At 44.9% G+C, this 72,089-nt stretch overlaps 2 protein-coding genes across 2 annotated transcripts; both read right to left on the bottom strand.

Moving 5' to 3' along the window:
* Positions 1–21,522: 21,522 nt before the first annotated feature.
* C8H5orf15 (chromosome 8 C5orf15 homolog) lies at positions 21,523–37,321 on the bottom strand. The gene is made up of 3 exons (XM_055429117.2): positions 37,145–37,321; positions 25,446–25,972; positions 21,523–22,994 (listed from the first exon to the last, which is right to left on the bottom strand). The coding sequence occupies exons 1-3, from the start codon at positions 37,281–37,283 to the stop codon at positions 22,863–22,865; spliced, it is 798 nt and encodes a 265-aa protein (XP_055285092.2). The 5' UTR covers positions 37,284–37,321; the 3' UTR covers positions 21,523–22,862.
* Positions 37,322–39,941: 2,620 nt separating this feature from the next.
* Positions 39,942–66,701, bottom strand: VDAC1 (voltage dependent anion channel 1). The gene is made up of 9 exons (XM_055429118.2): positions 66,554–66,701; positions 54,723–54,795; positions 54,135–54,184; positions 53,080–53,232; positions 52,932–52,984; positions 46,763–46,990; positions 43,901–44,051; positions 42,178–42,235; positions 39,942–40,882 (listed from the first exon to the last, which is right to left on the bottom strand). The coding sequence occupies exons 2-9, from the start codon at positions 54,787–54,789 to the stop codon at positions 40,791–40,793; spliced, it is 852 nt and encodes a 283-aa protein (XP_055285093.1). The 5' UTR covers positions 54,790–54,795; positions 66,554–66,701; the 3' UTR covers positions 39,942–40,790.
* Positions 66,702–72,089: the final 5,388 nt, after the last annotated feature.

Genomic DNA, 72,089 nt, shown 5'->3' with positions numbered 1-72,089 from the left:
TTAAATGCAAATTAACCTATCACATTTTAAAATAGGATAACTTAGGTATGGCATTGGTTTTTTTTTCTTTTTGCAGCCTAAGGCAGTTGTAAAATAACTTAATGTAGCTTTTTACAAATGTGTATTCTATAGTATTTTTTCTTTTGGTGAAATTTTAACTGTTAATACTTTTGGCATTGTGCTTTATACCATTTATTAAATAAAACTTTTAGAAAAAAATAAACGAAATAAAATAAAAAATTAAGTGACCTCCTTACTTCTGATATCACTGGACAGTCTTCTCAGACAGAAACATTCACAGTCTCAACTCAGGGGCTATGTTGTCTCGGAGAAAGGTGCTAGTGAGCCCAAAAAAAAAAAGCCCGCTGTTGACTTGAGAGGGCCCCTAAATTTCCTGGCCCAGCTTCCCCATCTGCTAGGCACTTGCCTGGCCATCCTCCCTGAATTCCAGGGAGTCAATCCATCCGTCACATCCAAGTGTGGCAGAACACCTTTCTCAAGCCCGAAGGCCACGGCCGTTCCTCCCGCCTCTAAGACTGTACAGGGCAGGCGGTGCTGTGCTTCCCAAGCTTTGGGGCCTCCAGGTCATGCAAGTAGCTGGGACACTAAGGGGGCTGAAGCGTGTCTCCTACTCCCCAGCCAGCCTCCTCCGAGCCCCATCCCCCAGATTCCGCCTCAGCAACGTCCTCCCTGAAAAGCCTCTGACTGAACCTCTCCACACCTCCGACCCTGTCTTACATAATGGGAACACTGTTGCTGCTGCTCAGTTGCTCAGTCACGTCTGACTCTGCGACCCCATGCACTGCAGCACGCCAGGCTTCCTGTCCTTCACTATCTCCTGGAGTTTGCTCACATTCACATCCATTGAGTCACTGATGCTATCTAACTGTCTCATCTTCTGTCACCCTCATCTCCTTAACATTACAAATAGTACATAAAATACATGTATAATATCATATGTATATATATAGCAGTTATATCATAAAGTCTCTTGTGAAAATTCAATTGAATAATCTATGTGAAGAACCTAGCTAGTGTTAAAGTGGTCAAAACTGCCAGTTATCATTATTATTATTACCCTTATTACTATTACTATTTTAATACACGGAGTACACAAACAACCCCAACTCATCTACCAGGTAGGACACGAGTCCTCCTCAGCAGCAACTCGGGCAGTGAAAGGCAAGTCTCTCAAAACGGACTTGGAAATGAACATGCATACACACAATTTCCTTGAACTCGAGCACTTCTACAGTAAAAGCCAGTTTGAGTGGGGCCTGGTGGTATGGAGAGACCTCAACTGTGGGCACTGCCTTGAACATGCAGACGTTTTACCATTACAACACTTTCTGATTGATCTCTTCACTCTGGCTGCCAGTAGGTAGATGGTTGAGGGGTGGAGGGAGCAGTCTGTGATAGATTAGCATTTTCTTTTCACAGGGGCCTAGAGAATAGGCAAGGGATTTGGAGAAGCTACAAAGATAACTCAGGGCTGCTTCGAACATCTGAACCGAAAGCACTTCTGAAGCCAAGAGGTTGGGCAGCGACATTGATCTTTAAGTTCATCAGAACTAGTGCCTCTGATGTGGGCTATACTGAGGGACCTGGGATCTGAACTCCTCAGGGAAGTCAGTCAGGGATCTCCCAGCCCATCTTTGCTGGGGATCAGAGGGACAAAAATCCTTCCCAAAGCAATGAGTCAGCATTCAGAGTTCGGAGCATATCCTGGTATTAGCAGACCTGTCAGTGGAGTCAATTCTTGGAGGTTCTTGCCTGCTCCTCAAGCAGGAGACCATGGCCAGAGCTGGGTCAACAGAAACTTCTCAGAGCAGAAGCCAGCTCATATGTTACGTTCTCACCGAGGCCTTCCACGGGTAAGAAAGGTCAGGTTGACAAAGCTACATCCCACCAGTAGTCTCCCCCTTCCCCCCTGGGAAAAACTGGCTCCCAGGCCATGAAAAAGATGGGGTTTTTTCACAGGCTCTTACCTGAGCAACACTTGACAGCTAGAGATTTGCCTACTGAAACCACTGCCCCATGTGGCCAATTGGTCTCTCAAAAGCAGTACCATCCACTAATGCGTATAACACATCTGAGGATCTGCACACCCCCAATCTCTAGCTCCTACCAAGTGGCTGTCTGATTTGGGAACCATCTGCATATCCCTAAGGAAGCAAGGTGTCAAGGACTTGCCATGGAATCAGCACAGTCCTCTGAGGCCCAAGCCATTTCTCCAAGGTCCTGCCTGCTCTTTGCTCTCCTTGGAGTCAGTAGAATGGAGTGAGTGAAGTTGCTCAGTCGTGTCTGACTCTTCGCGACCCCATGGACAGTAGCCCACCAGGGTCATCCGTCCATGGGATTCTCCAGGCAAGAATACTGGAGTGGGTTGCCATTTCCTTCTCCAGGGAATCTTCCTGACCCAGGGATCGCATCCAGGTCTCCCGCATGGGAGGCAGACGCGTTAACCTCTGAGCCACCAGGGAAGGGAATAGTAGAGCTGCAGAACAAATACAGAATGACTTGACATTGGACCTGATAGACCCCAAGTACCCGAGGCTGGAGGGAAAGGGGAGCGAGAGTTGCACAGCCTTTCACTCTGTCAGTCGGAGCCTTGGATCCACTGTCAAAGCCAGAAGCCCTCTTCCAGGATCTTCAGAAACTGAAGCTTCCCTTTTCCTGAGAACACAGGTGAAAGGGTGTCCCCTTTAAGGTGTAGTCACACTGCCCCCTGCTGGACAAAAGGCAGAAAGACAAAGGCCCGCCACGGCCAGCGTTTGCAGACATCGGCCTAGAGTCAGCTGTGGGCAAGTCACCAGGTGTACAGAAAGGGCTCAATACACGTTAGTCATCGTTACCATAGCTGTTTCGTTTCTGTCATTGATGTCAGTGTTGGCATACAGTAAGCACTCTGGGAAGTCAGAGTGGCCTGAGACGGGTAGTGAAGCAGGGGTCTGGAAAGGGCTTCAGATGTGTGGGAGTTGAAAAGCTGAAGGGGGACCGTGAGCCAGAACGGAGTTGGGAGCATCAGGTGAGGCAGCGTGACATGCTCCAGTTCCTGACCTTGTATTGGCCATCTCAGTGACCGGAAAGACAGCTTCCGCAAGTGTGAGCCCTGCGCGCAGGGCCCTTCCTCGACTTTAGAGAAGTGGCACACACCTGCAACACCTCACTTACAACGCTGTTGCCTACAACAGCACTTCCCACTTCCAGCGACGGCCTGGCCCCAACCAGCCAGAACAAGCGTCCGTGGGTGCAGAGTCCCTCAACCCCTTTCCCCTAGCAGACCCTCTGCAAACTCGGTTGTGCCCCATACTACACACATCAGCTGAGCTGACCCAGCTCAATCTGAGCTGTAGCAGACCAAAACTTCAAGTGAGCTAACATGACCTTGCTGTTTTCATTTCCATCAAGATAAGAAGATGCCAAGATAAGGAACTGTCAGAGTTAATACTTTAATAATGCAATAGATCTTGTAATTAAAAATAAGCTGAAGGAGGCCACAAAGTGATTGTAGTATTGTTTCAAGGGCCAATTATATTTTTTTAAAAAAATTTTGCCTCTCACTCTGATGGGAGAGCGAAAAGGGAGAAATTGAACTCATTAGGGCTGAGAGCAGTTCAGTTCAGTTCAGTCGCTCAGTCGTGTCCGACTCTCCGTGACCCCATGAATCACAGCACACCAGGCCTCCCTGTCCATTACCATGAAAACCCAGTCCTCGAAGTCTGATTTATGGGAAAGCTTTGGATCCATTTGGCCAATACTGACTCATAGCTTCATCTATTTTCGCCATTCATTAATTTGTCATTTTTGGTTTTGTTTGTTCTTGTTTTGAGTCAGAACTGTGAACTCCCCCTTGTCTCACTGTCCCCAACTCTCCTCCCCTTCTGGTCACATTCCTGGAGAGTCCAAAGCTCCGTTTCTAAGCCTTGGTCCCACTACTCCCTGGTGATCTTGGCTGGAGCTTACTTGTTTTGTACAATAGAGAAGGTTATGGAACGCGGTCCCCTTCCTTGACTAGCACTCACACCTATTCTGAGAGAGAACCAGCAGGTGTTATAAACATTGTCCGGGAAAGTGGCAACTGTGATTTCTGTCGCCACCTCGTGGTGGTGCTGACTAGCTTCCCGCCGCTCCTCTGCAGAGTCTCCAGTTCCTGTTCAGTCGTGTCCCACTCTTTGCAACCCTACGGACTGTAGCCCATCAGGCTTCCCTGTCCTTCACCATCTCCTGGAGCTTGCTCAAACTCACGTCCATTGAGTCGGTGATGCCATCCAGCTATCTCATCCTCTTTCGTCCCCTTCTCCTCCTACCTTCAATCTTTCCCAGCATCAGGGTCTTTTCCAATGAATCGGCCCTTCGCATCAGGTGGTCAAAGTATTAGAGCTTCAACTGCAGCATCGGTCCTTCCAGCAACTATTCAGGATTGATTTCCCTTAGGATTGACTGGTTTGATCTCCTTACAGACCAAGGGTCTGAGCTCCTGAGTCAACCCCACTCCAGCCACGGGCTATGCCACATCGTCCACATACTTCCACCTAGAGACCGCCTCTAAGCTACCTTTTCCAGACCTAATTGTTCTATTTTTAAATCCATAAATTTCTATCACAATTAATTCTAACCATGATATTGCAGACTTTGTTTGCCTCGCACACACACACAAAAAAAATCTGTTTCCTTAAAAATCTAAGCCTGCCTGTGGACAGACACCATGCAGGTGAGCAGCACCATCATGCCCGGTGGGCAAATGGGACAAAGGGCTGGGCGACCTGGTGGCAGGAGCAGAGAGAGAAGATTGGGAAACCGGGACAAGGAATGGTAAGGGAATTGTCCAGGCGCACAGGCCTGGGCAGCATCTGACCTCACACTGGAAGGTTCATCCACCAATGTGGCCAAGAGAGCCTCAAAACTACACCCAGTGGGCAAGAAAGCCCTGCCTGCCTTCCCTTACTCTACAGCTTCAGACCCGCTAAGACAGAGGGCTCACAAAACATGACCAAGGAAGGAAGTCAAGGATGTATTTGTAAAACTAACAGTAAGCAAGCCCAGACATCATCTGTGAAAACAGGAAGTCTCTGGAGTCTCAGGACCCTTTGATGCTGCAGAGACCTCCCTTCAACAGAAACTGAATTTTCAGAGAAAATACCAAGACATTATTTGAGGATGGAGATTCAGTTATTCAAAGAACACACAGATCCACAAATGTTCACCCTGGCCAATGGTCTCTCTGCTCCAGAGTGAGGCTAAAAAGCACCTAAAACAGAGATTCCCCATTTCTACCTGCCAGAAACCCACCTACAGACTGAAGGTCCCAAGACGGCAAGAAGAGAGGTTCCAGTCCCAGGAGTAACTCAGGAATGGAGTCCAAGGATTCACACCTAACCCTACATGTGGGAGGAGGGGTTTGCCTCAAACTCAGACAGCTATTCCTTAGAGAAGAGAAGGGAAGTCAGGAATCCTCAACCCTCCAGAAAGACCAGAGTACTCTCATACGTTAAGCTGTGGAAACATAACTAGATGTGGGCTCTGGAGAGGACCTGCTCTAACAGTATGTGGGTCCCCCAGAAGGCCAGAGGTCCCCCTCAAAGCAGTGCCTCAGCCTCCAAAATGGCATCTCTGGGTCCCTTTCCAGAAAATAAATTCAGTCTGTATGTTCTTTTATTCAAATAGAAATATGGGGAAAATGAGTTTATTGAAATTTTTTTTCCTAAATTTTCTTTGGAACCAAGATTTGACCCCAGGAGCCAACTCAAGCATCATATCCTGGATGAATCGTCTGCTTACCCTGCATCCCTGGCTGCCAACACAGGGCCTGGCTCAGCACAGGCGGTCATCAAGTGTCTATTAAATGAATGAGTTGCCTGTGGGCTCCTGGAGCAGGATGAAATGCCCACTTTATATTTCGTTACAGGCATAGCATGTCTCAGAGTAACTTCTCTGTTTTGGTATTTGACTTGGCAGTGCCCCCTTCCTAATGGGCTGAAAGACATCCCTTGTGTGTCCTCGTCTGCTGAAACACGGTTTACTACATGGCTTTCTGCCCTCAGATCCAAGGTATGGGGTCTGGTCTGTGTGCCAATGACTTACAACAGCAAAGAAACCAAACAGATTTTGAAAGTGTTGTGTTCCCATCCACCTTCAGCCAGGTAACAGGACCTCCTTAACTTCCTTGCTGCAAAAAGGGCAAGCTAATGTAGGCAGAACTGACTTCTCAATGAGAAATGAACACACTCGTTATCTGTTGGCATCAATGAGGTAGAGGACATCCAGGGTCCATGAGACTCTTGCCAGCAATGCTCATATAGTAGAAGTCCCCTTGATTGAAATACACTAAAGACAGGGAGATGCAAGACATCGTATCTATTCACTGGCAGAGCCTAACAAGTGACTGTCCTATTGCTCAGAAAGAAGTGAGAAAGGCAAGGGATCAGAAGAAGTGGCTCACTCTGCCTGACATGTGTCTCAGCACTTTTGCCGACACATAACCCATTTCATCCAGAAAGAGGGAAAATGCTGCCTCTGAGTTCCAGAAAAACATCTATTTCTGCTTCATTGACTATGCCAAAGCCTTTGACTGTGTGAATCACAATAAACTGTGGAAAATTATGAAAGAGATGGGACGACCAGACCACCTGACCTGCCTCTTGAGAAAGCCGTATGCAGGTCAGGAAGCAACAGTTAGAACTGGACATGGAACAACAGACTGGTTCCAAATAGGAAAAGGAAGTATGTCAAGGCTATATATTGTCATCCTGCTTATTTAACTTATATGCAGAGTAGATCATAAGAAACGCTGGGCTGGAAGAAACACAAGCTGGAATCAAGAATGCCAGGAGAAACATCAATAATCTCAGATATGCAGATGACACTACCCTTATGGCAGAAAGTGAAGAAGAACTCAAAAGCCTCTTGATGAAAGTGAAAGAGGAGAGTGGAAAAAGTTGGCTTAAAGCTCAACATTCAAAAAACAAAGATCATGGCATCTGGTCCCATCACTTCATGGGAAATAGATGGGGAAACAGTGGAAACAGTGTCAGACTTTATTTTTTGGGGCTCCAAAATCACTGCAGATGCTGACTGCAGCCAGGAAATTAAAAGACGCTTACTCCTTGGAAGGAAAGTTATGACCAACCTTGATAGTATATTAAAAAGCAGAGACATTACTTTACCAAACAAGGTCCATCTAGTCAAGGCTATGGTTTTTCCAGTGGTTATGTATGGATGTGAGAGTTGGACTGTGAAGAAAGCTGAGCGCCAAAGAATTGATACTTTTGAACTGTGGTGTTGGAGAAGACTCTTGGACTGCAAGGAGATCCAACCAGTCCATTCTAAAGGAGATCAGTCCTGGGTGTTCATTGGAAGGACTGCTGCTGAAGCTGAAACTGCAATACTTTGGCCACCTCATGCGAAGAGTTGCCTCACTGGAAAAGACTCTGATGCTGGGAGGGATTAGGGGCAGGAGGAGAAGGGGACGACAGAGAATGAGATGGCTGGATGGCATCACCGACTCGATGGACATGAGTTTGTGCGAACTCCAGGAGTTGGTGATGGACAGGGAGGCCTGGCGTGCTGTGATTCATGGGGTCGCAAAGTCGGACACGACTGAGTGACTGAACTGAACTGAACTGAATCCTGTTATCTTAAAATGTAAATTATGGGAGTGCGTCTAGTAAGATCTTTACAACCTTGAGACGGTCTTTTGATTTACTGTAATAACTAATTTAAAAATATATAACTCCCTTGCTAACACTAGCAAGGGGGCACTCTCCATCTGCCTTCTGATGTCTATGTCAGAAGTTTCCTCTGTCCTTTTCATACTTTAATAAAACTCTGCTACACGAAAGCTCTTGAGTGATCAAGCCTGGTCCCTGATCCCGAAGTTAAGTCTTCTTTTGAGATCACAAATCCGACACCGTAAGCTATCAGTAGGAAGAATTAACATTATTAAAATGTCTATTCTAATCAGAGATCTACAGGTTCAATGCAACCCCTATGAAAATTCCAATATACTCTTTTGAAGAAATAGAAAAGCTGATCCTAAAATATATATGGAACTTCAAGGGGCCCCAAACAACCAAAACAAATTTGAAAAAAATTTTTGAAAAATTTGAAAAGAACAAAAGACTCATACCTTCTGATTTTAAAACTTACCAAAAAGCTACAGAAGTCAAAACAGTGTAGCACCAGCATAAGAATAGACACGTAGACCAATGGAATAGAATTGAGAGTTCAGAAATAAACACATATATCTATAAAAATTATTTTTGACAAGGATGCTAAGCCTATTCAATGGAGAAAGAATAGTCTTTTCAACAAGTGGTTCAGGGAAAAAAAAAAAGTAACAGCCCTAAGATAAATGGATTTCCACATAGTGAAAAGAATGAAGTTATAACCTTACCTCACAAGATGCAAAAACTAACTCCAAATGGATCAAGAACTAAATGTAAGAGTTAAAACCATTAACTTTTAGAATAAAACTATGTTTCATGACCTTGGATATAGCAGTGACATCAAAAGCATAAGCAAGAAAAGAAAAAATAGATAAATTGAACCTTATCAAAATTAAAAACTTTTACACATCAAAGAACATAAAATGGGAGAAAATATTTGCAAGTTATATATTTGATAAGGAATTAAGATCCAACATATACAAAGAACTCCTACAACTCAACAACAACAAAAACAAATAACCCAATTAAAAAATGGACAAAGAGATATACAAATAGCCAATAAACACATGAAAAAATACTCAATATTCTCAATATTACAATAAGATACCACTTTATACCCAGTAGGATACAAATAAATAAACGAGTGATGAAAATAACAAGTGTTAGCAAAGATGTGGATTTGGAACCCTTCTACATTGCTAGTGGGATTGCAAAAATGATGCAGTTGCTGCAGTAGTTTGGTAATTCCTCAAAAAGCTAAACCACAGCAATTCCACCCCTAAGTACATACCCAGAAAAACTGATAACAAGGACTCAAACAGATATTTGTATGCTAAAGTTAATTACAGCAATACACTATAGGTAGAAAGAGGGCTTTCCTGGTGGTCTGGTGGTTGAGAATTCACTTGCCAATGCAGGGCACACAGGTTCAATCCCTGCTCTGGGAGGATCCCATGTGCTGCAAGGCAGCTAAGCCCGTGCACACAATTACTGAGCCAGTGCTCCAGAGCCCATAAGCCACAACTATTGAGCCCACACCCTAGAGGCCATGCTCCACAACAAAAAGAAGTAATCAGTCAGAAACCCATGCACCACATCTAGAGAGCAGCCCCCACTCACTGCAACTAGAGAAAGACCATAAGCAGCAAAAAAAGATCCAGTATAGCCAAAAACAAAATTTTTTAAAAAGTAGAAACAAGTGTCCATTAACAAATAAACAGATAAACAAATGGAATATTACTCATCCATTAAAAAGTATGAAGTTCTAATACAGCTACAACATGAAAACACTGCACTATGAGAAATAAGTCAGATACAAAAGAAACAATAGCATACGATTCCATTCATGTAAAATATTACACTAGGCAAATTCATGGAGACAGAAAGTAGATTTGAGCTTACTAAGGTTTGAGGGGGTTTCTATTGCGTCATGACTGCAGTTTCAGCTGGGATGATGAAAAGGTTTGGAAACGGTGATGATCGCACAACAGTGTCAATGTCATTAATGCCACTGAATTACACATGTGAAAATGGTTAAAATGATAAATTTAAGCTATATTTTACCACAATAAAAAAGCTAAAAAAGAAAACCAGCAGCAACCTCAACATTCATTGCAGCACTGTTTACAATAGCCAGTACATGAAAGCAGCCTCAATGTCCATCGAGAGAGGAATGGATAAAGACATGGTACATATATACAATGAACTGTTATTCAGCCATTAAAAAGAATGAAATAATGCCATCTGTAGCAACACGGATGAACCCAGAGAGTGTCATACTGAGGGAAGTAAGTCACAGAGAGGAGGAAAACCGTACGCCACCCCTTATATGTGGGATCTAAAGAGAGATGATACAAACGGACTTAGTTATGCAACAGAAAGAGACTCACAGACTTAGAAAATGACCTTATGGTTGCCAGGGGGAAGGGGTATTTAGGGATGTTGGGATGGTCATGTACACACTGCTGTATTTAAAATGGGTAACTAACAAGGACCCACTGTCTAGCACACGGAACTCTGCTCAGTGTTATGTGGCAGCCAGGATGGTTGGGGGATTTGGGAGAGAATGGATACATGCTATACATGACTGAGTCCCTTCACTGTTCACCTGAAACTATCACAACATTGTTAATCGGCTGTACCGCAATACAAAATAAAATTTTTTAAAAAAAAACAACAGCAAAAAAAGGAAATACTTCAATTACATGAAGAGCCATTTCACCAAATACGATATACAGATGACAATCACATGAAAAGATGTTCAATATCATCATCTATTAAGGAAATACAAATTAAAACCATAATAAAACATTGCTACGCTTACTCCTTGGAAGGAAAGTTATGATCAACCTTGATAATATATTAAAAAGTAGAGACATTACTTTGCTAACAAAGGTCCGTCTAGTCAAGGCTATGGTTTTTCCCGTGGTCATGTATGGATGTGAGAGTTGGACTGTGAAGAAAGCTGATTGCCAAAGAGTTGATGCTTTTGAACTGTGGTGTTGGAGAAGACTCTTGAGAGTCCCTTGTACCACAAGGAGATCCAACCAGTCCATTCTAAAGGAGATCAATCCTGGGTGTTCATTGGAAGGACTGATGCTAGGACTGAAACTGCAATACTTTGGCCACCTCATGCGACGAGTTGACTCACTGGAAAAGACTCTGATGCTGGGAAGGGTTGGGGGCGGGAGGAGAAGGGGACGACCGAGAATGAGAGGGCTGGATGGCATCACCAACTCTGTGGACATGAGTTTGAGTGAACTCCGGGAGTTGGTGATGGACAGGGAGGCCTGGCGTGCTGTGATTCATGGGGTCGCGGAGAGTCGGACACGACTGAGCGACTGAACTGAACTGAACTGAACACACCTAGCAGGAAAAGCAAAAAATGGTGACGACACCAAATGCTGGTTGAGATACAGGGAAACTGGTTCACTCATTTGTTACTCATAACAATGTAAAGTAATACAATCACTCTGGTAAACTATTTAGCATTTATTTAAAAAACTAAATATGCAGCTTCCATATAACCCAGGAATTGCAGAACTAAGCATTTATCCCAGAGAAATAAAAACTTATGTTCACACAGAAATCTGTACCTAAATGTTTATAGCAGCTTAATTCATAATTGTCAAAAACTGGAAACAATCCCGATGTCCTTGAAGAGGTGAATGGTTAAAAAATACATGGTATATCCACACCATGGAATACTACTTGGCAACAAAAAGGAAGGACCTACTGCTACGTGCAATGACCCAGGTGAATTTCCAGATGATTACGCTGAATGCAAAAGCCAACCCCAAAAGGTTATATACTATATGATTCAATTTATGTTCAGTTCAGTTCAGTTCAGTTCAGTTGCTCAGTCATGTCCGACTCTCCGCGACCCCATGTATCACAGCACGCCAGGCCTCGCTGTCCATCACCAACTCCCGGAGTTCATTCAAACTCACGTCCACAGAGTCGGTGATGCCATCCAGCCATCTCATTCTCTGTCATCCCCGTCTCCTCCCGCCCCCAACCTTTCCCAGCATCAGAGTCTTTTCCAGTGAGTCAACTCGTCGCATGAGGTGGCCAAAGTATTGCAGTTTCAGCTTTAGCATCAGTCCTTCCAATGAACACCCAGGATTGATCTCCTTTAGAATGGACTGGTTGGATCTCCTTGCAGTACAAGGGACTCAAGAGTCTTCTCCAACACCACAGTTCAAAAGCATCAATTCTTCGGCGATCAGCTTTCTTCACAGTCCAACTCTCACATCCATACATGACCATGGGAAAAACCATAGCCTTGACTAGACGGACCTTTGTTGGCAAAGTAACGTCTCTGCTTTTTAATATACTGTCAAGGTTGGTCATAACTTTCCTTCCAAGGAGTAAGCGTCTTTTAATTTCCTGGCTGCAATCAGCATCTGCAGTGATTTTGGAGCCCCAAAAAATAAAGTCTGACACTGTTTCCACTGTTTTTCCATCTATTTCCCATGAAGTGATGGGACCAGATGCCATGATCTTTGTTTTCTGAATGTTGAGCTTCAAGCCAACCTTTTCACTCTCCTCTTTCACTTTCATCAAGAGGCTTTTGAGTTCCTCTTCACTTTCTGCCATAAGGGTGGTGTCATCTGCATATCTGAGGTTATTGATATTTCTCCCGGCAATCTTGATTCCAGCTTGTGCTTCTTCCAGCCGAGCGTTCCTCATGATGTACTCTGCATATAAGTTAAATAAGCAAGGTGACAATATACAGCCTTGATGTACTCCTTTTCCTATTTGGAACCAGTCTGTTGTTCCATGTACAGTTCTGACTGTTGCTTCCTGACCTGCATACAGGTTTCTCAAGAGACAGGTCAGGTGGTCTGGTATTCCCATCTCTTTCATAATTTTCCACAGTTTGTTGTGATCCACACAGTCAAAGGCTTTGGCATAGTCAATGAAGCAGAAATAGATGGCTACCGAATCACAAGTCTGTGTGCCAGGTCCCCAGACCCTGCCCAGCTGTCATCACTGAGGGAGCCAGGCACCCAACCAGAGGTGCACCAGGTCTGTCACTGCTAGTAGGTCACAGAGACAGGGATGGGGGAGAGGTTCACCACTGCCTCAAGTCCTGGGCCCGGCCAGTGGGTGGTCTTGGCGAGGGCTCTGGAGCCCTGATGGACACACTCTCAGCCTGTTCCCTCGGGCCACCAGATCACACAGCGGCCTAGGACTGGGTAAGACGGAAGGCCCAGCGGGAGAAGGCCAGCATCTGCCTCTTACCTCACTTTCTGATGACCACAAAAGAATGTATACAAGGCATACCGTATGATTCCATTTATATGCAGTCCAAAACTTACTATAGCGTTTGCTGCTGCTGCTGCTGCTAAGTCGCTTCAGTCGTGTCCGACTCTGTGCGACCCCAAAGACGGCAGCCCACCAGGCTCCTTCATCCATGGGATTTTCTAGGCAAGAGTACTGGAGTGACTTGCCATTGCCTTCTCCGACTATAGCGTTTAGGGATATATATTTACATGGCAAACCTAAAAAGAAAAGCAAGGTAATGGTTGCCATGAAGGTCAAATAATAACTCCTGACAGAGGGAGAGAGACGGCCATGGTCAGGAAAAGGAGCAAGGACGAGGGTGATAGCTATTAATACATAAGCATTTGCTTTTTAATCCTCTTTAAGCTGCACATTTATTTGTCTCAGTCCGCTAGAGTGTTAGTTATGTTATATTCATAATAAAAGCAATTTTTAAAGGAAGAAAAAGAGAATACACCTAAATGTTTAGGGCTTAAGAGGAGAAAAACTTTGGATAGTTTTTCTTCTAACTTTTGAGTAGCTGTCTCATTTTCTATATTTACAGGCAATTAGTAATTTTTAAAAAACAACACAACAGCAGGGAGTCTGGAGTGAGACCTTCAGTTCAGTTGCTCAGTCGTGACCGACTCTTTGCGACCCCATGAATCACAGCACACCAGGCCTCCCTGTCCATCACCAACTCCCGGAGTTCACTCAAACTCATGTCCATCGAGTCGGTGATGCCATCCAGCCATCTCATTCTCTGTCGTCCCCGTCTCCTCCTGCCCCCAATCCCTCCCAGCATCAGAGTCTTTTCCAGTGAGTCAACTCATCCCATGAGGTGGTCAAAGTATTGGAGTTTCAGCTTTAGCATCAGTCCTTCCAATGAACACCCAGGACTGATCTCCTTTAGAGTGGACTGGTTGGATCTCCTTGCAGTCCAAGGGACCCTCAAGAGTCTTCTCCAACACCACAGTTCAAAAGCATCAATTCTTCGGCGATCAGCTTTCTTCACAGTCCAACTCTCACATCCATACCTGACCACGGGAAAAACCATAGCCTTGATTAGACGGACCTTTGTTAAATCCCAGCTATCTCTTATCAGCTCTGTGACATCAGGAAAGTTGCTTAACTGTGTGCTTGTTTCCTGATCTGTGAAGTAGGGATGATAATAGTAACTACCTTATTCAGCCAGTCTGCACACATGGAAGAGTGATTTATCTGATCCATGGGATACCCTCATTGTTTTTTTTTTTTGTTTGTTTGTTTTTGTCTTTTTTTTTTTTTTAATTTCTAAAAAAGAATTTTATTAAAAAAGCACAAATGCAAAGAAATGAACAGAGGAAAATTTATGCGTCGAACCTGGACTGGTCACTTATGGATACCCTCATTGTTAGCTGCTATTGTAGTAAGTCTAAATTACCTTGACCATGAAGAAACAAAGGTGAGGGAATTCCCTGGCCTCGTGGCCAGGTCTTAGGTTAGGACTAAACACTTTCACTGCCATGGACCTGGGTTCGATCCCTGATCAGAGACCTAAGATCCCACAAGACAAGCGGTGTAGCCAAAAACAGCAACAATAACAAGCAAAAAGCAAAGATGAAATCCAGTTTTTGGTGTGTACATTCATCACACTTCACCGTGACTGCGTAATTTCTTTTCTTCTCTGCCTGACAGAGGGCACCATGGGGACAGAGTGTCTGCCTTGACCCACTGTCCTCCCCAGCATGCAGCACAGAACCACAGCGAAAGGAGTCCAGGTGTTCGGCTTTCAGTGCAATGCTGTGGGAATGGCAGACGGTGGACACCTGAGGGTGAACCTTGGTGCCCAAGCCCTGCCTCCATCCTTGCAAACCCCCAAGCCCCTGCAGAGCTACTAGATCCCGTAGCTCAGGCATACTGAGGCTGAAAGAAACCTTCCCTGGGGTCCTGGGTCTCGCCGCCTCTAGACAAAAGTTTCTTGGTAACAGCCCAGGGCATGATAGGAAGGAAGTTGCGAGGTTTCAGGGAGCCCTGGGGGAGCTGGGCAGGCAGTCCTGGGACTGTAGGCAGCTCCTAGCAGCTCCTTTGGCCTCTCTCCCCTTGGGGGACCCAAGGCTCGAGCTGGCTCTTCTGTCATCAGTGACAGGTTGGGAACTCTTCTCCATATACAGTTCTTTCACAAACATAAATCCATTTTTTTCTTCCTTACAAACCCGTAATCTAATCAGTTGCCCATTTTACTCAAACGTAGAGCTCAGACCAAAGTCATCCAGCCCTGACCTCACCCCGCACTCCTCCTTCCCTTCCCTTTCTCCCAGGTCTGTCTTCCTAGAAGAACAGGTAGATGCAACTTGAGCCAGGACTTCCTCAGCCCCAGCCAAGCCCAGGATGTTCAAGCTAGCCCTGGAGACCCCAGATTCTTCCTCACTCCCAGGGGATCAGGAAATGGGTTTGGCGTCTCCCAAGAGGCTGCAAAATGGTGTGCGAGGGACTCTTAGGGCCCAGAGGTCAGGCCCAAAGTGGAAAGCCAACCCAGATCTGTGACTCCAGGGCCCACCAGAGCTCTAACCCATGGCAAGGCACTGCCTCCTTTGGAAGGGTCTCAGATGGGCGTGCTGTCCAATCCATACTCCAAAGGGTGACCCGGGAGAGAAGCCCAAAGGACCCTATAAAGAAGGGCATGTTGGAAGGAAAGGATTCCCAGAACATGGCATCTCTAGATTTCCCAGCAGAGAAATGAGACAGTTTGGGGGTCTGAGAGAAAGAACCGTAAGGTTTCAGAGCAGATATTATTGGTGTGTTAGGTATAGAAAGGCCTCCTCCTACCATTAAAAACAGCAGGGCTTTTAAATCTGGAGCCTCATCAATAGTGGCAAAGGGGTCTGGGACTCCTTAGCAGGGAGCTTGAAGAGAGGTGGGCTTAGAGCTAATGGGGAAAAAGCTGCTGCTTCCAGGTCCAAAATCCCTGGCATCACTTCAGTCTCAACAGCAGGTCACCATCACACAAGGCTCTTGAGATGGGAGTCAGAAGCAGCCCCAGCTCCATCTCCAGAATCTATTCTGGCAACCTACCCTCCTCAAGGAAGTAAAACCACAGGTGAACAGAATTTAACTAAAACTGACTTCAAACCTCAGGACAGCCCCCTTTGCAGCTCCCTTGGAAGATTTCTGGCCTTCACAAGTTACTTCTAATCTCTTGAGCTTCTGCTGGGATGTTTCCACACTATTTTCAGCTTACTGCTGAACCCAGAGGAGGCAAACTATTGCACCACAAGATCGGGCAGAAAACGGGCAAAAGGCAAAGTCAGCTAGAGAGGGAGACAGAACCAGAACACTGGTAGCTGTGCTCACAGTAACCTTCATCCCCTTCGCCTTCATGGGCAGCAGCTGCTCTGATCAGAACCTGGGGTTTATGGGAAGAAGCGGTATCTCACACAATTAACGTGGGCTTTGGCTTCATGTGGGAATGTGGGTATTCAGATAAAGTTGACACACTCCATCTTGGTTCTCCCCGACTGCCTGCAGTGTTGGGTCCCAGATGTTACTAGTATTAGACTATATGCCGACTTCATGAGCCCATTTCCTCATCCTCTAATTTCACAACTATGTCATCAAATGATTTCAAGGGGCCTAGCAGGCATCACGCAGTGCTGAGTAAGGGGCTAGAGAAGAGTTAAGAGCCAGTCTCTGGTCTCAGGCTCACACTCTGGGGCAGGCAAACTATAGAGACAGCTGCTTCCTGCACACATTCTATTAAAGAGCTTGCACTCACCCTCTACAACTCACATATAAGATCAAATTCCCAGGGACTTCCCTGGTGGTCCAGTGACTAAGACTCCACACTCTCAATGCAGAGGACCCAAGTTCAACCCCTCATCAGGGAACTAGATCCCACATGCCACAATTAAGACCCGGCACAGAGCCATGTGGCCTAGCAGTCCTGGGTTCCCTCACCCTACCGCTCTCCACCCAGGCACCCCTTCACTATAGTCGCTTGCTTTGTCAGAAAAAAAATAAAAAAATTTTTAAAGTCTGGGGTAGCCAAATAAATCATATTTTTTGTTGTTTTTCGGTGGCTCAATCGTCAGACTCTGTGACACCATGAACAGCAGCATGCCAGGGGGGGTCCTTCACTATCTCCTAGAGCTTGCTCAAATTTATGTCCACTGAGTCGGTGATGCCATCCAACCATCTCATCCTCTGTCGCCCCTTTCTCCTCCTGCCTTCAATCTTTCCCAGCATCAAGGTCTTTTCCAATGAGTCAGCTCTTTGGATGAGGTGGCCAAAGTATTGGAGCTGCAGCTTCAGCATCAGTCCTTCCAATGAATATTCAGGGTTGATTTTCTTTAGGATTGACTGGTTTCATCTCCTTGCAGTCCAAGAGAACCTCAAGAGTCTTCTCCAACACCACAATTTGAAATCATCAACTCTCTGGAGCTCAGCTTTCTTTATGGTCCAACTCCACATCTGTACGTGACTACTGGAAAAACCATATAGCTTTGTTTATACAGATCTTTGTCAGCAGTGACGTCTCTGCTTTTTAACACAGTCTAAATTTGTCATAGCTTTTCTTCCAAAGAGCAAGCATCTTATAATTTCATGGCTGCAGTCACCGTCCACAGTGATTTTTGAGCCAAAGAAAACAAACTCTGACACTGCTTCCACTGTTTCCCCATCTATTTGCCATGATGTGATGGAACCAGATGCCATGATCTTCATTTTTTGAATGTTGAGTTTGAAGCCAACTTTTTCACTCTCCTCTTTGACTTTCATCTTTAGTTCCTCTTCACCTTCTGCCATTAGGGTGGTATCATCTGCATATCTGAGGTTATTGAAATTTCTCCCGGCAATCTTGATTCCAGCTTGTCATCCAACCCGGCATTTCGCATGATGTACTCTGCATGTAAGTTAACTAAGTGGGGTAACAATACAGTCTTGATGTTCTCCTTTCCCAATTTGGAACCAGTCCATTGCTCCATGCCTGTTTCCAAATGTTGCTTCTTGACCTGCATACAGATTACTCAGGAGGCAGGTAACATGTTCTGGTATTCCCATCTCTTTAAATAATAAATATACATAAATATTAAAAAGTAAACAAAGTTGAAAATCTTTAAAAATAAAGTCAAAACCCAGTCAAGACATGCTTGCCCTTCTGAGGGGCTTCTCTAGTGCTCTACTGGTTAAGAATCTGCAGGGAATACAGGTTCGATCCCTGATCTGGGAAAATCCCACATAGCAACTAAGCTGGTGTGCCACAACTCCTGAACCCAAGAGCCCACACTCCGCAACAAGAGAAGCCCTGCAACGAGAAGCCCACACACTGCAGCTAGAGAAAGAACACTCACAGCAACAAAAACCTAAGCAGCCAAAAATAAATAAATCTTTAGAAAAAAAAGAAAGACATGCCTGCTGGCACAAATTCTAAACGTATGCTTCTGTCTGCCTCATAACTTTAAACACATTCTTTTTCAGGTAAGACACAGAAATGGTAACTAAAGCGTTACCTATAATGCCATTCAGTTCAGTTCAGTTCAGTTCAGTTGCTCAGTCATGACCGACTCTTTGAGACCCCAAGAATCACAGTACGCCAGGCCTCCCTGTCCATCATCAACTCCCAGAGTTCACTTAAACTCATGTCCACAGAGTCGGTGATGCCATCCAGCCACCTCATTCTCGGTCGTTCCCTTCTCCTCCCGCCCCCAATCCCTCCCAGCATCAGTCTTTTCCAGTGAGTCAACTCGTCGCATGAAGTGGCCAAAGTATTGCAGTTTCAGCTTTAGCATCAGTCCTTCCAATGAACACCCAGGATTGATCTCCTTTAGAATGGACTGGTTGGATCTCCTTGCAGTCCAAGGGACTCTCAAGAGTCTTCTCCAACACCACAGTTCAAAAGCATCAATTCTTCGGTGATCAGCTTTCTTCACAGTCCAACTCTCACATCCATACATGACCACTGGAAAAACCATAGCCTTGACTAGATGGACCTTTGTTGGCAAAGTAATGTCTCTGCTCTTTAATACACTATCTAGGTTAGTCATACTTTCCTTCCAATGAGCAAGCGTCTTTTAATTTCATGGCTGCAATCAGCATCTGCAGTGATTTTGGAGCCCAAAAAATAAAGTCTGACACTGTTTCCACTGTTTCCCCATCTATTTCCCATGAAGTGATGGGACCAGATGCCATGATCTTTGTTTTCTGAATGTTGAGCTTCAAGCCAACCTTTTCACTCTCCTCTTTCACTTTCATCAAGAGGCTTTTTAGTTCCTCTTCACTTTCTGCCATAAGGGTGGTGTCATCTGCATATCTGAGGTTATTGATATTTCTCCCAGCAATCTTGATTCCAGTTTGTGCTTCTTCCAGCCCAGCAGTCCTCATGATGTACTCTGCATATAAGTTAAAAAAGCAGGGTGACAATATACAGCCTTGACGTACTCCTTTTCCTATTTGGAACCAGTCTGTTGTTCCATGTCCAGTTCTAACTGTAGCTTCCTGACCTGCATACAGGTATCTCAAGAGGCGGGTCAGGTGGTCTGGTATTCCCATCTCTTTCAGAATGTTCCACTGTTATTGTGATCCACACAGTCAAAGGCTTTGGCATGGTCAATGAAGCAGAGATAGATGTTTTTCTGGAACTCTCTTGCTTTCTCCATGATCCGGCGGATGTTGGCAATTTGATCTCTGGTGCCTCTGCCTTTTCTAAAACCTGCTTGAACATCTGGAAGTTCACGGTTCACATACTGCTGAAGCCTGGCTTGGAGAATTTTGAGCATGACTTTGCTAGCGTGTGAGATGAGTGCAGTTGTGCGGTAGTTTGAGCATTCTTTGGCATTGCCTTTCTTTGGGATTGGGATGAAGACTGACCTTTTCCAGTCCTGTGGCCACTGCTGAATTTTCCAAATTTGCTGGCATATTGAGTGCAGCACTTTCACAGCATCTTTCAGGATTTGAAATAGATCAGTTGGAATTCCATCACCTCCACTAGCTTTGTTCGTAGTGACGCTTTCTGAGGCCCACTTGACTTCACATTCCAAGATGTCTGGCTCTAGGTGAGTGATCACGCCATTGTGATCATCTTGGTCATGAAGATCTTTTTTGTACAGTTCTTCCCGGTATTCTTGCCACCTCTTCTTAATATCTTCTGCTTCTGTTAGGTCCATACCATTTCTGTCCTTTATCGAGCCCACCTTTGCATGAAATGTTCCCTTGGTATCTCTAATCTTCTTAAAGAGATCTCTTGTTTTTCCCATTCTGTTGTTTTCCTCTATTTCTTTGCACTGATCGCTGAGGAAGGTTTTCTTATCTCTCCTTGCTATTTGGAACTTTGCATTCAGATGCTTATATCTTTCCTTTTCTGCTTTGCTTTTCGCTTCTCTTCTTTTCACAGCTATTTGTAAGGCCTCCTCAGACAGCCATTTTGCTTTTTTGCATTTCTTTTCCATGGGGATGGTCTTGGTCCCTGTCTCTTGTACAATGTCACGAACCTCCATCCAGAGTTCATCAGGCACTCTATCAATCAGATCTAGACCCTTAAATCTATTTCTTACTTCCACTGTATAATCATAAGGGATTTGATTTAGGTCATATCTGAATGGTCTAGTGGTTTTCCCTACTTTCTTCAATTTCAGTCTGAATTTGGCAATAAGGAGTTCATGATCTGAGCCACAGTCAGCTCCTGGTCTTGTTTTTGCTAACTGTATAGAACTTCTCCATTAGTACCAACATTTGGAGCAATGCTCCTGGTCTTTCCAGAAACTGACACTGAAAGACTACACCACATATGAGTAGGATACACTGGTGCTATAAGACTCAAATGTAGGTCTTATTTGTGCCATTCATCCCTAGTCATGCCTCCTTTGCCTCATTTAACCCAACAAACCAATTCCAATACGGAAATATTCACAATACTATTTCTGAGCCAAAAACTGGAAACGATCTTAACAGTCAAGAGGAAAATAGTTAAATAAATTATGCAGCTATTAAATGTTTTTTAAAAATATTAATGACATAGAAAATGCTCATGATCTGTTAGGTAAAAAGCAAGATGCGAAACAATATGAAGTCAAGTTCTTTTAAAAATTGTTAACATACACGTGTATGTCTGAATTATATACAGACTTATAGACCAGCGACTTGGGTGCCTTTGTAAGACACTGGAAGCATTTTTGATCAATGTACAATCTGTTGCTCCAAGTCAGAGGCTATTTGATTGCAGCACTGGGACATGGGTAGCAAAGATGGTGCCATCAGGAAGCACCAAAGAACCCCAGACCCACTAAGGGGGACAATCCTCCAGGATGGGAGAGGCTTCAACAGGAAGAAGCAGGAAGCAGGATGCCGGAAGCGCAGAACACTGATTTAGCTGCATTACTCTCCTTTGCAATCCTACTTTGCTATGGTTTCAATAAACCACAGTGCACAGCCATAAACTAGATCTAAAGCAGGATCTAGAAATGTTATGTGGAATTCACAGAAGCAGAGTCCCAGTACTAAAAGGAACAAAAGCAAGCTAATACATTTTCTTTTTTTTCCTCCCAGACATGCATTACCCATCTATCACCAACCAGTGAAGGATGTATCATCAAAATGAAACACGCTCATAAAATCATGAATTTATATCTTTGCCATTTATTTTTTAAAGTCTTATTCAAAATATTAAATAATACAATTTCAGATATGAAAAAAATTACTGCAATAACAGTTCAGGTGTACTTCCACTGTGCCTCCCTTCCTTACTGTAACAGTAAACTGTCCACCCAAGAGAAATGATGGACAGACTACCCTGCCTCTTCCATCTCTACACAAACCATATGCCCACTAAGCTCACCTGGGTTTTGTGAGTGGTGTTTAACATATATTAGGGGTTATGTTTTCTAAAAAGTTGTTGTGACACCTGTAAGTCAACCATGTTTCAAATCATATATTTACATACTGATCAACTCCTTATGATAGAAAGACAAGTCAAAATTAAATATAGTAAGTAATTTCCAGTTGCTATTAAAAAAGAACAAGAAACAAACGCAAAGTGAGAGTCAGTGTACATATACAGCCTTTATGTAAACAAACAGGTATAATTATTTGAAAGACCTAGATACAATATTATTTAAATTACAATGTCTCCTAAAATCCATTCAAACTTACTATAAAAAATAAGCAAGTGAACAAATATGATATAATTTTAAACTCTGCCCCTTGCTTCAAAGCTTGGAGGAACCCGTGCTACAATCAATTGCTAAGTAAAAGCAATTGTACGTGTATTTAATATTTCACAACAATTTCTACCTCTAAATTTAATTCAGTAATTCAAACCAAAAAAGCTATCTATAACATTTTATTTACGTCTACTGCAAACTGCAGAGTCTCTATTGCCAGAATTTCTAGACACATTTATTAATGTGCTACTTAAAATCGTGGTCAGAATGAGCAATAATAAATTATACATAAATTATCCAAAAATATCCAAAGAAATTTTCCTGGAAGAAAAAACTGTTACTTATATGTAAAGCACTATTACATACATCCTTGTAGATTACAGTTTGACAGCACAAAGAAATGTGTGCTTTAGAAACGGTATTTGGATGGCAAAAAGAGAATCTGAGTCAGCAGTATCAGATGTGTTGCAATTTAACTATAAGTTTGGGATTTTTTAAAAGTACATTACTAACACTTCCAAAAGAAGTACAATAAAGAAATCTAAAACAATAAAAAACTAACAGGTAATGCTTAGCTCCACATTTTGGACACCTGATTGAATTCACCTCTAAAAATGTAGATAAAAAATTATATACTCCTTGTTCATGATACTTAATTTCCAAAGCACCAAGGCAAAATAAAGAGAGGCCCACCTCTCATTTAAGTATGAACTGCCAATGGCAAACATCTGCACAATATCATATAAAAAGTCAAGCAAATAAAATTACATAATAAGCAAATGTAAATCACAGTGCTTTAAAATATATAATCATTGGTAATCTTCAGAGAAGGCATTGCTTCATTAACATTCTGGTCAAGACGATGATATTCCACTGTTTTGGAACAAAAACCATCACGCCATTTCCTGCTTTGAACCAGAAGGAAAATCTGGAATAAAACAAAATAAATCAGATATTCAAAAGAGAAAATAGAGGACATGCTAAAAGTTTTTATAACAACTGAAGTATCTGTCTCCTAGGTTCCCAAACACAAAAGTAAAATGTCAACAACAAAAGGGCTTTTGTTTTCCATCCTGTAAATAAGCTGAAACAGTGCTTTTTAATTTTTAATGTATATAGAAGTTCCTGTTAAAGACTGATTCCTGGACTCTCTCTTCAGAGATGAGCTAATAGATAGCAGTGGAGTCCAGGAACCTACCTGTTTAACAAGACTCTTAGGTGCTTAAGTCCCTAGGACTTCCCTGGTGGCTCATATGGTAAAGCGTCTTTCTACAATGTGGGAGACCTGTGTTTGATCCCTGGGTCGGGAAGATCCCCTGGAGAAGGAAATGGCAACCCACTCCAGTACTCTTGCCTGGAAAATCCCATGGACGGAGAAGCCTGGTAGAATACAGTCCACAGGGTCACAAAGAGTCAGACATGACTGAGCGACTTCACTTTAGAATCTGCCTGCAATGTGGGAGACCTGGGCTCAGTCCCTGGGTTGGGAAGATCCCACTCCCAAGGCTACCCACTCCAGTATTCTGGCCTGGAGAATTCCATGGACTGTACAGTACATGGGGTCGCAAATAGTCAGACATGACTGAGTGACCTTCACTTTCTTTCTTTCAGTTCAGGTCAGTTCAGTCGCTCAGTCGTGTCCAACTCTTTGCAACCCCATGAATCACAGCACACCAGGCCTCCCTGTCCATCATCAACTCCCAGAGTTCACTCAAACTCATGTCCATCAAGTCGGTGATGCCACCCAGCCATTTCATTCTCTGTTGTCCCCTTCTCCTCCTGCCCCCAATCCTCCCAGCATCAGAGTCTTTTCCAGTGAGTCAACTCTTCACATGAGGTGGCCCAAGTATTGGAGTTTCTCAGCTTTAGCACCAGTCCTTCCAATGAACACCCAGGACTGATCTCCATGGTCCAACACTGAACAGTGGAATAAAACATAACTGGCATTCAAAATTTCATCCACCTACAAATACTTACAGAGCTAGTGAGAGACCACTAAACCACAAATAAACCAACTCAAAACCACAAATTAGATATTAGAATCACTGATTCTCTAAGCTGGAAGGCATTCTGAAATTACTTTTGTATCATTTTGCAGGTGAGAAAATCAACCTCCTAAAGGGGAAGTGGGTGCTAACAATCACAAATGCAAGTTACAACAAAGTCAAGAACTGAGATTTCCTGACCAGTAAGTATTAAAACGGACACTGTGTTTGATTTCCCTTTAAGTATTTAGCTAAGGGACTGCAGAGCGCCCAGATGAACCCTCACACTAAATTATGCATACAGTCCTATTTATGCCTCCTCTGCCTCATGTACTCCAACAAACCAATTTCAGTACAGCAATGTTCATCATATTACTATTTCTGGATCAAAAATTGAAAACAATCTAAACACTCAACAGGAAAATAGTTAAACCATGTAGTATTAAATCATGTTTTTAAAGAAAATTAATGATATGAAAAACGCTCATGATTTGTTAGGTAAAAGGCAAGATATAAAACTCTATATGAAATCAAGTTCATTTAAAAATTATTAGCATACACATATATATCTGAATTATACACACATTTTCAGGCCAGAAATATACCAAAACATTAGTAATGCTCAGATTTGGGTAGTAGCTTACATTTTCTTTTCTCCATTTTTCAGTGTCCCTAAGAAAGACATCTAATACTTTAACAACCAGGGGAAAAAGTTATCAAAATATCATTAAGTTCAATGTAAATAAATTAGAAGTCCTAAATTAACATCTCTCTCCACAAGTACTCCCAATGAAGTAGCAATGCTAAATTAAGACATAAAACCTTTTTAAAAAAAATCATCGGGTTTTGGTTTTGCTCAAAATCAATTGGTTTCCTTTTTTAGAAGCACATGTTATCAGGCTTCCCTGATAGCTCAGTTGGTAAAGAATCCGCCTGCAACTCAGGAGACCCCGGTTCAATTCCTGGGTTGGGAAGATCCACTGGAGAAGGGATAGGCTACCCACCCCAGTATTCTTGGACTTCCCTTGTGGTTCAAATGGTAAAGAATCCACCTGCAATGTGGGAGACCTGGGTTCGATCCCTGGAGAAGGGAAAGGCTAGCCACTCCAGTATTCTGGCCTAGAGGATTTCATGGACTGTATAGTCCATGGGGTCACAAAGAGTCAGACACGACTGAGCAACTTTCACTCACTCACTCACATGTAGTAAAGCATTCTGTCATTTGTTAAAATACACACAGACATGCAAGCTGATGAGATATCACAATATTTTACCACCAACTGAAACCTGATTAAAAGAGGGAAAAAAAACCTCTGAATAAGCAAACACATTAATAGGAAGTATGACTGAGATGATAGAGGGCAACTAGAGGGGGTGAAAAAATCCCAACTTACCTTCCTTTTGTTGTGATATGTAATATAAACAATAGCAATACAAAAAGCAAAAATAATAAGGTGGAAAAAGAAATGGCTGTCTTCCTCTTCTCTATCTGAGGGTGGGGTTTTAAAAGGTCTCTCTGAGTGCTCAGTTTCCATGTAGCCCCTGTTCTCTTCCAAGGCTTCACTGGACTCATCCTCCCGGGGGCTGGTGGTCCAGTCATAGTCTGGCTCTCCATAATCCCCATTGTCCAGGGTGTCTCTGGCAGTGGACGGAGAACTGTTCAGTGTGAGAAGATCCTCCTCCTCTATGCTGGGATCTTCATTGTTATCAACCTCCTCTTGGGACAGAGAAGTAGTAGATGAGGGATGAGGGGACACGGACGCCACTCCACTTTTTTCTGTACTAGTTGTGGGAGGGAGAGTGGTGCTGACTTGGGAAGGAGAAGGTGTGGTTTGGTTTTCATTTGTTAAAGCATTCATATTTGGAGTAGAAACATCTGACTTGAGTACAGGCTGGCTCAATGAATCAATCGGTGACAGAACTAAAACAAGTAAAGAAAGAAATGTTACACTGAAATCTCCAAAGTTATCTCCACCAAGCTAGAAGGAAATACGCCTACATTCTTCACTAAGCGAGGATTAGTCACCTTTCTGTTCTGCAGTTAGCGTAGAGAACAGGTACTGAAATCCAACCTTTGTGAAATTAAAACAGAGGGCACAAGCTCTGTGTGGACTTTGCCACTGTGACCTAAAATCAGATCCCTCTCTAGTCTTCCTTTTTCTTATGGTGGCAGGCTATGAAATGCAACAGGTCTCTTATGCTGCTTAAGTTCTTACTATCTGGCAAGGCAACTATTATCTGATGAATATTTCATTTTCTGTTTTTCATTTTTTTATTTCATTTCAAATGCAACACCCAAATTCAGATGTACACGTCATGCTGTCAGCAATGATACTGTATTTTCCTAGTCTGTTCACCCTTCTACTCTTAGTAGACCATTCACAGTTTCCTCTGTCCTCAAACTTCTAAAACCTTTTCTGTTGTCCTCATTTTCAAAGGCTAAAATAAGTTCCTGACCTCTCTGAGAAAAATGAAGCCATCAAAAGAGAAGGTCTACAAACTACCAGAACTCTAGGCTCATAAGTCCAACTATCTACCTGACATGTCCACTTAGGTTTGTCACTCAAATTAACATGTTCAAAATGAAATTCTGACTTTCACTGCCAGGAAGATGAAGTAAATGTATTTTCCCTATTCTTCCCACTAAAAAAAAAACTCTTTCTGTTACATATAAAACAACATAACACAATTGTGAAAGGTGGAAAGAATAAGGCAGAGCGATCAGAGACCTTAGGACCTGAGAAACAACCCAGAGTTGACTATCCTGAATATTCTTTTTACCTCATGTATTCCAGACTTGGAGCTGAAGAATCCAGTAACCTGGAAATACCCAGGAGTATGGACAAAACGGGCCCCCAAAAAAGCCTGCTCTCTCGTCAGAAGATCAGGAGAGAGGCAGCCTAGCGAGAAAGAAAACTTTCAGACAACTGCTCTTTCTCTCTCTACAAACAGCACCACTCTCCACTCACGCTGACAGCAGCAAAGACCAAGCGGGGAACCTAGACCACCACCCTGGCCAAGCTGCAGCGAGGCGCCCCTTCCCCCATAAAAGGAGGCCTCGTGGACAGTCGAGACATTAGCCACAGCCCAGCAGCAACGAGGCTGTCCCCATCATGTCAGTGCAGACCACAGGAGGAGCTGAAACTCCCACCTCTGCCAGAACTACCAGGACCACCACTGTCCTTAAGGCATCGACACAGATCAAGTAGACCCTAGATTTCTAGCTCTAACTGCAAGTAATGTGCACCAACCCCCACCTCCCCTGTCACAGCAATGTCATAAAAAGCAACTAAAAGAGAAAGCTTAAGACCAGAATCTTAAAAACACAAAGTACCACAATTTACCCCATATGAAATACATAATTTGAACAGCCCTTTAACTACTAAAGAAACTGAATTCTTAATTTTAAAACTCCCCAAAATTAAATATCCCAGCCCACATGAGAATGGAGAATTCACTGGAAATTTCACTAGAGAATTCTACCAAATGTTTAATGAAGAGTTAACACCAACTCTATACAACCTCCTCCAGAGACCTGCAGAGGGAACACTTCACGATTCCTTTTATGAAGCTCCTGAAACCAAAACCAAAGACACTACAGAAAAAGAAAATTACAGATTGGTATCTTTCATGAACAGAAATGCAAAAATTCTTAACAAAATATTAACAAATAGAAACCAGCAATATAAAGTTCCCTGGTGACCTGTTCTGTTCTGTTCCATCGCTCAGTCGTGTCCGACTCTATGCGACCCCGTGGACTGTAGCCTACCAGGCTTCTCCATCCATGGGATTCTCCAGGCAAGAATACTGGAGTGGGTTACCGTTTCCTTCTCCAGGGGATCTTCCCGACCCAGGGATCGAACCCGGGTCTCCCACATTGGAGGCAGAAGCTTTAACCTCTGAGCCACCAGGGAAGCCCCAAGCCTCCCTGGTGACCTAGTGGTTAGGATTCCAAGCCAAGGTTCAATCCCTGGCTGGGGAACTGAGATACCGCAAACCACATAGAAGAGCCAAAACAAAAAAAAGAAATCAGCAATATATAAAATGATACTCCATGATTAGTAAGGTTTATTCCAGAGATGCAAGACTGCCTCAATACTCAAAAATCGATGTAATCTAACATATTAACAAGTTAAATGAACCTTGGCCTAAGTCTCACACCTTTTACAAAAATTAACTAAAAACTGGATCACAAATTTAAATGTAAAACTACACAGATTTTAGAGGAGAATCCACATCCCAATGCAGGGGACATGGGTTCGATTCCTGGTCCAGGAAGACCCCACGTGTCCTAGAGCAACTAAGCCCATGTGCCGCAACTACTAAGCCCATGCGCCTAGAGCCTGGGCTCCACAAGAGAAGCCCACACACCACTGCTAGAGAAAGCCCTCACGCAGCAACGAAGACCCAACGCTACCAAAGTTCAAATAAGTTAATTAAAATAATAATTATTTTTTTAAAAACTACACAGATTTTAGAGAAAGACCTCCAACAAAATCTTCAGAATTGTGGACTAGATAAATTCTTAGATCTGATACCAAAAACACAATACATAAAAGGAAAAATTCATAAATTGGATTCCATCAAAATTTTAAAACATTTGTTCAGTAAAAGACTTCTGTGAGGAAGAAAAGACAAGCTACCAAGTGGAAGAAGTATCTGTAAGCCCCATACCCAACAAAGGACTAATATCTAGAATACATGAAGAATTATGACAAGTCAAAAGTGAAAAAGCAAACAATCCAATTAGAACATGGGCAAAAGCCATAAAGAAACATTTCACCAAAAAGAGTATACAGATATCCAATAAGCACATGAAAAGGTGTTAACCATTAGCAAGATGCAAATTAAATCTCCATGAGATATCACCATACACCTATTAGAAAGGCTAAAATAAAAAATAATGACCATGTCAAATGCTGGCAAGGATGCAGGGTAACAAGAGCACTCACATGCCGCTGTGGTTATGCAACACGTGACAACCATCTCAGGAAACAGTTTGGCAGTTTCTTAAACCAAATGTGCAATGACCACATGACCCAGCAGTTACAGTCCTGGGCATTTATCTTAGAGAAACGGAAACTTATGCTCACACAAAAATCTTTGCATAAATGTTTACAGCAGCCTTATTCACAATAGCCAAAAACTGGAAACAACTCAGATGTTCTTCAGTAGATGAATGGTTAAACAAGTGGAGTACACATCCATACCAAGGAACATTACTCAGCAACAAAAAGGAACAAACTATTGATACATGAAACAACTTAGATGAATCTCCCAAGAATTATACTAGGTAAAACCAGCCAACTCCCAAAAGCTACATATTATATGATTCCATACATCACATTCACAAAATGATAAGATTATAGAAAGAAAAAAGATTAGTGGTTGCCAGGAATTCAGGAGGGAGTAGGGATGGGGAAAAAGTGAGGGTGACTTTGAAAAGAGCTACAGAAAACTCCTTATGGTGATGGAAATGCTGTCTCTTGACTCTGTCAATATCAGCGTCTGGTTGTGGCACTGCACTACAGTTTTGCAGGATACTACCACCAGAAAAACTGGGTAAAGGGCACACAGAATTCCTGATTTTATTTTTTACAACTGCAAGTGAATTTACAATTATTTCAAGATGAAAAGGTTAAAGATGTGAATTTTTACTCCCCATTCCAAAAAGAGAAGACAAAGAAACAAACAACAACAACAAAAATCCCTGTTCTATCTGCAGTCTCCTTCTCAGTTAGGACAACTCCATTTCTCTGCTGTTCAACCCTATAGCCTTGCAGTCGTTATTTTAATACTCCACATCCAATCTGTTACCCTAACTTCAAAATATATGAAGAATTTGAAGAGTTTTCACCTCTCCATTGCTACTGCCTAATTGAACTGAACTGAATCCAAGCCATCATCATTTCACCTAGATTATTACAGTAGTCTTCTAAATGATCTGCCTGCTTCTACCATAATCCTCAGTGGCCACTCTCAACGCAACAGCCAGAGTCGCCCTGTAAAACCTTATGCTAGATGATGTTACTGCTCTGCTTAAAACCACCTTGTAGCTCTGCGTTTCTCTCAAAAGTGAAATTCAAAGCCTTTATAATAGCCTATAAGCTCCTATCATATGGACCACAGCCCTGTCTAACTCAATGAAACTAAGCCATGCCGTGTGGGGCCACCCAAGACGGACAGGTCATGGTGGAGAGGTCTGACAGAATGTGGTCCACTGGAGAAGGGAATGGCAAACCACTTCAGTATACTTGCCTTGAGAAACCCATGAACAGTATCAAAAGGCAAAATGATAGGATACTGAACGAGGAATTCCCCAGGTCGGTAGGTATCCAGTATGCTACTGGTGATCAGTGGAGAAATAACTCCACAAAGAATGAAGGGATGGAGTCAAAGCGAAACAAATACCCAGTTGTGGATATGACTGGTGATAGAAGCAAGGTCCGATGCTGTAAAGAGCAATATTGCATAGGAACCTGGAATGTTAGGTCCACGAATCAAGGCAAATTGGAAGTGGTCAAACAGGAGATGGCAAGAGTGAATGTAGACATTCTAGGAATCAGTAAACTAAAATGGACTGGAATGGGTGAATTTAACTCAGATGACCATTATTATATCTACTACTGTGGACAGGAATCCCTTAGAAGAAATGGAGTAGCCATCATGGTCAACAAAAGAGTCCGAAATGCAGTACTTGGATGCAATCTTAAAAATGACAGAATGATTTCTGTTCGTTTCCAAGGCAAACCATTCAATATTACAGTAATTCAAGTCTATGCCCCAACCAGTAATGCTGAAGAAGCCGAAGTTGAACGGTTCTATGAAGACCTACAAGACCTTTTAGAACTAACACCCAAAAAAGATGTCCTTTTCATTATAGGGGACTGGAATGCAAAAGTAGGAAGTCAAGAAACACCTGGAGTAACAGGCAAATTTGGCCTTGGAGCACGAAATGAAGCAGGGCAAAGGCTAATAGAGTTTTGTCAAGAGAATGCACTGGTCATAGCAAACACCCTCTTCCAACAACGCAAGAGAAGACTCTACACATGGACATCACCAGACAGTCAACACCAAAATCAGACTGATTATATTCTTTGCAGCCAAAGATGGGGAAGCTGTATACAGTTAGCAAAAACAAGAGACAGGAGCTGACTGTGGCTCAGATCATGAACTCCTTATTGCCAAATTCAGACTTAAATTGAAGAAAGTAGGGAAAACCACTAGACCATTCAGATATGACCTAAATCAAACCCCTTATGATTATACAGTGGAAGTGAGAAATAGATTTAAGGGTCTAGATCTGATAGAGTGCCTGATGAACTCTGGATGGAGGTTCGCGACACTGTACAGGAGACAGGGAAGAAGACCATCCCCATGGAAAAGAAATGCAAAAAAGCAAAATGGCTGGCTGAGGAGGCCTTACAAATAGCTGTGAAAAGAAGAGAAGCGAAAAGCAAAGGAGAAAAGTAAAGATATAAGCATCTGAATGCAGAGTTCCAAAGAATAGCAAGAAAGCCTTCCTCAGCGATCAATGCAAAGAAATAGAGGAAAACAGAATAGGAAAAACAAGAGATCTTTTCAAGAAAATTAGAGATATCATGAGAACATTTCATGCAAAGATGGGCTCGATAAAGGACAGAAATGGTATGGACTTAACAGAAGCAGAAGATATTAAGAAGAGGTGGCAAGAATACATGGAAGAACTGTACAAAAAAGATCTTCACGATGAAGATAATCACGATGGCGTGATCACTCACCTAGAGCCAGACATCTTGGAATGTGAAGTCAAGTGGGCCTCAGAAAGCGTCACTACGAACAAAGCTAGTGGAGGTGATGGAATTCCAATTGAGCTATTTCAAATCCTGAAAGATGCTGTGAAAGTGCTGCACTCACTATGCCAGCAAATTTGGAAAACTCAGCAGTGGCCACAGGACTGGAAAAGGTCAGTCTTCATCCCAATCCCAAAGAAAGGCAATGCCAAAGAATGCTCAAACTACCGCACAACTGCACTCATCTCACACGCTAGCAAAGTCATGCTCAAAATTCTCCAAGCCAGGCTTCAGCAATATGTGAACCATGAACTTCCAGATGTTCAAGCAGGTTTTAGAAAAGGCAGAGGCACCAGAGATCAAATAGCCAACATCCGCTGGATCATGGAGAAAGCAAGAGAGCTCCAGAAAACCATCTATTTCTGCTTCATTGACTATGCCAAAGCCTTTGACTGTGTGGATCACAATAAGCTGTGGAACATTCTGAAAGAGATGGGAATACCAGACCACCTGACCTGTCTCTTGAGAAACCTGTATGCAGGTCAGGAAGCAACAGTTAGGACTGGACATGGAACAACAGACTGGTTCCAAATAGGAAAAGGAGTACGTCAAGGTTGTATATTGTCACCCTGCTTATTTAACTTATATGCAGAGTACATCATGAGGAACGCTGGGCTGGAAGTAGCACAAGCTGGAATCAAGATTGCTGGGAGAAATATCAATAACCTCAGATATGCAGATGACACCACCCTTATGGCAGAATGTGAAGAGGAACTCAAAAGCCTCTTGATGAAAGTGAAAGAGGAGAGTGAAAAGGTTGGCTTGAAGCTCAACATTCAGAAAACAGAGATCATGGCATCTGGTCCCATCACTTCATGGGAAACAGATGGGGAAATAGTGGAAACAGTGTCAGATTTTGTTTTTTTGGGCTCCAAAATCACTGCAGATGCTGACTGCAGCCAGGAAATTAAAAGACTCTTGCTCCTTGGAAGGAAAGTTATGACCAACCTAGATAGCATATTAAAAAGCAAAGACATTACTTTGCCAACAAAGGTCCATCTAGTCAAGGCTATGGTTTTTCCCGTGGTCATGTATGGATGTGAGAGTTGGACTGTGAAGAAAGCTGATCGCCGAAGAATTGATGCTTTTGAACTGTGGTGCTGGAGAAGACTCTTGAGAGCCCCTTGGACTGCAAGGAGATCCAACCAGTCCATTCTAAAGGAGATCAATCCTGGGTGTTCATTGGAAGGACTGATGCTAAAGCTGAAGCTCCAATACTTTGGCCACCTCATGCAACGAGTTGACTCACTGGAAAAGAGTCTGATGCTAGGAAGGATTGGGGGTGGGAGGAGACGGGGATGACAGAGAATGAGATGGCTGGATGGCATCACCGACTCGATGGACATGAGTTTGAGTGAACTCCGAGAGTTGGTGATGGACAGGGAGGCCTGGCGTGCTGTGATTCATGGGGTCACAAAGAGTCGGACACGACTGAGCAACTGAACTGAACTGATAAGCTCCTATATGATCTGGTCCCCATTATCTCAATGCTATTACCTCTTACTAATCTTCCAAACTATTCTATCCCCACTGCCTACTTAGCAGTAGGCATTCAATAAACACTTACTGAATATGCTCTTGACCCAACTCTCAACACAAATCCTACACTGCTTCCCAAGTAGTGTTTCTGTACCTACTACACCCTCTCAAAAGCCTTTCTCATAGTTCTTAGCCAGGTAAAACCCCACTCACTCTTCTAAGGATATCTCCAACATCACCCTATTTGTTGCTGTAACTCCGATACCGAGCATCAGGTAGGAGTCCACCAGGGAAGCTCCAGGTAGGAGTAGAGTTAATAAATAGGAGTAAAATGTGGAAATTAGGACTTCCCTGGTGGTCAAGTGGTTAAGATTCCGTGCTTCCACTGCAGGGGTCACAGGTTTGAACCCTGGTTGGGAATCTAAGATCTTGCATGCCCTGCAGTGCATTCAAACAATAAAAAACATTAGATGTTACATTCAAGAAAACAAACTTGGATTTCATCTGAAACATTTGATATAAATTAGATCAACCTTCTGGACCACCACTCCTTCAAAGAAAAGAGGCTGATCCAGTCAGCTATGACGTGTATTCAGAACAAAGTGGTAACTCTGACTTCACAGATTTACTTGTTCAAGTTTATATATATATAACTTTAGATTTTTAAATGTATGTTCCATTTCTACCATTCCCTATTTGATATTACCTCTCTAGTTAAAAGTTAACTTTTAAAAATTAAAAGTCTAATTTCTCTTCTACTGGTCCCTTTTTAAAAACTTCCTTACACTGTATCAATATTTCTCTGAGAATTCATTCACACATTGACTGAGAAACAATGCCTTAAAAATTGAATTACATATTAAATAAATTAAGGCAACATCTGGGAGCAATGTGATGGCAGAATGTAGAAAGAAGGCATTTTTGAAATAGCATGGCAGACTTGGTTACAGCAAGTATCCCGTAATCCAAAATAATGCTTACATTAGTTTTTTTTTTTTAATTCATCAAAAGGAACACATAAAACTAAAAAAGTCTCAGAGATTGCCAAGAATACACCCAAGCAAGCACTGAAAGTTTAAGAAATCTAACATGGAACAAGTTTAAACAAAACTGATGTGGCAACTTTCTAACATTCTATGGTTACTTGAAGTTTGAAACTCAATACATTCTAGCTAGACTTTCATTTTCTTCTGACAAGAGTAACTACTTTGAAATCACTCTACCCTAAGGCACACTTACAAAGAACATTTGTATTAGCGAAAGTTCTACACATGCTCCACTGTACTGCAATGAGCTGCCTCCCTATTAAAAGCACATGGCAGAAGATTTTCAACCATCTCTTAAAAAGTTGTTTCTGAAACTATAGTTACCAGCTACATATACCCCCAAACCATATATCTTAAGCGTTCCAGTAAGAAATATAAATATTTTTATGTCAGTTTTTTCTTAGACGATTAAATAACCAAAACAGCCATGCTACTTAAGTACTTTAGGAACAGGAATACTTGCATCAACAAGAGAAATCCCCCTTATTTACTAGCTATGAAAGGGCCTTGGGAAAATGGACCACAGTCCTTCCCCAGACTTACAAACACTCCTGGGAGGGTGGTCCACACCCCCTCAGTGCTGCTGGGGAAACCCAAGTAAGTAACCAGCACTGTAGCAGAGGAATGTATGGCTTGACAGCCCCACTAGCAAGTAAGTGAACACTATCCCATTCATACTGTTTTTCATCTGAACTCAGAAAAGATTTAGGCATAAGAAGGATTGTGCCTTGGCCTGAAAATAAAAAGAAGCTACTACACAAGATACTGCTTAAATGCATTATAAATTTTTATTAGTGCATTTGTTCCTCCCAAGCCTCAGAACATGGTTTACAGGTTTTATTTCTCACTAAGGCCTTCAATATCTTGATTAACAATGTAACATTTCTAAGAAAAGGAATACTTAATCATGTAGCATTATTTAAAATAGCCAAGATACAGAAACAACCAAGGAGCTCATGAATCAATGAATGGATAAAGAAATTGAGGTATATATACAGGATGAATTATCATTCAGACATAAGGGAATGGAATCTTGCCATCTGCAACAATGTGAATGGATATTCAGGGCATTACACTAAAGTGCAATACATCAGTAAGAGAAAGACAAATATCATGATTTCATTTACATGTGGCATTTAAAAAACAAAACAAAAAAGCTTAAACTCACAGATACAGAAAACAAAATGGTGGGGGAGGCAGGGGGAGAGAGTGGAGGTGAAGGGAATCAAAAGATTAAATAAGTCATGCAGATGCAATGTACAGCATGGTGACCATAATTAATAATACTGCATACTGGAAAGTTGCTCAGAAAGTAAATCTTCAAAGTCCTCATCATAAGAAAAAAAAAAAAATGTTGCTAACGATGCAGGGTGCTGGATGGCAACCAGATTTACTGTGGTGATCTGAGTGTATACAAACATTAAATTATTATGCTGTACACCTGAAACTAACATGTCAATCATGACTCAAAAAACTAAAAAAGAAATATTCAAATCCTACAGATCCATCAAAATGAAGCAGGGCTATCTATGACACAGAGGGACACAGAGAAGGGTGACTACGTTTACAAAGAATCTCACTTGTCCCAGAACTCCTGTTCTCCTCCTAAGTCCCTCAGAAGTCTAACACTCTAGCACTCTGACTCTTTACCAAGCACCAGAACCTCCCAGTCCTCAGAGATGCAACAGTACTCAAAGATAGTTCTTTTCCCTTTTGCTCTCCAAAATATTCCATCAGCTCAGTCCAGTCACTGCCCCTACCCACCTTCGTCTTTACTGCTGATCTCACCGTCCCTTGGCCCAGCTATAACCCCAGGCACCCACCCCTGACCTTGGGACTCTCTTTGGATACCACACCTTCTAAACTCTTCAGCACCTGTCCCCTCTGTCCTCTCTTCTAGACCCTCCTAACTCTCATCTGTATAAAGAAAAAGTAAAAAAAAAAAAAAAAAGCTGTGTGCCACTCCAGTTCCACAAGAATCAAGCCATTAGCCACTGCAAGTGCCCATCATAGTGGGCCTGAGGGGAATTTAGGATAGAGAAAACAGGATGAAGTATTCTGCCTTGGATATACGGGTCCTATCTAAGGAAATGCCTCTTTAAGGAAAAACTTCAAAAACCCCAGATTCCTGTCTTCCTATACAGAGAAAAGTACTAAAATTATAACCTTCAGATTTGTTGTTATTAGCAATAATCTTTTGATGCTCGACTACATGTCCCAGCAAAAAAAAAAAAAATTCATACATATTCTGGCTCCTCCCTTGACCTCTTCGAACAATTGCTCAGAACTGAAAAGCTGGCTCCGCCCGCTACAACCTTTAGTAAGACATTGAATAAACTCAACTCACAGCTCTTACAGTTGTGCGTTTTTTGTGTTTTTTTGTTTTGTTTTTTTACTCCACACCTCCAAGGAATTTTGGAGAGCGCATCACCGGCATTCTCTGTGGCAACCCATTCTTCAAGACTCTCTAGACACCACGGCCACTCCTCCCTCCCCGCCCATCTACACACTCGCTCCCCGGAGCTTTCAAGCCCACTTCTGAGGCCTCTTAAAGACCCCACCTTCACAGACCCCTTCAGACAGCCTCGCCAGGGCTGCAGACACCCTCCCCTCGAGATATCGCCACCTGCTCCGGACACTCGGAATCGCCCGTTCCCTGGCCGGGCCCGTCTTGGCGTTCCGCTCCGGGGCCCGCCCCGTCTCCCCGCGCCCGCCCTGCCGCCGCGCCCTCTTTACCACTGGGCATGATGGCGGATGCAAGCAGGAGGGCCAGGACCAGCGGCCGCGCCAGCCCTCCGGGGACCTGGACACCTGGCCTGGGCGGCAGAGTTGCTTGCTCGGCGCCGCTCATCCTCCTCCAGGCGGCGGCAGCCATAACGGTCTCGGTTACGAGTCTGCGCGGTTGCTAGGTTCTGCGTCGTGACGTCGGACACTGCGTAGCCATGCGTTCCAGCGTGATGACGCCGCGGCCGGGAATTGAGCTCTGGAAACGATAACGAAGGAGAGGCACAGCGGGATTTGGGGAAAGAGGGAGCACGTCAAAGTCGGCTGCAAACTAAGGGTGTAATTTATAAGGTGTGAAGAGGGTCAGAGCAAGCCTCTCCCTCCCACGTGATGGGCTCCTATACAGCTAATTATTTTAGAACATTTTTAGAAGTATTCAACTTCGTAATAGAGTGATCCCAGAAGAGAAGTAACTGCCCACCCCCTCCCAAAGGCAAAAGAATCATATTAAGAATGGGTGGTGGAATTTTAATGTTTTATTTTTTACCTTTCCCAATAACCATTCATTACTTCAACAAGTACTTAGCACCTCTCCATGTTTCAGTATAGAACACTGAAAGAAACTCCCCACCTTTGTGGAATTTCTTTTCCTGTGAGGGAGACTATAGTGTAAAATACATACTATATATAATGGTAAAGGTACTATGAAGGAAAAGCAGAGAAGTGAGCTAGGAAAGAGGACTAAGCTTCTATTTTTAAATCCTGTAACTTAAAACCCCCGGTATATGAAAATGCAAATGTAGAAGCTTCCAGGAAGTTCCCTTAAGGCCCCAGCCATAATGCTGTGGTCTGTGTGTTCTGTGAATGTTTTCTTAATAAATGTATATAGGCTTCAGGTCATAAAATTAATTTGATTGATTTGCAGGAAAATCATGTCATGAAACAAGACATTTATTTTACCCCACAGCTTCTCCACTCGTCTCCATGATTCCCTCAGAAGCTTTCTCCTCTCCCCGATATACAGTTGAGCTGCCTCTCTGAGGAGAGAAGGGCCTGTGTTCTCCTGAATCTGGTTTCCCTTAACATTTATCTGGCCCTGGTGACCGCTCAGAAACACACAAACTCTGTGTTGTTAAGAAAACTAAAAGGTCATTCATCTATTCATTTCCCCAAGCCAGCTACAAGCCCAAATAGACTGAATGGTGCCCTTATTGCAAAACAGGGTAGTCAGGGTTCAAAGTCCTCCCAAGTTCCCCTAGAGCTTTCCCTCTGTGAGGACAAAAACCATCACTCAGTTTTACAAATAAGTCTCAATTCTAGTGTCTGCGTGTTGGGAGAGTCAGGCTTAATCAGGCCTTTTTCCTGTAATAAACATACCTTCAGTCCTCTTTTTTGTCGCCTTTGTTCCTTTGTCCCCATACCAGATTGTTTCAATTCTCCTGCTGGTGTATCATGAACTCAGGGCACTTTGCACAATATTCTGACATGCTGCATGCAACAGACAATATATAAATGGAAAATATTCCCTCAGAGAGCCCTTTGTAACTTTCAAAATGCCATTACCTAGCATCTAACTGGATGTACCCAACAAGCTTTATGCACCAGTCTCTGAACACATTTAACAAAGTTCTATTTGAAATAGCTGCAGGCCTTTATGAACCTGATGAAATATGACAAATACTGAGGCCAGCAGGTTTGGGGTGACCAGTTTGCTAAAAGTAAATCTGATACTTGTTTGGAATTGCCACTTCCAAACATCCATAGAAAGGAATTCTGCCTAAAACCATTTATCGCTGAATAGAAAAAAAAGTTTACATTTGATGAAGCTGAGTAATACAATACACATGCAGAGTTACTATTCTATTGATGTTTTGTAAATGCTTGAAGTCCACAAGTTATTTTTAAATATATATGGCAGAATCCATCCCCAGTGATCCATACCTTTATATGATCCCCTGCCTTTGAGTGTGGGAGGGACAGGTGAATGTGAGCTAGCACTCCTGTGATTGATTAGGTTATGCTATGTGGACAGCTGGCTTTAATGGGAGACTGTCCTCAGTGGACCTGACCTAATCAGGTGAGCCCTTGAAAGGATTAAGACACTATAAAATAAATAAGTTATGGGGATGTAATGTACAGCACAGTGACCATAATTAATTCTCTTAAAACAGTGGTTAAGACTCTGAGCTCCCAATGGAGGGGGCATGGATTTGATCCCTGGTTGGGGAACTAAGATCCCACATGGTACATGTCCAATAAATAAATAAAATAAAAACATTAAAAAAATAAAATTTTTTAAGAATTAGGTGTTTGGGCTCTTCTGGAGGAAATAAGAAGTGTGGCAAGGATTTGCTGGTGACATTTTTCTGTTCCAGCTTTCAAAATGGAGAAGACCATGTGGCATGAAATGCAGATGGTCTGTTTGCTGAAAGCAGCCCCTACCTGATGGCCGGCAAAGAAATATCAATAGAAACCACTGTCTTACAACTAAAGGAAACTGAATTCTGCTACGACCATATGAGCCTAGAAGAAGACCCCAAGCTTAAGATGAAGACACAGTTCAGCTGACATCCTAATTTCACCACTGTGAGAATCTTAAGAGAGCCCAGGTACCTAGTGCTTGGATTTCTGACCGACCTGTGAAATAAGTAAGTACTGTTTTAAGCCACTAAATTTGTGGTAATTTGTTATGCAGCAATAGAAAACTAAAAATATCACACACACATAACGACAGCAAGAAGCTGAAAAACAAGACAAACATATGCCCTGTTTATTTACACTTTTATTAATAAAGACAACCAAAGAAGGATAAGGTTTCAATATTTTATTCAAGTTTTATTTTAAGTGATGTTAATTACAGCATTTGAAGGGGAGACTCTAATTCCACACAAAATGGAACTCTAAAATGTACCCATTAAACTGCTAAAAAATAAACTTGAGTGGCGAGAATACAACAGAAGTCCAATTTAGATTCTGAGCGTTGTCACCATGTGATTACAGTCACAGAGACTCTTCCCAGCTTGCAGCTGGGGCTCTTAGAAGCTATTTCATACTCTGGTGCAAGGGCAAAAAAACCACAACGTGAGAGGGAATTAAGTCCTGAATTATTGGCTTCATCACAACTTCTCCACCCCAAAATGGCACAAAAGAAACAGCTACCACACCCTGCAGACTACTTTTTGTGTAAAAGAGGTGATGGATGGAGGTGGAAAAAGTCCCTGCCTGAAAAAGTTCCTTTCAGATAAGTTTGTACACACCATCAAACAAAGAGCATCTCCTCAATGAGGGTAGGAAACCAAGGTTCAATTCTCAGGAAGTTACAATTTCATTCAGTTACTCAATAGGAATTTACAAAGTGCCTGCAAATTATCAGCTTCCACTTGCAGCCATTTCTAGGTATAAAAGAAACCTGACATCTCTAATGGGGCCAGCAAGCTCCCCACCAAGTCTACAGCTGAAAGGACCTTTTTTGAAATTTGGTTTCTTCTGTACCTCTGAAAGGGTAACACCCTAAAGCTGAATCATCTTTAACCTGGAAGTCTAACATGATATTTAGCAATACTTGCATCCCAGACAGACAACATTAAAAGGTACACTAAATTCTGAAGGTAGCTATGCTGCAAAATAGTTTAAAATTAAACGATTGTACAATATTCATTTATGCTTGAAACTCCAGTCCTAGACCAAGCTTGTGGCCACCAGCATTGACATTCTTGCCATCCAGCAGAGCCGACAGTGTCAGTTTGATACCTGCAGGAGAAATCAGGGAGAGGAAAGGAAGAGAGAGGTAGAAAAGAAAGGAGAAGAAAGATTAGCTCAGGAGGATCACAGCAGCACACTGGAGACACCACATCAGGTTCAAAACCTGTTCCAGCCATGTGTGATCAGCAGGAGCAAAACCACAGGGCCCTTCAATCTCTGTTACTCAACACCATCTGACTAATGACTAGGCAACCTAGGATGAGCTGATAAAACAATAATGATTCCTCCACAGCTCACCCAAATCCACTTAAGGGACTCTGCTTTCCTTTATCCTCTCAATATCCCCGCTACAATCAGCACCATGCAGTAAACTTCTTTAGCAAAAGCCCCCTGAAACAAAACCTGAGCCATGAATCAGACTCCAAGGTGTTATGCTCCCACTCACAGCACGGATACAAACACATGGATGGATACATACATACATACATAAACACACACACAAATAAATGCTGTTTTCTCTAGAATAGCTTGATTCTGCCATCATGTAATCTTAGATCTCCAGAATTCAAAGCCCCAGTTAAACCAAACTAACCCCAAGGTGGTATTATTTCCTATAGCTGTAATATTAATTCGATGGACTGGCCTAGTTACTTTGCAGAAGAAACCTACAAACCAGTTTTACAATGAGGATGATCGATAGGCTGGTTTTAAGAACTTGCTGGAAATAACTATCAAATACTAGGCACACTCTGGCACAAAGAATGGAAGAAAATAACTAAAAATGTAATATATGATAGCCTTGGCCTTTTTTCTCCTACTTATCACCTCTCCTGTTCTCCATATGTTTTATAAGAACAGCACTCCTGTATAAACATTCAACTATAAAACGTGATATATACTCATTTACAATGTACCATACAGTTATTTATGGAGAAGACTCTTGAGAGTCCCTTGGACTGCACGGAGATCCAACCAGTCCATTCTAAAGGAGATCAGTCCTGGGTGTTCATTGGAAGGACTGATGCTAAAGCTGAAGCTCCAATACTTTGGCCACCTCATGCGAAGAGTTGACTCACTGGAAAAGACTCTGATGCTGGGAAGGATTGAGGGCGGGAGGAGAAGGGGACGACAGAGAATGAGATGGCTGGATGGCATCACCGACTTGATGGACATGAGTTTGAGACAATTCGGGGAGTTGGTGATGGACAGGGAGGCCTGGTGTGCTGTGATTCATGGGGTTGCAAAGAGTCGGACACGATTAAGCGACTGAACTGAACTGAACCTAAAGCAGCAAAACCAGCACCACATTTTGTTTTAAGACAGCTAATTTCACCAATACATACCTGGCTTTAGGGTCTGAGTATATCCTAATCCTATCAGGCTGGAGTTGTTCACTTTAGCCTAGTCAAGGAAAAGGTAAGAGTGAAAATGTTAAATACTTCATGTTACTGTCTCCGAACTGAATAAGAACTTTTTAACCAACCAACTCTGGATTTCAGTATCAAATTCTATTTTTTCATGACCTCTTTGTTTACAGGATTCATTAAATTCAATATGAAATATATTAAATTTAGGAACTAGGTCTCAGAGAGTAACACAAAGAGATAACACAATTTTCAGTTAAAAGGAAGTTATTATTTACATTTGATTCCTTATGGTATGTGACCCAATTCCATTTATACTGAGTATATCTGTATTTTTAAGTTATAACAGGTGAGAACACCTTCATTTATGGTCAGAGACATAAAAGACTTTCTTGTATAAAAGAGTTCTTCAAGATCTACTTGTTGGGATAAGGAAATACAGAGCAAATATCAGATGAGGTTATGAAGCTTTTGTTAAGTGGCAGAACATTGTTTGAATTTTCTCTTCATGAAAAACAGAAACAAAAACCATAATGACATGAAGGAAATTCAGCACAGACAAGCCTGAATATTTGGAGCAAAAGAATTCCTAAAGAATGACTTAAGTCTCATACTTAGTGAGTGCTGATTAATAATCAATAAAGCAAATGAGTCAATAATAATTTTCCCCTTATTCTCCTGCCTGAGTTGTAGAGAAATCTGGGCCTCTCCCTGATCCCTTTCTGGGAAATGAGAGGTCAGCAGAGCAAGCTCAGGCTGTGAGAACATCAAGTCCTGGCGAAATCGAGAGCTACCAGGGTGCGTGTTTTCCCGCTCACATGCTGTTTTTAGACCTGGCATCTCCCACAGGAGAAAACAGGAAGGAAGGCCTCCAGGCAGGCAGTGCCCCATCTAGCTGTTCCATTTTGCCCATGCCATCCAAATAACATGGCCCCTTCTCCTTTGTTTTAAAGTGCCTAACCTTAAAGAAGCCAAATTCAGTTCCTATCTCAGGAGACTGTAAATTACACAAGCCAGCTCAGAAAGCATCCTGCAACATGAGATTTCCTCATTCCACCCCCAAAAGGGCTACAGCTGGCAGTGCCCTGTGACAACAGAGATGAGCTCAACAAGATTTAATGCAAAAACTGCAGCCACCCAAGGGTCCACGAGCTATGCTACAGGGTCTGCAAGATAAGAGGACAATCAGTAAATACGAGGACCCGATTTCTTAATATGCAGTATAGGAGCAGGGCAAGAGAATGAAAACTGAGGGGGGAAGGAACATTTAAAACCTTGGGCTCAAGGTTTACAGTCTGCAGCATGGACTAGGGACTGGTTAGAGAAGGATGCTCCACAGCAAGGCAGTCTGGGTCAAACACAAACCCCAGCACTTACCAATTGCCTGCCCTTGGGGAAGTCACTCAGTTGCTCTGAGCTTTCAATTCCTCATTTGTGAAAACGTGGATGGAATAGTTTTAAAATGGCACTTATCTCAAATGGGTTATATAAGAATTAAATACAGTAATTCACATATAATAGGCTCCATACAGTGTTTGGCACCCACAGTAAGTACTATTACTCTTATTGTTTTACTCATGGTAAACCCTTTCACAGTGAGAAAAATCACTGTCTGAAGCATGGGAACTCCATCAGCCCAAAAGGATTCCAACCTAAGGAATCAGGTGGGGTCTCAGCAATACATGATTCCACAGGTACCCACCGAGAAGCAAGCGTCAGGGTCAATCTGGTACTTGGCTGCTATTCCGAAGCGAGTGTTACTGTTTCCTGCTGTCCAGGCCAGATTAACAGCTGTTTCCAACTTCTTGTTCACCTTCTGATAAATGGAGCCACCAAACTCTGTTCCATCATTTCTGCAAATAAGCACAGCACAGATACCAAGCAGCTTAGCAAGGGTGGCTGAGCTGGGCAAAGCCAACCAACTCTAACAGAGGATGGGAATGTTGTAAATGGACTGAACTAATCACAAAATAGGCACCAAATTACAGGAAGCCTGATAGGAATGGCACAGACACCAGGGTTGGGAAGGTTCACAGAAGGTAAAAGCTATCTCAGACATCACTGGGAACATGCAAGGCAACTCAGTCAACTACTCGGGCTGCATGGAACTTGAAGTTTGCTTCCAAAATATTCTTTAAAATAGAAACGGTGACTAGGGCAGTGGGATTCTGAATTCTGCATCATTTCTTCCTTCAGCTGCTAAAGTTATTACATTTATGAAATGCTGTATTATAAACATAGAAATCAAGAACAAAGCCAGAAATGGTAAGTCCAGGCCATTCATACTCCTCAGAAGGCAGCCTATAGCCAGTCCTTAGCACCAGCAGCTGCACCCACTGCTGAGGGTGCACGGCCAGTAGGAGGAACAGCAATTACAAAAGAACTGAACCTATAATTGAGGCTCGTTGGCCCATGCGTACTGTTGACCCATGCTGCAACACCTACCGTCTTGGTGAGTCCTGAAAAGGAGCAACCTGCCACATTATAAAATGTTTCTGTCTTTCAAAAATGGAATGAAACCCAGCAGGCCAAACTGTTTCCTCTGGGAATACCCTCTTCCCCTCCCCAACATTTTTTAATATAAAAATAAAATGTCAAAGTTCTGCTCCATCATTTTGGGGGTCTCCAGTGGAAATGGCACTGGAAACTGTTAAGGCAGAGCCCATACACTTTGGAATCCAGCAAAGAGCCTAGAACTCACTAACCCAACAAAAAAATTGTTGCTGTTTCATTACAAACTCTGCTCTTCACTGATATACTCTTCTAGAGTAGATGCTCACAGAACACATTCTAAGTTCTTAAGTTCTCCCTGAAATTCAGCCAGTCAGACACTGTGATTCCCAAAAGTGTAGGAAGAGCCCAGATATCACCTGATTCACAGGGAATCTAACTTCTTCAGAAAGTCAGTATGCTATAAAACAGCAGCTTGTCAAACACAATAGATTCTGGAGTGACTGTGGTATAACGCAAAGAGGGAAATTTTCTTGGGCTGAAATGTGTTTAAATGTTAGATTTCTCAATGCATTCTAAAACCAGCAACACTGCCTTCCTGTACTCGACTCTTAAAACCATAGACAGAGGGAACTCGCTGTACAGAATTCATCTGTATGAAGTACACAGAATATCTGTTACACATCTGGGCCTATGCAAGACCACGGCAACCCAAACTAGATGTGTCAGCTGTTTCCACGCCAGTTCCAAAAATGAACCATGTCCACTTATTGAAAACCTTGAGGCTCAGATTAGAAAAGTAGCTAACAGTCATTGTTCTTTCTGCTGCTGCTGCTGCTGCGTCACTTCAGTCGTGTCCGACTCTGTGTGACCCCACAGACGGAAGCCCACCAGGCTCCCCCATCCCTGGGACTCTCCAGGCAAGAACACTGGAGTGGGTTGCCATTGTTCTTTCTAGAACTGTACAATTTCCCAATTCCAAACCAAGGAAGCACTTTCCAAATCAGCCACAATTCTCAATTAAAATACGTCTATGCTTGTGATATTTTTCCTATGATTTTCCTGCATGTTATCTTTTTAAAATTTACATTGTTTTTTCTTTTACCTTTTTTGAGTATATACTTGTGTGAGTTTTTATAGACAGACTTGTGTGACCAGGATATAGAACAGTCCCACAATCAAACTCCCCTGTGCACCCCTTTGTATAACACCCTCCCTGGTCCCCTCTCTCTACCACTGGTCTATCCATCTCTATAGTTTTCCTTTGACGTTTTAGTTTTAAAAGACTCACATTTTATTAATTTTTTATACTAACATACATCTTTATGTTAATTTATTATAAAAATACTCAAATTTTTTATTAAAAGAAATGTTACTAGTTTAGACACAAATACCATTTACTTGTCTGTAAATTTTAAGTCACTTCTTTAGTGACCTCTAGTGGAAAGAAATAAATCTGGTAAAGCTGGACCCAATTATACCACTCATTAGTTTCTTGTGTCTACAGAGATATCATGGATGAAGTTTTTGTTTCCCTTCAATCTAAATCAGTACTCTACTTCAACCCTCAAGTTTGATTACAAAGGGTCCTCTCTAACCTACCCTGTAATTTTCTCTTCCCTTCACAATACTGTCCAGTTAATAAACTTTAAATGCCATGGACTGCCATGCAGAGAAGACAGTATTTAACGGAAACAATCATCTCCTAATTTGTCTCCCATGCCAACATTCCATTCAGTACAGCAAGCTGGTTCTCAGGCAGTATATAGAGAAAGAGAGAGGCCTACAATTCCCCACCCCCATCCTATTAACTAAAATGAAAGGACCACCAGTGTCCATAAAGCTGCAGGGAAGGGATGCTCCTGTGGACTGACATCATGCTCTTGCCATAACTGATCTGTCTTTCTGTGTGCACCAGGGACATTTTACCATCCACAGAACAGGAAGAACCTACATCACCTCAGGAAATGGGTAAATGAGAAACAAGAAAAATACTAGCAGGCCATTTGGCTCATCTGATTCCAACAAACCCATTTCACAGTGATTAAAAATTGAGCTTAGAAAAAAATCATGAACAACAATGCCCGGACTGCACATACGCATGTACACTTACACATTAGTGTGAAGCTGGAACTCATCGGTCTTGTAGCCAACCGCAAAGTTGCTCTGAGTCACTCGAGACTTTGCAGTCTCAAAGTTCATCTGGTAGCCAGCCAGCCAGCCTTCATAACCCAGCACCAGAGCACCCCGGATGGAAGGGCCGGCTATGTCAAAATCCACATCGCAGCCCAGGTTGATATGTTCCCGCTTGTATCCTGTCTTGATTTTAGCATTTTTTTTCCTGGAGGAAAAGAAATCATATTAAAATCAGAAGTTAACTCTTTTCATGACAACCACACCAGAAATACAAATTTTAAAAAACTAATCCCTATTTGAATAGGGGAGTAGGAAGGCAAAGTCAGGGCCCCAGATCTCCTTAAAAATAATGCAGAAATGCCACCTTAATGAAGTGAGAATACAGGCTTGTAAAAGAAACACTAAGTGATTTTTACTAGCATCTCCCTATGTTTAATGTAGTGACCTACACAGGCATTCATTAGGTAGAGTGCCACCATGTAATTATGAAACAGATGCATCTTTGCTATTTTCCACATCTGTTGAGGGGGGGAAATCTGTCATGAAGGTAGCTATCTAAACAGCAGCTCCTTTTTAACGATTTTTTTTGGTTACATCCCATGGGATGTGGGATGTTAGTTCCCCAGCCAGTGATTGAACCTGGGGCCCCAGCAGTGAGCGCACCAAGTCCTAACCATTGATTGGATCACCAGGGAAGTCCCTAAACAGCAGCTTTTACTATGTGGCTCACTTAGTAAATAAAGAAACAAATACTTAGATCCCTTCTAAGTAAATTCAACAGGCGGCTTTTAATTCAGTATCCATGCTATTCCAATGAGTATAGATTTCAGAGAACCAGGTAGTGAGGTAGAACCTGGGGCCCTGCAGTCATAAGGGGCCAGGAAGCCTTTGCAGTCTGGACAAGACCCCAGATTTCCATGCATAACCAGGTACAGCATTTCTCAGGAAGGGCAGGTGAGCTGTGTCACCTCCAAATACATTATCATCATGCCTTTTACCAAAAATCAGCATTAGAGACAAGATCATATCTATCAAATAAAATTGACTATTTTCACCTGATTGTTTCTGTCTTTCAACTGCAAAATGAACATCTTCCACAGCAAGAACACTTTCAGTGGAGACCACAGGAGAAAGCAGGTATGCTTCAAGGATCAAAAACCACATAGCCCTGTCCACCCCAACACTGAGATTAAAGCTTTACCTCCAGCACCCAGACTGTGGGCCCTAAATACCATTCCCTCCTAAAAGGAACCAACCCTCCTCAGAAAACTGCGGATTACAGGTTGAGGCAGGAAAGGTGCAGAATGAGCTTGAAGCATCCCTCAAAGCTATCAAAAGAACTCGATGTTGGAGCAAAAGGACTTGAGAACTAACATGAAGAGGCTCCCAAGGGCTTCAAACATGGGACAATATGAGCAATGGATTGAAGTATATCAAATGTTTCAACCTATGAACTCAAGACACATACACACTGGTCATCTTTAGAGACTAGTGAACCAATTTGTTTTGAAAACAGTCAATAAAAAAGGCACCAAACATGTATCCCACCTTTCCTATACTAACTATACCACAAGATAACCAGAGTTGATGAGTTTTTCTTTATTGAAATATTCCAGCTAAAAAAAAATGAAGGAAAGATAAAGGTAGAAATATCACCAATTTGTAACCCCTTGAGTAGATCATGAATGGCACTAACATACACAGAGAAAACCAAACTTCTGTGTGCATCCTTATGGAAGCATATTTCAGCACCACACCCGCCCAATGGAATCTAAATGTGATGAAGCCTCTAGACTTAGCAATCCACAGGAAATGTGGGGGACAGGGGGACAAGTACACCACAGAATATAAACAGCAACATTTATGTGTAATTCTAGAAAACAAATGATTTCATTTTAACAAATCTCAAGGGAAAAAAAAAAACAAGATTCTTAAAATTAAGAATTAGGGGCCATATGAATCAATCTTTATGTATGGACAATTTTTGATTCTATAAAAAAGTTTCATGAAATCAGCTAAATCTGAAGAGACCAGACTTAACAATATTAAGAAATTATGATTAATTTTCACAACATAATATTGCGGTTATGCTTTCTTCAAAAGGAATCTTATTTAAAGATACATATTAAAATATACACAGATAAAATTATGTGATATCTGTTATTTACTTGAGGGATTGCTTATGGATGTATAAATTAAACACGACTGGTCATGGGATGATAATTATTAAAAGCTCAGTGATGAGAACCTGATGAAGGTATAATATACTTTTTGGCATTCGTTTGCATGTTTGAAATTTTCAATAATAAAAAATGTAAAGATTAAACACTCAAGTTTCAATGAGTCAAAATTTCAGAGATCACAGGTGAAAATAAAACGAACAGCCTTCCCTAGTGACAATGAAACTTGCGACTTTTGTTCAAGTTGCTTCTGTGCATTTTTGCAAGCTTTGAAGAAAAGGAGTGACAACCAAACTCTCTCTCTCCATAAGAAAAACTTAAGGGACTTCCCTAATGGTCCAGTGGTTAAGACTCCATGCTCCCAATGCAGGGGGAGCATGTTTGATCCTTGGTCAAGGAACTAAGATCCTGCAAGCTGCACGGGGTGGCCAAAAGGAAAAAAAGAAAACAAACCTATTTAGGTCTGCCTGCTCTTTAGGGGAAGAAACCTGGGTTGTGACAATGTACCTAACTGGCACCAAGCAGCGTAGGGTAACTGATGGAAAAAGCAGCTGCTCAGAGGCTGACATTTAGAAAGCGGGAGAAACCGAGACATGGAAATAGCAGGCATCTTCTAACCACTGGGAAAACGCTGCTGCTGACACAAAATACAACACCTGTGACAGGGCCTCTGACCAGTGGTGTGGACCGGCCACAATGGACAGTTACATGGTGCCTCCATGCATCACCTCCCTGGATTCTGGCCAGAGGCACCAGGTCCCCAGGGAACACACACTGCTGGGGCGGTGACTCGGGTTTCTCTCCAGGCTTGGCTCTAGGGCAGCATTCCACTCCTTTGGAGCTTTTCCCCTTTCAGGTATTACTGGGATTCTTTTGGAGCTATTTAAACAATGGTGCTAATTTGACAAGCACCTGAGGCATATACTCTAAGCTGTGGTTGATGAGCTGGCTTTATATGTGGCAGGTACCAGTGTCCAGATGAGGTCACCTGCAGCCTCATCCGGCTGTGGTGATGTTTAGCTCCATAAAGGAAGCCAGGATGCTTTCCCAGAGTGTGCCCCTCAGACACTTGGAAAGACAACTTTCATTTCCAATCTTCATCAAGTCAGTAAAACCTTCCTCAAATACCCAATAGTAATGAGTGCATCTTGTGCCCACAGTCTTGGTTTCTAAACACCATTCCTCAATAAAAGGAACCAAAGCTCCTTGGAGAAATGGCTGATAGCAGGACTAGAAAAGGACAAGTACACTTTCTGAAGAAGTATTCATGACAGGGGCTTGTCAAAAAGCACACAGGACGTCAACTTGAAGGCACTCCCTCCCAATGGCCATACCTGGGACAACATGAGCAACAAAATAAATTATAGTAACGGATTATAATCTGTACAGTAAAATAAATGTCTAAGAATCCATACTGATACAAATAACTGATCAAATAAAAGGTGGTGAAGGAAGAACTCTTCTTCACAGTAAAATCTCAATAAATGTAAAAAGGATGATGGGAACAGAAAATCACCATTTGCCAAACATAATTGTTATAGACCAGAATCACTGATGGATGCTAATACTTTTTGAGTCAAAGTATAAAAAATAAAATATCTGCATGGTCTCAAAGCATCTCCCACACAAGATACTTGTTAATTATAAAGAGAAAAAAATTAGTTTTACAGAGAAATCTGCAAACACCACTTTAATCAAGTGACCCAAGTACCATCAACAGTAATGAGGCACATTAACATACACCTCCTGATGTCACACACCAAGATGCAGAGAACACATGATGTCTGTGGTTGTCACAAATGTATAACCTGCGTTGCCTAGAAAATCCCATGGATGGAGGAGCCTGGTAGGCTGCAGTCCATGGGGTCGCTAAGGGTCGGGCATGACTGAGCGACTTCACTTTCACTTTTCACTTTCCACTTTCACACATTGGAGAAGGAAATGGCAACCCACTCCAGTGTTCTTGCCTGGAGAATCCCAGGGACGGGGGAGCCTGGTGGGCTTCCGTCTATGGGGTCACACAGAGTCGGACACGACTAAAGTGACTTAGCAGCAGCAGCAGCAACCATGATAAAACATCAGACAAACCCAAATTGAAGGATTCTACAAAGTAATTTGTGGCTCAGCTGGTAAAGAATATGCCTGCAATGCGGGAGACCTGGGTTCGATCCCTGGGTTGGAAAGATCCCCTGGAGAAGGGAAAGGCTACCCATTCCAGTATTCTGGCCTGGAGAATTCCATGGACATGAATCGCAAAGAGTCTGGACACGACTGAGAGACTTTCACTTTCACAAAGTAATTGGCCAATTATCTTTGAAAGTGACAAAAAAAGATAAAGACTATGCCCCAGGTTAGAAGAGACAAAGGAAACTTTGCAATTAAAAGCAATGTAGCATCCTGAACTAGATCATGAAGGAGAAATAAGACATCAGAAGGACGAAAGATTAGCTAACAAATCTCCTGGTCTGATAATTATATATTAACATTAGGAGAAGGCAAGTAGAGAATATAAGAGGATTCTGCACACTATTAGTGCAACATTTTTATATATGTTAAGTATAAAAATAGTTAAATTTCCCAAAAAAAAAAATTTCAGTTATGTATATATTACTGCAAGTCCTAGAGATGTCTCTGCAAACTCCCCAAAGGCAGTGAGAAAACCCTTTACAAATTCCAAAGTGTGCCACCTCAGGGCAGCAAGCAAAGTCCTAAGCAGCAAATTCAAGCACATGGGCACATCCTCCAGCCCTTGTGCTGTCCGTGTCTCTCTGGATAACTTCTCCCATCACGGTGCCTGGGGGGAAGCAGACAAGCAGGAAGGCCAGGCTCCTGCAGGGGAAACTACAGTAGAGGTGAGAACAAGGTAAATTCAGCTCCTGACCAGTAATCTTCAGACCATCCATAATCGAGTTATAAAAAGACGATAATCTAGAGGCAGGATCCCAGTGTGCGCAGCCCTTGTGGTCACCCTGCACAGGGTCTGAACTCGGGAGAGTCTTCCTCTAATAAATATTCATTGGAAGAAGAAAAAGGAAGGACAGAGAGAAGAAAATAACATGAAATGGCAAAAAATGGAATTCAGAATGCCACTGAACCACACACCTAAAAGATGTTGAGGCAGTAAATTTTATGTGCATTTTACCATAATTTTTAAAAACTAAAAAAACTAAGAAATGAAATTCAATACATGCCCTTGAGACTTATCATCAGTGGGCAAAACAACCTTCCAAGATCTAAAAGACCCTAGTGCTGAGTGGAAAAACACAAGAGCATGTTCTGGGGGAGAACAACTCCCTCAGCCACTGTGATAAGCTCCAGGAGCTGAGGCAGACCAACACAGCCTCTTGCCTCCCATGCTGTGCTGTGCTTAGTCACTAAATCACATCCGACTCTTTGCAATCTCATGGACTGTAGCCCACCAGGCTTCTCTGTCCATGAGATTCTCCAGGCAAGAATACCAGAACAGGCTGCCAATTTCCTCCTGCAGGGGATTTTCCTGACCCAGGGATCGGACCCGCCTCTTCTGTGTCTCCTGCACTGCAGCCTTGATGGCTCATTACCTGCTGAGCCAAGAGGGAAGACCCAGTTCCTCAATAACCAGCAAGCCTAATCTGCCTGTGGCTGGAGGGCCTGAAGCAGAAAAGTGCAGCCTCAGGAGCCACCTTGCAATTAGGCCCACATACTCTCAGTGTCCCTAAGTAGGAAGCTGGGGAAAGGGCTCTCCAGCCTGAAAAAAATGAGGCTGGCAACAGTGACCCATTAGCCCCTGCTTCCAAACACTGCCCTATAGCCTTGGCCACTTAACATTACCAGCAGCCTCACTCACAAGGAATGGAGCATCACTGGACCAGAAATCCTGCAGCCTCCTGAGCTGAGGCCAGTAAAACAATAACAAACGGCACAGAACGAACCTTACTATAAAACACTGCTAAGTGTCCTTAAGGAGAAAACAGATGAAATTCTTACCCAGTGTTTGGTGAGAAGGATGAATCGAAGGTCAGCTTCAGGCCACGCGCAAGCTGAACAGAAAAGAAATTCACCAACAGGTTTAGTCACAAGACAGGCCAGCAGATGTCACTTGATAAAACTGTGTCTTTTCACAGGTGACCATTACCTGATCTTCCACAGTAATCTCCGTGCCCAGTGTGTTGTCAGTGTTCCATTTCTCTGTAAACGTCAGACCATATTCAGTCCATCTGTACTTGGTTTCCAGGCTGCCCGTCACTTTGGTGGTCTCGGTGTTGGCTGAACCTGAGCTCGTAAATTCCTTTAAAGAAGACAGTCACAGCCTGCATGCCAGCACTTCATTCTGCATCACTCCACCCCTAAATGGACTGCACTTTCCTTTAGGCAAGAGGTGAGACCCTGAATGTGTGGGTGCAAAAGCTCCATCTATAATTCAGTTAGATATTTAAAGTGTCAAAAAGGCTGCCTCAGTGGCTCAGTGGTAAAGAATCCGCCTGCCAATATAGGAGATGCGAATTCTATCCCTGGGTTGGAAAGATTCCCTGGAGAAGGAAATGGCAACCTGTTCTGGTACTCTTGCCTAGGAAATCCCAAGGACAGAGGAGCCTGGTGGGCTACAGTCCATGGGGTCGCAAAGAGTTAGACACGACTTTGCAACTAAACAACTATTTAAAGATGGAATCTGCTAACTAAAGGAATCTTATAGAGAATTCTATATCAGGAGACAGCTTTCTTCCTCCCCTGCAACTCTTCAGTCTGGACAGGAAGGCATCCTATCCTCCTTCCATCCTGCCTCCAGGCTCACACAGAGAAAAAGCTTTGAGCTAAAGCAGACATCACAGTAATTCTACCCAAAACTTCTTCCTTCCGACAATTACCACATGCACAATCTAAAAGAAACTACTAATTTTTTTTAAATAATCATGTGGTATGGAACACAGGTCAATTCTGAAATAAGATACATAAGGAAAAACAAATCGGAGGCCTGCCTCATATTCATATGAGTATTAACAGATGCTGAATTGGGGACCTAGTAGCTTGGTTCCCCTGGACCACCCATTCCACAGAAGAGGCAATAAATGTGACAACCACAAGTTGCCACAATCAGAAAAGTTCCTTTGTTTGCCACTCAAATGGCAATTTATTTATTACAATAAATAACTACAATAAATATCCATATTCCATGTGGGCCAGACAACTTACCAATCCATTCTCGGATTTTGTTTTCAGATCAAGTTTTATTAAGCCAAATCCTAAAGAAAGAACATGGTCACTGTTAATAGGGTAAATAACTCAAGAGCAGCATCTCTGCCTCCCTTAGGAAATCGTAAAAATGCCATGAGTGCAGAGGGCACCAGTCTCCACTGCTGCCTGCCTCTGTGGGTGGAGCCTGGTTGCCATGGAGCCGGGTTGCCACGGAACAGTGGCAGACGGAACAGGCACAGCCCCACCTGCAGCCCCAGCAGAGTCTGAGAAAAAGGTGTATGACAGCGTGAGCACCAGCCTAAGGACAAGCTAAATTTAGAAGCTGCAGTCCGCTGCAGCGGCACCCAGACCTGCTCCCGCCTGGGAGAGGAAACAAGAAGGTCCACTTGTCTGAGCAATTTGCTAGCCTACCTGAACTGTGTGCGAAACCAAAACTGCCTGACTAGCCATAGAAGGCTTATCTTTTTTCCCTGACACGAAGGTTCTAAGAGCTGACTCACCCAGGTCTCTCAAACTGTGATGGGTAGAACACCAAACAAGAGAACACAGTCTCTGAGCTGAAAGGCCACTCCATGCAACACTCACCGTAGCCCTTGGTGAAGACATCCCTGGCAGATTTGCCAAGATCAGCGTACGTGGGAGGCACAGCCATCTTCGGCTATAATAAAAGAATCACCATAATAAACACACTGGAAATTAGAGATATTCATTTTCAACCAATAAAAATCATCAGCACTGACTTCCAGGTACCTTTTTCCCCCAGGTGTGGACAAAGAAACCTGTGCGGTCTCCTGCTTCTTTTTGCGGCCAGAGGTGGAAACACCCAGTACGTTTTTATTGACAGCAGACTAGTCTGACTTTGGAGACTTCTTCTCCTAGATATCCCCAGGACTAAGCACAGGCCCAGAATATAGCAGGAGTCAGTCAGTATTTGCTAAATGAATTGATTGTCAAAGATACACTCCCATGAGCCAGCTACTTTACTGAACTGCAGGACTCTTGCCAATAAGACATTATCTTCTTACAAAATGTTGACTGCTAGGACATTAAATACACTGAATAGAAATCAGGGCTTTTCATAGCATCATATTTTCCAAACGACTCTGATTTCATTCATTCAACCAACATTTATGGAGTACCTACTACGTGTCAGAATGGACTCAACATTTCACAAAACAATTGTATTTTATGGGAATCCACTTTTAGAGTATCATATTCCTCACAGAAGAAAGAGTAAAACCTACCTACCTAACTAGGCAACTTTTTCCCATGGAAGGAAATGCAAACACATCCCTCCCAAATCTAATTCGAACAAACATCTACTGAGTGCCAATGTGACTTTATTTTTAAAACTGACTATCAAAGTACTACTTGGGATTGATGCATAGCACTATGTCAGTCAACAAGCATTTATTAAACACCTCAGCGTTCAAGGAAGGCAAGAACTTCAAATAGTCCTAAGGACCATGCTGTGTTGCTGGGAGCCTCGGCATTGACACATTATGTACCCAGAATTAAGAATCTAATCTGGACGGCACACACCCCGTACTCCACCCAGGAGGAGAGGGGAACGTGAGAAAGCAGTATCTTCTGCAGCTTCTCCATCTCCAAAATTGTTAGCCTCAATTGGCCAAAACTTCAAGTAACCCAAAGATGTATCTATTTTAAATACAGGACACCTAAATTACCAAACTGGAACTGCATACACCCCATATAAAGTCACATACAAATGTACCCACATAAATAAACATCCATAGGGCATGTTCCTGGTTAAGTGGGAAACCAATGAAAAGTGGTCCAAGTGATCCCAGGGGAGCAGTATCACAAGTGGAAGTTCAGCCTGACCAAAGCCTTAATTTCAAAGACACTGCAGGGAGCGCACAGAACCAATGAGCATAATGTTTAAAAACAAACAAACCTGCAAGCCTCCACAATTTAAACGATAAAACTGTGGTCCAAGTCCTAGTTTACTTTTTTCAGAGGTTTTGCTAGCTCTGTCCCAGCTCCTTTTTGTATCAGAGCAGAGAGGAGCAGCCCAGTAAGCTGTTTACGTGATCCTATTTTTGTTGCTGTTGTTATTTCTTGCACATGATCAGGCTGGAACCAAAGGCAACTCAGTCCACATTAGGGTCAGGGCACAAAGAACATGGGGGAAGACCCATTTTAGGCTGCTTCGACTGTTATTTTCACAAGTCTACAGACTCCCCTCTGCCAACCCGTTCCCCTTTCACCCCAAACGAACCCCGTAGGCACACCCACCCCCGGGACAGACTGGGAAACTGACCACCAGGTCCCCCCTGCTTTAGCCCACAGCTGGGCCTGGGCCCCTCCCAGGAGAAGCAAGGAAACAACCGGGAATGAAGGCTGAGGTAACAGAGCCCCAAGGAAATGTGCAGAATGTCTCAGCAAAGGGCCCCAAACGTTCTGCACACACACCAGCACTAACAGTTACCAGTGGACAGAGGACCCCTCTTCAGCGCTGTCCCCTTCCCACCTGGGCCACAAACTCAGCCCCAGTCGGGCGACAGGGAAAGCAGTCCAGTACCAACATCTCCAGGTCAGCTAAGTCCCCCTGTACCTCAGGGGTCAGGGCCTTCCCAAGTACCGTCCCCTGGCTCCAACACCCACCTCACCAGACACACACGGCTTTCACATCTGGACCGGTCCATCCGTCAGGAAAGAGGGAGAACACTCATCATTTAATGCTCCCCAAATGCCCTTGCTTATCCCTAATCCCCAAAACTGAAAAGCAAAGCCACCTGTCAAATCACACTCCACCCATAGCAAAAACCACCCTAAAGTGGCCACTAAGGAGATTACCATCCAGGACAGGAGAGGTGGGATGGCAGAGCAAGCGCACATAAGACCAGGCTCTCCTTGCATCCCCAGCGCAGCAGCTGGTAGGGAAGGTGCACAGGAGCCACAGCTGAATAGAGCCAAACCGGCTCCTCAGCCTGAGGTAACACCCGCCAAGGAGGCCATGACCCTGACGCCCTCTTCGCCAAAGGCTCCCTACAACTGTGTGGCTGCAGCCTCCCCTTCTGCTCTTCCTGTGGCCTTCCTCTTTGCCTACCTCTTGTCTCTTGCTGCACTTATTTGACAGGACTGAAGCAGTTCCGCCTGTTTGAGCTCAGCCTTCTTACAACAGCAAACAGTACCCAACACAGTTCTCAGTACCTGCTTCAAAAACAATCTCACTGTAGAAATAATGGTTGCCACCCATGCTTTCTCAGGCCAGGGCTAGAGGGGGAGAGAACTCAGCATCCTGCTCTCTCACTTAACAGCCTGCCTGCACTGACTTGCAGGCTGAACCCTGGTCCTGGCCCCTCCCGCCACCTGGATCGCTCCAGATCACTCCCCATCTGTCTCTGCAGCATCCGTCCAAGTGTCTTCAGAAAAGGGAACCAACAAGTGCTGCTGGTGAGAGTGTAAACTGGCGCAGCCACTGCGTAAGACAGTACGGAGATTCTTAGAAATATCACGTGATCCAGCGATTCTACTTCCAGTATTTATCCAAAGGATATAAAAACACTAATCCGTTAAGACATATGCACTCCTATCCTTGTCGCCGCACTACTTACAACAGCCAAGAAGTGGAAACAACCTACAAGCCCATCAACAATGGAACAGATACTGAAGATGTGGCACGTGTGTGTATGTATGTGTCTGTGTGTGCATAATACGTGACATAATACTACTCAGCCACTGAAAAAAAAAAGATGAAATTTGGCCATTTATGACAACATGGATGGACCTTGAGGATATCATGCTAAATTAAATAAGTCAGAGAAGACTTTTATGTAACCTCCATCTTGGAGGGACATATCCTCTTTGAATCCCCTGTGATTTCACTCATATGTGGGATGCCAAAAAAAAAAGAGACAAAAATAAATGAACGCAGACAAACACAGAGAACAGGGTAGTGGTTACCAGAAGGGAAGAGGGTGGTGGGCGGGGGTGGGGGCTGAGGGTGAAGGATCAACTATATGGTGACAGATAGAAACTGAATTGTTGGTGGTGAGCGCACTGCCGCGGAGACAGGAATGGAAACATAAGGTTGCACATGAAGCACAGAATGTTGTAGGAAGCTCAGTTTCCAGAGACTGAGCAGAAAACACGACATTCTGACATGGGCAGGCAGCCAGCCCTGGACAGATAGAAATCCGAAGGGGAAGGCAAGACCCCTGGTCTCTACCTGGGTGATGGCTTCAAGGCAAAGCCTGGGAGCATGGTTCCCAAAGATAAGTGGGAAGCAAGAAATGGCCAGGTCTGGCTGAGCAGACCTGCCTGTAGTCACTGATGACTTTGAGAAAGACAAATAAGTCACACCAGAAGACAGGAATCACTGGTTCCCCTCCACTGCCTGCCAGCCTACCTACCCAACACTCCTTGGTTGACCTTGAACAGATTATGCAAGCTCCATTCCAGCTGAGGAATGAAAAGCCAGCCCATACTGGAAGCTCAGAGGGGAGAGACAGTGTATCGCCCAGCATGGTCTGCATAACAGTTATGTAACCTCCATCATGGGGAGACATATCCTCCTGGACTCATGAACTACATGACAGTGACAGCTTCTCTGCTCCCAGTACCCCACTACCATAAAAAATGCACACCTACCCCCAGATCACACCACTGAACTTAAAGCATCCCAGAGCCTGGCATGCACACATTTATCAAAAATATGGAAAAGACTATGTGTACAAACATGCCAAGGCCTAGTAAACAGCAGGTATTCAGTATAAACGTCTGTTTAATGAGTAAATGTGCTGCAAGCATCAAAGTACTTTTACAGTAGAAAAAAGGAAACAGTATCTGATAATAGGGACTAAGTAAACAATGTAACCAGGAGGCAGGAGCTCCCTCCACTGGGAGCTGCAGCACCACCAAAGGTCGGGGCAGGCGTGTGTGCTCAGGGGGAACCTGCAGGGGGCGACATGGGCTCCATCACCTCTGCTGGGCTTTTCTGGTGGGTGGGGGTGGCTGCCAGGGGTGGACCCGAGTCATGTCTAACTCTTTGCAACCCCATGGACTGTAGCCCACCAAACTCCTCTATCCATGGGATTCTCTAGGCAAAAATATTGGAGTGGGGGCTTCCCAGGTGGCTCAGTGGTAAAGAATCCACCTGCCAATGTAGGAGACACAGGAAATATGGGTTCGATCCCTGATCCAGGAAAATCCCACATGCTGCCGAGCAACTAAGCTTATGTGCCACAACTATTAAACTTGTGCTCTTGAGCTAAGGAACCACAGCTATTGAACCCACGTGCCATGACTACTGAAGCCCGTGCGCCTAGAGTGTGTGCTCTGCAACAAGAAGCCACTGCATTGAAAATCCTGTGCACCACAGCTACAGGGCAGCCCCTGCTCACTGCAACTAGAGAAAAGCCCATGCAGCAACGAAGATCCAATGCAGCCAAAAAATAAATAAAATTATTAAAAAAAAAAAAAGAATACTAGAGTGGATTGCCATGTCCTGCTCCAGGGGGGTCTTCCCGACCCAGGGATCAAACCAGTGTTTCCTGCCTCGCAGGTGGATTCTTCACCGCTGAGCCACCCAGCAAGTCCACCACAGATGTTGGGGAGACCCACAACTAACATGGCCCATCCTCACAACGGCCTAAGGAATGCTGAACTCAAACTGAGGAGACCAACCAAGCGCCTTCAGAAGACAGCACTGCCACTTCCAATCTCAGAACCAAGCATGGACTTTATTTAAAGGGCTTCAAGGAGCTACTTTATAGAGACTGACACATCTGTGTTTGGGAAGCTCACTCAACCAACAGATTCGCACAAATATAAATGACAGTGAGGAAAATGATCACTGCTGGTGAGGAAAATGATCACTCCCATTCTTGCCAAGTAGGAGAGTATAGTACAGTACAGTCCCCGAGGAGCCCATTGCTGGGCAGCACCCAAGTGGACATGCAGTAATTGTAGTGGCAATTCTACTGCTAGGAACACACTTGCAGTGGCACCCAATGCTCACGAGGATGCTCACTGCAGGGTTATTTTTAACACAGTACCCAGAAGCAACCTAACTGTCCACCAACAGAGAAACAAATGAATAAAAATTACAGTGCTTGCAAACTAAGGAACACTGTGTGGTAATCTAAAAGAATGAGGGAGATTTCCACACGGTGGCACAGAAAGCCACTAACAGGTCAATGAAAAAAGCAAGTTACAGAATATGTATAATTCCATGTGACTGAAGGAAAACTTCGGAGAAGGCAATGGCAAGCCACTCCAGTACTCTTGCCTAGAAAATCCCATGGATGGAGGAGCCTGGTAGGCTGCAGTCCATGGGGTCGCTAAGGGTCGGACACGACTGAGCGACTTCACTTTCACTTTTCACTTTCCACTTTCACACATTGGAGAAGGAAATGGCAACCCACTCCAGTGTTCTTGCCTGGAGAATCCCAGGGACGGGGGAGCCTGGTGGGCTTCCGTCTATGGGGTCACACAGAGTCGGACACGACTGAAGTGACTTGGCGGCGGCGGCGGCGAAGGAAAACTTACTGTGGCCACCTCGGAGCTTCCTGCTTCTAGAAAGGAAAAGGGGTTTAGGAAAGCAGTAAGATTAAAATAGCATTTTCATTTTTTATTCTATTTAATCACTTAAGTTGTCTGGGCCCTTGATAATTTTTTTCTAAGCTAAGAACAGAAAATTTAAAAACCTAACAAGTGTGTCTGACATTGAGCCACGCTGCATTCACGATGCCACAAGTCACACTGCAAAAGGCTGCTACAGCAGAAGTACCAGAAAGAAAAGCCCTCCCAGTGTCTATACTGGTTCCAGGAACAGACTTAAATCACAGCGGTGGCAGGGCTGACAGGTAAGGCCTGTGGGGGGGCCCATTCAACCCTCAGGTGACCAGCTGTAGCCGTGGCCACCTGGCCAGCAGGCAGGAGTAGGGCAGAGCTCCCTAACTTCAGTGTGCGTGACTCAGTGACTCGCCTGAGGCACTGACTCAGAAGCCTCCTTCCCCTCCTCAGCCTTTCACTGCTTATCACACAGGCAGGGCGGCCCTCAGATGCCACGGAGAAGAGTGGGCTGGCTCCCCGCAACAAGCACCCACCAGAGTCCCCCACTTTGAAGTATGCTCTTTTCTCCACAGAAGCTCCCTTGGAAGGATCCAGGCAGCAGAGCCTTGATGCCCTCAGAGAGCCACTGCAACGGCTCATACAGACAGCGGGGTGGCCACGGGTCCAAAGGGCTCAGGCAGGAACAGCTGAGAGCTGTTCTGAACACAGCTAACACCCAGGGAGTCAAGAGACGGTATTTTCAATGACACGGGTATAAGAGGACTAGGACCTAAACATCAAGAGCCACCTGCCATGGAGTTTCTCCACTCATCCGAGGACCCAGGGAGCAGGGCACAGTGACTAATGCAAGGGGTACAGGACTGGCAGAGGTTCCAGCTGTGTGACTTTGGACAAGCCACTTGTATGCCTAGGGCCTCATTTTGCTCATCTATAAAATGGGGCTAACAACGGAGTTGCTGCAAGGATTAAGTAGGGTAAACAGAACACGTAGAATTGTCTGCCACAGAGTGAGTACTTGATAAACAGTAGTGTAGCCACAACCCACTATTCTAGATATTCTTTGCCCCTCCCGATGCACATTCCTCCTCCATCCTAATCTGTGTCCCAAGAACTTATCATGTGGCCTGTGGGGTAGGCTCAGCCAATAGGGAGTACCAGCAGAAGATGGAAGAGTGAAGTTGGGGTATTCATCCCCCCCATCTTCATCCCTCCCTGTTGGGCCTCAGGTGGGCAGTGACTTCCTTCTACTCAAGGCCACATCTCCTGCCAAAGGGCCCCCTCCTGGTTCTAAAGGACCCAGAGGCCCACACTCCCTCTCAGGTCCCCCACACTCTGGCCGCACCTTTGCAAATGATCCCTTAAAGAAAGTTAAAGCTTTCTTTAACTACCCCATGGGATTCCCGCAGGCCCCTAATCCGCACACAGTCATCGCCATCAGCATCACCATCTTTGGTTCCCCTTAGGAAGGGAGAATTGTACAAAAGCCTTTGGCTCTGCTCTTTTTCCTTTTTTTAATATTTATTTACTTGGCTGCACTGGGTCTTAGCTGTGGCACTCAGGATCTTTGATCTTCCTTGCGGCTGGGGGATCTTCAGTTGCAGCATGTGGGATCTAGTTTCCTGACCAGTGATCGAACCTGGGCCCCCAGCATTGGGAGCACAGAGTCTTAGCCAGAAGACCACCAGGGAAGTCGGAGCTCTGCTATTTCTAACACCATTCTAGGCAATCTGTGAGGGCAGAACTGGGCCAGCCTATAAGAGGAGCATCAGACAAGCCAGGGATTAGAGCAAAAGCAACTCCTCCAAACTCTGGGGACGAGGAAAAGAAACTTCCCCAGGAGGAGGCCAGAGCAGCCCAACACATGAGGCCAACACCATCAGGAGCCTCGCTACACCCCTACCCCAGGCTTTCTCACCAGAAGAGGCAGCCCAGGAGAATGGCTTTGACTGGATCTCTGGGATACTGGCAGAGCAACGCCCGGCTCGCGGAGCTCTGTGCTCTCAGTGCAGCTGTCCTCCCCCCCACCTTCCATGAGTGTCTCACAGAGGGCAGCCAGGCTTTCCAGGCGTTGCTTCTATTTTAAAACACCCTGGAAGCGGGGCCACCACCAGCATAGCCTTCCACAAGCCTCAAGAGAATGTAGCTGACTTGGGGACACCCTGCCTGCCCACCCACCCATCAAGAGAAGAAGACCTGGGCTGGCAAGCAGCACGCCAAGGTCTGGGTCCCAGGAACCCCTGGGGCTCCTGCCTGAGCAGGAGGTTCGCTGCCTGGCTTGCCCCAGTGGGGGTAAAACAGACAGTGCTTGGGTGGGTAGACTCGGGAGTCCAGCACACCTGAGTTCCAATTCTACTCCACCACCACTCTCTCATTCTGAGATCTTAGTCAGGTCATAACCTATCTGCATCTTGTTTTTCTTCAGTTCCAGTACAGGGTAAGAGCACTTGGCTCAGCAGCCCTCTCAAGGACTAAATGAAATTGCTGGTATAAAGCACTTAGTACAGCAGCAACTTAGCACAGAAACAACTAAACAACAACACAGTAGCTGGTACCCAGAAAATATGTAACAGGCACAGGTAGTATTTATTTAAGATTGTCACTTTATATGTTTCCTATCATAATTACAGCTGCGGGGCAGGGTGCCAAAAGGTCATCCTGAATCACAGGGTCCAGACTCCTCCCCAACCATAATGAGGCATTGTTTAGCTGAATACTGTCCAGCCAGGTCCTGGAAGAATGCCTCCCTCCTCATCCCAAGAAAAAACTGACCCTTCTCCTGACAAACACCCTGAGCCACTGCCTTTGCAATAAATGGAGTGACTCCACCGACTGCTGTTCACTGACAGCTAGCCTACACCCACCCAGGTACACACTCACTCTGATCAGTGTGTAAAAGAGTAACACTTCCCCTCTGAACAGCAAGGTCTACCTTTCAAAAGGCACGTAAATCTATTAGCTCCTCACAGTGGCACCTTGGAGGGTCAGCTGCAGGGTGAAAGCACCAGGCCTGGCCCTGCATTCCAACACCGTTCCCACTGAGCTGTGTGGCCTTGGGGCGGTTATCTCAGCACTCTGTGCTGAAGCCTCCTGACCCACAGAATGCAAACAACAGCAGTCCTCGCCCAGGGCTCGAGGGCAGCGGACTCACCATCATAGTTCATGTGTCAACCGGCCGGCCGGGGGGTTGCTGAGTGGCTGAAAGGACGATCAGTAGAGAAACTGAGGAACGAGCAAGGAAATCGGTCTGTACTAGACCCTGTGCCTCACGTCAGAGCTGTGTTGCATGAGCTCAGTCTGCTCCCCAGGGCTCTTTCCAGCATAGTTCCAGGGAAAGAGCTAAGATTCCTACTCACTCTCAGCCCTGTGAGAGCAGGCAGTGAAATGGAAGCTTGCACCCAAGTCCAACTGAGGGGTGACCAGAGTGGAGCCCAAGGCCACCCTGAGCATCCTGCCTGAAGGGTGCCTGGAGTGGTTCCACTTGGCAGTAGTAGGTACTTGAGAAAGGTTTGTGGGGGTAGATGTTTAATATTTAATAATATTGTGCTCTATTCAGGTCAACTCTAGCAGAAGGCTGCCTGAAGGCTTGGGCTGACTCTCAGGCACATGTGCCTCTCTTACCAAAGATGTCACTCCTTGAGAAATCCCCATTGACAGCAAAGTGGATTTTGGAAGCATCTTACCAGTAGAGGTAGGGGTGAATATCCCCCATGACCACCAGCTTGGAGGTGGTTGTCCAAGCATCTGCCTAGCATCCAGTGGGGCCAGAGACCCACAGACAACTCCCCACTCCTGGTCCTCCCCTGAGCCCCTCTATTTATCTACAAACAGCCCATGCCTACAGAATAGCAGAAATAAAGTAATCAACTGAGAACAGCCTCCATCCCCAGGGTCAAGCACTTTATTCAGGACAACTCCAGCAGAAGCCTCTGACCCACTCAACATCAGAAAGGGAAAAGGCACCAGGCCCGCGGGCTTTAGGAGAATCCCCTTCACCAATGTCACCCTCCCCCACAAGCCAGAAACTCCAGTTCAACAAGCTTCCCAAAGGACTTGGAAAGTCGCAGAATGAGGATAACATGTTCAAAGCAGTTATTTCAAATCAGGAAACAGTTTTGCCTCTCACAGTTCTAGAGCTGTACACACTGCTGTAGCTCCTTAATTATTTGTGACTCTGCTAGGCAAGGCTATCTTCTGGAAGTGAATGAAATGTGTGTCCCTCACAGAGGATGTCCATGATCAAGGGACTGTGGGCTGGGCCTGCAGCCACTACATATAACTGTTCAATAATCCCACAAATATTGATACTGAGTGAGCATGATGATACTGATAAGTCACATGCTGGAATGGTTAAAAAAAAAAAAAAAAACTATCCTTCTGTCAAAAGGGTGAGTCTACTTTGGATAAAAAGAGTATATTCACCCCCACAGACCCTTCTCAAGTACCTACTACTGCCAAGCGGCACCACTCCAGGCACTGAAAACAAAGCTGCATCAGGCTTAAGTCTGACCCTGTAGGAACTCAGTTCAGAGCTGGGATGGAAAGAAGGTAGACCCTGGGCAATGTGCCCTGGCCTTACCAACAACATATTAGGCAAAGGAGGAGCTCATTTCCCTATTTCCCCTGGAGAAGGGAGGTGGTTCAGCAGCTCCAGGCCTCAGGTGAAACACCCTTAGGCTCAGCCCAAGTCTGAAGCCACATTCAACTTCCTGCTCCAGCCTGACCTTGGCTGTCTGTAAACTTAAAGGCTTTTCGATGAATTATCCTGAAAGTTACTCAATGCCTGGCACAGAAATGTGTAATAATAATGCTTAAAATAACAGGTTCTACCTTTATTGAACCCTTTCCAGAGCACCACTTGGTACAAAACAGTCTCTAGGGGTTGGGCTAGATTCCGCCAAAAAGTCTCAAGGGTAAGTGTCAAGGTTTCCTCCAAGGCCTTCTCCATATCAGGCACTTATCCACACACTGGAAGTTAATCAACTCATTCTTCCCAAAAACCCAATGAAGAAGAGGGATGATTGCTCCATTCTACAGATGAAAAAACTGAGGTTTGGTTTCTCCCCCACTGTGTGACCTTGGACAAGTCACTAATGCTGTTGGCCTCAAATCCAAAGGACTCTGAACCAATTTCCAACATGCACCACTACACTCGGTGAATGAATGAGCCATCGAATCAGGCAGGAATGCCTCCTAAGGACAAGGAGACCACAGGGTTTCCTGCGGGACCTCCTTTTCCAATGCCTAACCTTCTACCCAGGCCCCAGCTCCGGCCCTGGTCGCCGCGGCCTAACTCAACCGTCAGCCTCCCGTTCCTCCCGAAAGGCGCTGGCAGGCACGGACAGTGCCGGAGGCCAGCTTCTCCGGGCGTGGACCCGACAGGGCGTGCAGGGGCGGATCGCGGGACCACGATCGAGGCGACAGTATGGCTCGCACAGTCCGTGAGCCCGGCCCGGCGAGCGTAGGTGGCGGGCTGGCCCCTGCCCGACCCGCGCTGGCGGGATCGAGGGCCAGAGGGCGCCTCCGAGGAAGGTCACCTAGACCGGCGGCCGGCCGGGCCTCCACGCGGCGGCCCGCGCCCTTCCGCCCGCAGGTCCCCGCAGGCTCTGGTCCCCAGCCGCAGGCGCCTCGGGAGGTCTGGCCTCCGGCGCCCGCGCCCGGGCCGGCTCGCCGCCCGCCCGCCCGCCCCGCGCGGCCTGCACTGCCCGCCGCTGACCCGGCAGGCCCGCGCGGTCCGCTCCCGCTCCCCGCCCCGGCCGGGCCCCGGGCCGCTCGCCCTCGCCCGCTCCGCGCACCGTCTCCTTCCCCAGCTCCCCGCGGGTCGGCCCGCGACCCAGGGCGCAGGCAAAGCCCGGGCCGCTCTCCGCTGCGCCTACCTCAGAAGCGTCGGCAGCGGGCTCCGCGGCGGCTACGGCGGGGGCTGCAGCGCGAGGAACGGCGCGAGCGGCGGGGCCGAGGGCGGGGCGGCGCGGACGGCGGCGGCGCAGACCCGCCCCGACCCAGCGCGCCCGGCCCGCGAGCTCCGCCCCCTGGGCGCTCCGGGGACACCGCCCCGGTCCGGCCCGAGTCCGCTGCCAGCTCCCGCGCCGCGTGCGGGCTTTGCAGTCATCCCCCGCGCCAGGGCCCGCCGCGGATGCTCTGCCCTCGGGCGTGAGCGGGCACGCGTGACTGCCTGCGCGCGCCCGGGCGCGGGGCGGCGGGACGGCGTGGGACTGACGTGCTCGGGGCTGCGTGCGCGCGCGGGGACACGCTTGTCGCCGCCCGCGCCGGCCGTCCCTGCTGGAAGTCTCGCCGGGTTGAAGGATTCAGGGAGGTAGGGAGGGCTCTTCCGGTTAGCTAAGCAGTGGCTGAGGTCCTCTGCACCAACGGAAGGCACGCGGGGCTCTGGGCCGCCTGCTCGGCCTCAGGGCTGGGAGACAACACCCCTCCCCTGGGACTTGATGTGGCGGGGGGCGCTGGACCAAGGCCTGGCCTAGGTGGACGAAGTGACCCCCAGGTCCCCCACCCCTCGCCAGCAGAGCCCGCGCGGGCTCTTAAAGCGGGTTCCGAGCCCCTGAGGGCAGTTACAGCCCTGGCCAGACTAATGGGCGCCCGAGGCGGCGCGGATACAGAGTAGCGCCCACGAATGCCGCTCCTCGGCTCTTGGCTCCCAGCCCCCGACACAATGTTTCAGGCGCCTCGGACCCTGCTTCTTGCCTCTCTAGGCTCGCAAATCCGGATCCCGGCAGGGGCTTGGAACCCAGCGCGCCGAGAAAACCCCCGTGCGCCGAGCACGCACTCAAGATGGGCAGACAGTTTGAACCGCTCGCATTTGAGAAATGAAAAAGTAAATCTTGTTTTGCAAGAATGTCCTCTGCTGAATCCAATGGCGTGCGGACTAGCTGACGGGTCCTCGGGCAGCCCTTGTCCAGGCAGGGCCTGCCTCCCTTCCCAGCGTGGTTAAAGAGTGCGCACTCTCCCTACCAGGCCAACGAGACCCACCCCAAGCAGACTTCGAGAATTAATGAATTCCTAGCCGGGTGAAGTGACTTAGCAGCAGCAACAGCAGACGGGTGAAAATTCTGCACATCCTTTGCCTTCAGCCAGCAGACGTTCTCCAAGGCTTGAGGCGTCCAGGGACCCCCTGGAGGCGGCGCCAGTCTATAGAATCAGGACACTCGCTCACAAGCAACTGTGGCACAGATTAAAGGAGTAGGCAACTGGGGCGTGGGGAGAGGCAATCAGGACACGCTGCTGGAAGGAGGCGGCAGCTTCAATGCGGGAAGTGGCAAGAGGTGTTACATCGTCCTGGGGTGTTGAGAAAGAAAGCAGCTTAGGAAGGGGGCTGGGGGCTGGGGTGGGGAGAAGAACAGGGCGCCCTGGCCCCTGTAGGGGCTAAGGTCTTACTGAAAACATAAGCAGGAGTTCCTGAACTCCTTGAGGTGCTGGAGAATAGAAGACTGATGCCACAACTCTCCCCAGGCCCACGATCTGCTCCATGATTGACTGAGGACTCCGGGCTACCCAACCTGGCCGTCCCCACCTTCACAGCCCACTCCTGGAAGAGGGTCTGACCGAGAAAGCTTCTGAGTCACCCACCAGTGCAGTGAGGCCGAGTTGGGGACAAGAAGACCTCAGGGAGGCAGGCAGGACCAGACTCTGAGAAGACAGGGCTTCAGAAACCTTACCTGAGCCAGGAGCAGCTGCCTGCCCAGGGTCAGTAAAGCCCAGGTGTGACATTTGGACCAAATGTCCAAGGTGCTCCTCCCCTCCAGCACCTCCCTGTCAATCCCCCTTCCATGACCTTTGGCCTGGGGAGAATGCCCCACGCTTCTGGGGCTCCTCTAGGTACTACTTTCAATTTAATCCACCTGAGTGCCCTTTGAGTCACATACTGGCTGTGTGACCCTGAGCAAGAGGTCTAGTCTCTCAGTTTCAACTTGAGGGTCGTTAGTCATGTGTGGATGTGAGAGTTGGGGATGACAGAGGATGCGATGTTTGGATGGCATCACCAACTCCATGGACATGAGTTTGAGCAAGCTCTGGGAATTGGTGATGGACAGGGAAGCCTGGTGTGCTGCAGCCCATGGGATCTCAAAGAGTCGGACATGACTGAGCGACTGAACTAACTGACTGTGAGTTTAAAATGGGAGACATAAAAGTAAACACTCAGAAAACTGTGAAGGGATCAGGCTAGTCACAGAAGCCCTCAGGTCCAAGTGCTGACCCCTCCCCACTGCAGTCCTGAGAGAAGAGCTGAGTAAAGGTAGCCTATCCTACCAGGCTCACCGCACCGCCAAGAGCCACACGGCTGGCCCACCTCCACTCCTTCTGTCACAGCTGATTGGGGTGGGGCTGGGCACCAAGAGCGACCAACCAGGTCTTCTCTCGCAAACTGAGAAAGCCAGATCAAGTCTAAGCGTTACCCTTTGGAGGAATGGCCCTTCTCGTCCTTTCCACTGTTGTTGTTGAGTCGCTAAGTCGTGTCCAGCTCTTTTGGACCCCATGGACTGCAGCATGCCAGGCTCCTCCACTGTCTCCTAGAGTCTGCTCAAATTCATGCCCGTTGAATCCATGATGCTGTCTAACCATCTCATCCTCTGTTGCCCCCTTCTCCTCCTGCCTTCAATCATTCTGAACTGAGCATCAGGGTCTTTTCCAATGAGTTGGTTCTTCACATCAGGTAGCCAAAGTATTGAAGCTTCAGCATCAGTCCTTCCGAAGACTATTCAGGCTTGATTTCCTTCAGGATTGACTGGTTGGATCTCCTTGAAATTGAAGGGACTCCCAAGGGTCTTCCCCAGCACCACAGTTCAAAAGCATCAATTCGTTGGTCCTCTGCCTTCTTTATGATCCAACTCTCACATCCATCCATGACTACTGGAAAAACCATAGCTTTGATTGTACAGACTTTGTCAGCGAAGTGATGTCTCTGCTTTTGAATAGCCACTGGACAACAGCAACAACAACAGAGTAAAAGAAGGTAATGTAGCAATAGAAGCAGAGATGTAACAATAGAAGCAGAGATGGGCGAGAAAGAGAAGCCAGAAGATGCTACAGGGCTGGCTTTGAAGATGGAAGGAGAGGCCTTGAGCCATATGATGCAGGCAGCCTGGAGAAGCTAGGAAATGGACTCTTCCCTGGGAACCTCTAGAAGGAGCCAGCCCTACTGCTACCTTAACTTTAGGCCAGCGAGACTGATTTTGGACTTCTGACTTCTAGAAATGTAAAATAATAAATCTCAATTATTTTAAGCCTCTAAACCTATGACAGTTTGTTATGATGGCAATAGGAAACTAATGCATGAACCCCTGGAAGGCCATATTAAGAATGATTTATTGGAATGCTGTCGTAGCTCAGGCTTCTATGTGTAGCAGAAGACCAGGTGGCTTAAACAAGAGCCATTTACTCCTCACAGTGCTAGAGACTGGAAGTCTGAAATCGAGGTGTTAGTATGCCCAGGTTCTTGCTAAGAGCCTTCTGCCAAGTTATGTCCCTGCAGGGTCTTCCTTGGTGTGTGGAGGCAGGAAAGATCCTGTATCTCCTCTCCTTTTCATCAGGGCATGAATCCCATTGTGGGGGCCCACCATATTGACCTAATCACCTCTCTAAGGCCACTCCTCCCAAGACCTTTCAAATTGGTGATTAGGGTTTCAACAACTGAACTGGTGGGAGGCAGGGGTGGTGGGAGCGTGGAGCACAAACATGCCGTCCATAATAAATGGCAAGATTCCAAGCGACTTTTCTCTTCTACATTCTCTACTTTCTAACTTTTAAATAAGGTGGTAAACATATAAAAATCAAACAACAATAAAAAGAGGCAGGGACTCCTACTATATAAAGCTAATTGCAGTTTGGAGCACAGACCTCCCTATCCTTGTGTGGCCAACCCAGGCCTCTATCCAGGCCGAGCACTGGTACTTGTCGGGTCCCCTCCGAGAGACACCAGTGTGTGTGCCTGTGTACATGGGTGTGGATTGTGGGGTGGGAGTGAGGGTTGCAGGTAGGATGGACATGCACTGGAATCCTGCCACTGACCCCTGAGCTAAGAGAACCAAGAGTTTCTCCTCTGCTCAGCCTGTGCTGCCTCCTTAGAGAGAGGAAGAATACCAGGGGGAATTTAGCTAGAGCCCCCTTTCATTGCAAGGGATAGGAAACCCTTTCCCAGACCCCACCAGTGAGTGGACACATCTGCTTTTCCCTAAGGCAGAAATGGAGCGGCCTCTTCCCCAGCACTTGCATACTTGCATTCACTGAAAGAGGGTTTAGGGTTCAAACCCAAGATGAAGAATTTCCTATTTCTTTTTTCTTTTTTTTTTTTTGAGAGAAGGCTCTATGCCGGCAACTTAAACCAAGAGTTATTCTTTCTTTTTTTTTAAAAAAGTATTTATTTACTTTTGGTTGCGCTGGGTCTTCGTTACCGTGTATAGGCGTTCTCTAGTTGTGATGAGCGGGCTTCTCATCGCGGTGGCGTCTCTTGCTGCAGAGCACAGGCTCCAGGGTGCGAGGGCTCAGTAGTTGTGGAGTATGGGCTTAGCTGCCCCACAGCATGTGGAATCTTCTCGGACCAGGGATGGAACCTGTGTCCCCTGCATTGGCAGGCAGATTCTTATCCACTGTACCACCAGGGGAGTCCCGCAATTTCTACATCACAGACTCTGCTAACAGGCACAACTTGGTTGCTTTTTGGTTTTGTTTTTATTTAAATTGTGGGTGAGGTCAAATGAAGTTTAAATGGTTTTATATCTGACACCAACCAGGGGTGTGGCTTCCAGGCACTGTCTGTCCAGGCTTGCCATGTAGGGAGGAGTGGTTTACACACTGCACAAGCACAACCCACGGGGATATGTGGGGCTGAAATTCCGGCCACACACAGCTCACGGAGCCTTGGGTCCTGATAAGACTATGTCTACCACAAGGAAAGGCCTGTGTTTTTGCTTCTGTGCAACTTTTCCCCATCTGTTTGGAGGTGTCAGCTGGCAGCTAAGGCCCATGTATCCCTCTGCCAGGCATTGTCTGCTGCTTTTTCCCACAGCGGGTGGCTTCTCATTCTCTGGGCCCCAGCTTCAATGGGGCCTTCTGAGAGCTGCCTTTCCCCACCCACAGTCTAAGGCATGTTCCTTTCTCCTCTCCGTCCTTACTTGGAGCTCAGCCCTTTTCCCCTCCATAGCACATAGCACATTTTAAATGACTTCATAGGGACTTCCCTAGACCTTTGCAGGTCCAGTGGCTAAGACTCTGTGCTCACAATGCAGGGGGCCTGGGTTCAATCCCTGGTTGGGGAATTAGATCCTGCGTGCCACAACTAAGATCCTGTGTGCTGCAGCTAAGACCCAGTGCAGCCAAATAAAAAAATGAAATTTTAAATTAAGTAAAATGACTTAATAGTTGGTTTGCTCTCTGTTATCTGTCCTCCCCCCTCCCCCACTAGAA

The sequence above is a fragment of the Moschus berezovskii genome, chromosome 8 (assembly GCF_049115385.1).
Source record: "Moschus berezovskii isolate FMDL1 chromosome 8, NW_MosBer_1.0, whole genome shotgun sequence".
Classification (NCBI taxonomy): domain Eukaryota; kingdom Metazoa; phylum Chordata; class Mammalia; order Artiodactyla; family Moschidae; genus Moschus; species Moschus berezovskii.
Note: the sequence above shows the minus strand (reverse complement) of the source record. Positions and strands in the feature narration are given on the sequence as shown.

What these genes read in the sequence shown, in the direction of transcription:
- C8H5orf15 (XM_055429117.2), bottom strand. Translation starts at nt 37,283, where the DNA reads ATGGCTGCCGCCGCCTGGAGGAGGATGAGCGGCGCCGAGCAAGCAACT. An exon ending in ATCCGCCATCATGCCCAGTG is followed by an intron (nt 25,973 to 37,144) that starts GTAAAGAGGGCG and finishes TACTTGTTTTAG; the next exon opens with TTCTGTCACCGATTGATTCA. An exon ending in CATATCACAACAAAAGGAAG is followed by an intron (nt 22,995 to 25,445) that starts GTAAGTTGGGAT and finishes GTTTTATTCCAG; the next exon opens with ATTTTCCTTCTGGTTCAAAG.
- VDAC1 (XM_055429118.2), bottom strand. Translation starts at nt 54,789, where the DNA reads ATGGCTGTGCCTCCCACGTACGCTGATCTTGGCAAATCTGCCAGGGAT. An exon ending in TCCTTCTCACCAAACACTGG is followed by an intron (nt 46,991 to 52,931) that starts GTAAGAATTTCA and finishes CTTTTCCTCCAG; the next exon opens with GAAAAAAAATGCTAAAATCA. An exon ending in ACCCTGACGCTTGCTTCTCG is followed by an intron (nt 42,236 to 43,900) that starts GTGGGTACCTGT and finishes TTCCTTGACTAG; the next exon opens with GCTAAAGTGAACAACTCCAG.